Below are 58,126 nucleotides of genomic sequence, written 5' to 3'. Positions count from 1 at the left end.
AGAGCAATGTATACAAACTTGAAAACTTATCCAAACCAATCTACCACTTTATGAAAATATTTACTTTTGTATTCAGGCCTTCTGGGTAAGCTTTCCTGTGTTTAAATACAGTCTGTGGAGGTCTTTTTTTTTAGCAGCTTGGTACATCTCCTTATTAACATTCGAAAAATATATCTACATTTTGCTAAATAGCTTAAGATCAATCAGATCAAATGGAAGATCCACAAAAAACAGCCTAATACATATCTTGAGACAACGGGAGAGCTTTGTACCGTTGCTGATTTGCATTCAGTGCTTTGGACACAATGACTGTATTTTATTCAGCTCCATCTATCAACACTGACCATCTATACTCTTAATACTAAAGAAAATTATCCTCACAGTTTGCCCGGAGAAAAGTCATCCTGTAGACAGATATCCCACCTGAGCTCTGGTTCTTTGCAGCTCCTCCAGTTTGCTTATGTTTTTATGCAACAGCAAGAGTCAAAAATACAAAAAATCTACTCCAAAGATGTAACTTAATTGGGAGCTAGTGGATTGCAAAAACGCAAACCCTGGTTTTCCATGTAATTCAGTAACTTTGTATTATTGCATTGAATAAGTTTGTTTTTAAAAAGGGATATTTCATAAAAAGAATCAGAATTACTTTATTAATCCTTGTGGGAAATTGTTTTCTTGCCGTGCAACCGTTTACAGAAGAGAGAAAAAAACATTGTAAGTACAATAGAGCATAGTATAATGAGACAGAATAAAATAAGTAAAATTTGTAAAATTCCAACCCACACAGTAAAATTACACCCTTTCCATATAAAAAGTGCAAACAGTGTAAAATAAGATATAATGATATTTGACTTGAAGAAAGCATAACAAACATCTCTGCTGAAAATCCAAAACTTATGACCAAACAGACAAAGAAAGCAACATTACCACACCCTGCTGCACTCTGCAACACAAAACACCCTGTACTTTGACCTTAACTTTGTAAAAGAGAGCTTTAAAAAGTTGTCAGGCTATCGGTGCTATAAATAAATAAAAATTTCCAATATCAATTAAGTTAATATAAGTTATCAATAGAGTTTTTTATTGGGCATATTTTACCTTTCTTAATGTATTTACGTTTATTAAACATTAATTTCAACTTAAAATATCCTTCTGCAAATAAACAGCATTCATAGTCACCAATTTTAACAAAAATATTTGAACAATTTCCAATGCTTTAGGTTCATGGAAAGTGAATCCCCAATTTTCATAGAAGTGGCTAAGTTGTTGGTTTATCTCTTTAAGGAATTGGGGTGTGAAAGAAGATCATCTGACTTGGTGTGAAATTTCTAGCTGCTTAATCTTTTAGCAAATGTTACTGGTCTCCTCCTGATGACTCACATTCCCAGTCTATCCACTAATCTAATCTTGGCAATGCTGACCTTCCTGGTGACAGCATATAATCAGTCTGAGCTGTCCCCCCCTTCAGGCAGCTTGTCCCTTTATAAGAGAGGTCATAGCAAATTTTGTCCAACATAACAAAATTGGTCAATTGTGTTGCATTGTCTTCTCTGTCCTGTTGGCTTTGCTGCATCACTAATTCCTCTAAGTTTACATGAAAAACAGCATAATGTGCGAGATATAGACACTTCTGTGGATGTTACTTGCCGACAGATTTAGGCCAGCAGGCTTTGTCCTAAACCAAAATATGAGTATCATTCCAACACAGGGCAAGCCCCTCTGCACAGCAAACACTTCCATTTCTTCTGCTCCACTTTGTATTTAGGTCATCTGTAGTGGAGGAGAGATTTTCAACCATGTTTTTAGCCATGCATTCATATGCTGGTTTTCATTTGTGCAGTCTTATCAGCCACAAAAAAAAAAAAAAACATAACGTAAAAATAGCAGAATAACAACAAAAACAAATATGAAAGGATGACTACAATTTAAAGCAGTCATCACAAGAAAATTGACATCACTAATTATTTTGTGAAACTCTTCTTGCAAGCAATCACAGAAATAATTCCATCACCATGTAGATAGCTGCATAAATATCTCTAATTCTTAACTGGGAGTGTTCAAGTCTCCATAACAATGTTATAATTGAATTTGCCACTCCAAAAAAGATTTTTTTTTTTTTAAACAAACAACTGGACTTTCTTTTCCAAGTTTGAATACATTTTGCTTCCCATCCAGGAAGCTTTTTCAATTTAAAATGTCTGGATTAGTGTTGAGTTCCAAGCTGTATAGGCCCAACAAAGCCTTGTTATGGCTTAGAAAACATGCAAATTGAACCGGAAGTACAGGTCTGCCCCTTAGGAATGGGCTTTGTTGAGGTCTTTGTTAGCTTGCAATACCCGAAACTAACCTATGCCTCTGAAAAGGGAGTTGTTAGGGTCATTTTTGGCCTGACTGGCCAGGCGAGATGTTTTGGTCACCTGCATAGCAATAGGGGTTGAGATGATAGTGGGAAGGAATCAACTCTATCGTTTAAGTTTAAGATTGGTTTTTCTCTCTTAACATAAATGGCTTCCTTCACACCCCTTTCAAACCACCTGTAATCCTTGTCCACAATATGAACATTCTGGTCCTCAAATGAATTCCCTTTGTCCTTAAGGTGTAGGTGAACAGCCATGCGTCTGTGGAAAGGTTGTTTGGTTTTCTCTAAAGATAAGAGCATTTCTCACTGCATTGAACTGCATACACCCCTCCACTCATCTTAGGTCTGGGGGTTATTTTGAATTGAAAATGCTTTCTAGATGGGTAGTGAAACATCATCAAACTTGGGAAAAAAAAGTTCAGTGGTTTGTTTTTTAACTTAAAAAAAATAACTTTTTTTTAATTGTTTTGAATGACTAATACCTGGATGACTGAGAATCTTCACCAGAATTTGCCACTCACAATATGGCAGTTATGAGGCCCTATCCTTTTTTTCATGGCTTACTCTGCCTCTGCTCTTCTCTGCGCACTGTGTTGAGTCATGGTGAGCTCAGGGGGAGGTGTTTTAAGGCTTCCTCAGTCTACTGTGCTTTTCCAATCAATCGGAGAAACTCTTAGAATTTCCTGTGAGGAGAATATCAATTACAAGTCAACATTTACGTCTTAGGTCTGCCCGGTTTCTCCAAAGTTGCTCATCCACCTGAAACTGGGGAAATGCTGCATCATTGCCAGTGGCTATAATTACACAGGGGACACGTCACAGGTTTGCCTCTATCATGACACCCAGTGGTAAACTCTGGTCTTGACAATGACTCGTTATACTGACAAACTGTATGTAGAAGTTAACAATAACATGCTTAGGTTTAATTGCAGACAGATTTACAAAGGGTTATTAAAATATAACTTACCATGCAATTTTAAGAGCCACAAATTAGATTTCAATTTCAATTCCTTGAAACAAAATATGCTGTGAGATGCTTCCTTTTAATTTAAAAGCATTTTTACGTAGCATTTCGCATACATAATTTCATTTTTTTTTTCAATGAGGTAGTATTTTCTTTTTATTGCTTTTACTCTGTGCTACGTAAATATATATTGGCTGATTTCTATAGCCGTGCATTCCTACTGTCAGAAGCAGAGTGGAGGCTCTGTGTTCCCTTTAAAAGATTGAGCGAATCATGTTGTGGCCCTGTTTCCCCTAATGATGAGTGATAATCAATGGATTTCACCAGAGCAAACATAATTTGTCAAAGCTAACTGCTCACTCCTCTGTGACTGTTTGTATCCAAAATTCAGGACACCAGATGGACGCTATTAAACATTTTACAGCTAGACAACAGCAGGACTGAAACAGCTTTTCCATGTGCATTCATGTGACAGTACTTTCATGAAGAGTAAGTCTTTTGATTTTTACTATATGTTATAAAATAGACAGTTTAAAATCTTTTTATTATTATTATTATGTTCCCCTCCCATCAGTTTTCTGGATTTTAAGAGCAGCCATGGCAGCTGAGCTGGATGTAGTGAACCTGTTCTTCATTGCTGGAGCTACACTGGCTATTCCCATCCTGGCATTTCTGGCTTCCTTCCTTCTCTGGCCATCTGTGCTTATTAAAGTATATTACTGGTAAAGTAGACTGCTTTGCATGAATATGTAACATCAGTGGTTAATGATTGCCTGTGTTGTAAATGTCTCACTAAAACCCTTTTTTGCTAAGTTTAATTCATTAAATGTACAGGTATTACTATGCAGAATATGTTTAGCCTACATATTGCTGCTCTATCCCAGTCAACCACTAAAGTTAAATCTTACTTATTTATTTTTATCCTTAATTATATATCAATTTCAAAATGATCTACTCCTTAAAACGTTCCAAGTTTTATTACAGTAATGAAAACCCTGGCATACACCTTACAGCTGATTGAACCTTTTTAAGTTGCAGTCCATATGCAGCTTGATAAGGGGAACAAAGTGTGGCTATTATGGTCTTAATAAAATCCATTGATTAATGTATCAATGAAAATCCTTTAGCTTTTAATTTCAGAACTGGAAATGAGAGTTTTAATGATCAAAGATTAGTTGCTTTTAAAATATGACTATAAATATTGTAAAGACATGTTACCTTTTCATATTGTTTATATCATCACATTAGCATCATATGTTAGTTATTTAGCCTGTTAAAAATGTTTTTTTTAATTATTATTATTTGACTGAAACATTTACCGTTAGTAAAAAGTTGCATGTGCATTTTTCAACATAAGTTAAGTTGTTTTGTGATAGTAATAGATGTTTGTTAGAGTGAACAACAGGCAATATAAGACGGAGGAATTCACCAGGCAGACCAGGGATGCGATATTAAAAGCTTTGAAAGGCCTAACCCGACTTCAAAATAACCAACTCATTGCTGTCCAGCTTAAACTGACCGTCTGAGCATAGGAAGTATTAATCAGAGAAGCAGCCAAGCCCATGGTAAGTTGGGAAGGCTGCATCAATCCACAGCTCAAATGGAACAATATGCTGAAATAGCTAATATCAGATGTACAATCTAATGTGGAGTTTATGGAGGAGAGGCAAGTCAGCTGTGACCAAAATTCTACATTTCCATTAAGCATAAAAAAATGTGTCTTAAAATACTATGTTTGGAAGAAAAAAAAAAAACACAGTGAACACATTAATCTCACATTAAAACCAGTGGCCTTATTCACAGAAGCTGAATTCAGAAATTCTGGGATATATAAAGCTAGTCTTGACCAAGTGTGAGAACTGCATCCTGGCTTCATCCATTCCACAAAGACATAGCTCAATATGTGTCACTTTGTCAAGCCAGGTGTAATTAACGAGATGATCCAAGGTTCACTAATGTAGCAAACAATAAAGGATCGACTAAGTAGCTAGAGAGGCTAAAATACACATTTCCTAATCACCTAACTAAAAAAAACATCCTATTTTACAGAGAAAGTTTTATTTTCCTCAAATAAACAACAATTAAGTTATGCACGATGAATTAAAAATGGCTTCTTAAGTGGAAATGGGAAGTTATTATTACCCTAAATACTCCAAATCAGCAATGTGTGCATGGAAGCAATATCCTGATTTAATACATATATACCCTGTTTCAGGTACTGGAGAAGGACTTTGGGTCTACAGGTTCGCTATGCAGACTGTGGAGGTTATCGCTTCTGTTACTCCTACAGAGGAAAGCCTGGGATGAGGCCCTCCATCCTGATGCTTCATGGCTTCTCTGCTCACAAGGACATGTGGCTGTCTGTTGTCAAGGTTAGACAAGCTGTAAAATCATAATTTCTATCAACTCGAAGGGCTGAAAAATGCTCATACAGAGGAGCGCAAACACTGACTGAAACATAGAATCGGTTAATACAAAGATATGCTATGACATTTTACCATTATTGGAGAAAAAAACTAATAATTGAAATGTCAATGTTTTTAGTTATAATAAAAAAGAAAGTTACCGGTATGCTTTTTTTCACCCACAGAAATAATCCTAATTTAATAAAATGTGTGACAGTCTGTGACATTAAGATATGCTACTGCAACAGACTATACTCTGATATTTGTTTTTTTCTTTTTCAGAAATGCAGCATGAAATAGTTCTTATTAACTTAATAAGATTTTTTAATTAGATGATAACTTCTGGCGTGTGTACATTGTATACATTTACGTTTCATTTTCATTTTTGATTTTGCAGTATTTACCAAAACACCTGCACATAATATGTGTGGACATGCCTGGCCACGAAGGGACAACACGCACCAACACTGAGGATTACTCCATCCAGGGGCAGGCCAGAAGGATCCATCAGGTAAAGGCTTTTGGAAATATTATGTACAGAAGTATATTTTAGTTTCCTAAATCTTTTCATTTGAAAAATGTGTATCTCTCATACTTTGTAGTTTGTGGAAAGCATTCACTTAAACAGAAAAGCATTCCATCTGGTGGGAACCTCCATGGGGGGAAACGTTGCCGGGGTTTACGCAGCCTGCTACCCTTCAGAGATCTGCAGCATGACTCTCATCTGTCCCGATGGTCAGTCACCGTCTGTTTGTCTTCATACAATGCCCTGCAAAGGATTTTCTAACCTTTAAACATTTTGTCGTATTACAACCACAGACTGCACACAAATGCAGAAAGGAATATAGTCAGGGAATAAAAAGGATAATTCATAAGATGCTAATGTTAAATAAACTGGGTAAACGTGCACCATTTTCCATCCTCTTAAAAATAAAGGGTTACAATGCTGCTTTACCACATAAATTCCCTATGAACTGTTGTTGAGGTTTGTGACTTTAATATTACCAAATCTATAAAAAAAATAGCATTTTAATCAGTAAAACACTGGTCTCGTCCTTTAGGAGTAAGACACCGATCAGAAACCAAATTTGACAATCACCTTCAAGACTTGGAGCACAGCAACTTCACACTGAACATCCCTCTGATCCCAACTACACCTGAAGAGATGGAGGACATGTTCAGGCTCTGTTCTCATGTCCGCTTTAAAATTCCTCAGCAGGTCAGACCGGCATGAGAAAAATGAATTAAATTCTCTGTAAACTAAGAATGGTTGATAACCATGAAGCAGTCGTATCATTATGTGGATGTTGACAGCTTTGTTTTTAATGTTAAGATTCTTCAAGGACTCGTGGACGTTCGAGAACCTCACAATGCATTTTACGAAGAAGGTTAGTTTATTGTTTTTGCAAACATTTTAGTATAATTAATATATAGATTTAATAAAATTGTGTTTATTTCTTTATTAGTATTTATGGAGATCATCGGTGAGAAATCAAGATATGCCTTACAGGAACATTTACATCTCATTATCTCACCTTTACAAGTGATTTGGGGAAAACAGGATCAGGTAATTCTGAAGTTCAGTCATTTGGCAAAGTCTGTTTATATAAATAGGTTTGATTATCTGCAACCAATCATGAACATGTTTGGAAAAATATTGTTATAGATGAAGACACACTATTTTTGCATACTTGTCCAGGTGGTGGATGTCTCTGGAGCTGCAGTCATTGCGGAGTTGGTGCCTGGTTGCAGAGTGGATTTGTTGGACAACTGTGGTCACTCTGTGGTGATGGAAAAGCCGTGTCGTACAGCCAAACTTATCCTGGAGTTTATAATCCTGCAGCAAAATGCCAGGAGTGGCACAAAGAAGTCTTCTTGAATATGTAATTCCTGCAATGCTTTGTAATGTTAGTGTCTAATAAAGGGGGAGAACTGCATTGTAGAGAAGTTTAGTTTTCCTGATAACTATTTTGTTGAAAACTTAAAAAGGAATGACGATAGCTTTTGGACTTTTGTGTTTTCGTCTTATTTTGCAAAAGATTTGTGTCCTCATTTTTAGGGGGATTTCTTTTTTTTTTTTTACCTGACTTTCACACCCCCGGATGAGAAAAAAGAGAAAAGGTTTTATGTCTCTAATACTTGAGAAATATATATAAAGAAAAAGAAACAATTTTCCAATTTTAGGAATTTTGGGTTATCTTTTTCCTGTTTCTGGTAATAGTTTGACAAAGGTAAGTAATGGGACACCCATTTATTCCAGATTTAGATTCATTTCAGTTCTGTTTTATTTGCGCTGATACATCCTTTATAAAAACATTTGCAACCTCTCTTTCAATACGTTTCTCAAATTTAACTTGGCAATTCTTACTTGAGCGTAAAAATGGACAATATGACCTACAGGTGGGACATCTAAAGAAAAATTTATTGTAAAAAGTTTTTTTCACTCATTTATAATGATATATAATTAGATGGGGTTTGATTGGGAGGAACAGGCCCCCAGCTCTGAACCCGAGTGGTGTTTCATTATTGGACTGCAAGTCATAGATTGTCCATGATGTACACCATGTTCATGTTTTGGACACTCAGGTGAAGAGAGGGGCGGACCTCTCCACCGATCACCAACTGGTAGGAACTTGAATACGATGGAAGAGGAGGAAGCCGAACAGTCTGGCACAAGCCTGCAGTGAGGATCTGCTGGAAATATCTGGAGGAATCCTTGGTCAGGGACATATTCAAGGTCTGTGGTCCGTGTGACGGCAGCAACCCCAGCAGTGGACACAGTTAGTAAGGGATGCTGTAAAGCTGAAAAGGTGTCCTATCAAGCCTAGTAGGCTTGTGGTATTCCTGAGGGAGCAAGCGAATACTATGAGGCCAAGTGTACCACAAAACTCAAGCCTGAGAGAGTTTGGAGAGACCATGGAGAAAGACTATCGGTCGACCTCAAAGTGATTCTGGTAAACGGCCGAGCACTTTCAGAGGGGGAAGCAGTGCTGAAGGGTGTATTTCAACTTTCATGGGATCACATTCACATTAAGCCTCCTTTGGGAAGGCCTATCCCAGGATGCTGGAGTGGAGAGTGCCTGAGTGTTATACGTGTTTAAGGACCTGGACAAGGTTTTCCTTATGGTGGCTTGTAGGGGCCCTTTACTAGGGGCTATATCCAGTCACTGTACAAGAGGAGCAGGAGGATTTCAGTCCAAATTGCAGTCATATAGTCGGACCTGCTCCCAGTGCATGTTTTACTGCGTTAGGACAGCCCTCTTTCACCGGTCCTGTTTATGGACAGTACAGGTGCTGGTCATAAAATTAGAATATCATGAAAAAGTAGATTGATTTCAGTAATTCCATTTAAAAAGTGAAACTTGTATATTACATTCATACATTACATACAAACACATATATTTCAGATGTTTATTTTGTTTAATTTTGATGATTACAAATGACAACAAATGAAAATCTCAAATTCATCATATCAGAAAATTAGAATATTGTGAAAAGGTTCAAAATTGATGGCCCCTGGTGCCACACTCTAATCAGCTAATTAACTCAAACCACCTGCAAAAGCCTTTAAATGGTCTTTCAGTCTAGTTCTATAGGCTACACAATCATGGGGAAGACTGCTGACTTGACAGTTGTCCAAAAGACGACCATCGACACCTTGCACAAGGAGGGCAAGACACAAAAGGTCATCGCTAAAGAGGCTGGCTGTTCACAGAGCTCAGTGTCCAAGCACATTAATAGAGAGGCGAAGGGAAGGAAAAGATGTGGTCGAAAAAAGTGTACAAGCAAGAGAGATAACCGCACCCTGGAGAGGATTGTGAAACAAAACCCCTTCAAAAATGTGGGGGAGATTCACAAAGAGTGGACTGCAGCTGGAGTGAGTGCTTCAAGAACCACCACACACAGACGTATGAAAGACATGGGTTTCTGCTGTCGCATTCCTTGTGTCAAGCCACTCTTGAACCACAGACAGCGTCAGAAGCGTCTTGCCTGGGCTAAAGAGAAACAGGACTGGACTGCTGGTGAGTGGTCCAAAGTCATGTTCTCTGATGAAAGTAAATTTTGCATTTCCTTTGGAAATCAAGGTCCCAGAGTCTGGAGGAAAAGAAGAGAGGCACTTCATCCACGTTGCTTGAAGTCCAGTGTAAAGTTTCCACAGTCAGTGATGGTTTGGGGTGCCATGTCATCTGCTGGTGTTGGTCCATTGTGTTTTCTGAGGTCCAGGGTCAACGCAGCCACATACCAGGAAGTTTTAGAGCACTTCATGCTTCCTGCAGCTGACCAACTTTTTGGAGATGCAGATTTCATTTTCCAACAGGACTTGGCACCTGCACACAGTGCCAAAGCTACCAGTACCTGGTTGAAGGACCATGGTATCCCTGTTCTTAATTGGCCAGCAAACTCTCCTGACCTTAACCCCATAGAAAATCTATGGGGTATTGTGAAGAAGAAGATGCAATACACCAGACCCAACAATTCAGAAGAGCTAAAAGCCACTATTAGAGCAACCTGGGCTATCATAACACCTGAGCAGTGCCACAGACTGATCGACTCCATGCCACGCCGCATTGCTGCAGTAATACAGGCCAAAGGAGGCCCAACTAAATACTGAGTGCTGTACATGCTCATACTTTTCATGTTCATACTTTTCAGTTGGCCAACATTTCTATAAATCCTTTGTTTTTATTGGTCTTCAGTAATATTATAATTTTCTGATATGATGAATTTGAGATTTTCATTTGTTGTCATTTGTAATCATCAAAATTAAACAAAATAAACATCTGAAATATATGAGTTTGTATGTAATGTATGAATATAATATACAAGTTTCACTTTTTAAATGGAATTACTGAAATCAATCTATTTTTTCATGATATTCTAATTTTATGACCAGCACCTGTATTTGTAGGTGCAGACAAGGGGGAGATGGGGTTCTGGTTTGGGGACCAGCAGATTTTGTCATTTGATCATGTGGCACATCGAGCAGCAAATGTTCAATGTTTTCAATCTTAACGTGGAAATTAGATGCAAATAGTGACATTCTTGGCTTGCCATACAACTCCAGCAGCAGCTCCAGCTGCTCAGAGGCGCCTTGATGTGCGTCAACCATTGACTTTGCTTGGAAACTAGCAGCTCCTGCTGCCTTTGCTGCTTGCATACTAGACCTAGCATTATACAGTATCCCAACATAGCCTTGTTATTGTTTAGAAAACATGCAAATTGAGACCGTAGAACGGGTCCACCCCTTTTGGAATGCGGTCAAATGTGTTTTACTTTTTTTGCATTATTCTTTTGCTCTGTGTCCCCATGAAGGGCAACAGGCCCCATCCTGGCCCCCTGGTAAATTTCGTTTAGAACCCCACTGGTTTAAAGGCAGCTGTAGGGGGGGGGGGGGGGGGGGGGGAACTCCCAAGTAGGCTTGTCTGCACCGGATCAAAAGGCGTTTTTTTTTTTTTTTTTTTCTGCGTCTCATTTAAGATATAAATCTTGAACGGAAGTAAGGGTCTCCATAACACAAGTTTAGAGCAGTGCAGATGTGGCTGTATATCCAGAGGGGCCCCCTCCCCTCCTTGTGTGCGCAGTTCTGCTGCATCCTGGTGTGGATTAGAGCGTCCCTGCTGCAGCATCATAAAGCACCGCCTGTCTGAACGCTTACAAACTGACTCCAAAGTGTTTTATAGGATGAACATATATAACCAAACCATACACCTGAGCTGGTAAGGCTTTAAATGCATATAGTCTGTTTCTCTGTCTAGTTAGCCCGGTTCAGATCCCATAGTTGTAACTCTAATAGGATGCTAGCTCTGCTAGCCTGTTAGCTGAAACTAGCCGTTAGCTAGGCTAGCAGAGGTTCAGTTTTTTTGTCCCGTTTCACTTTGGGACCCAAAGGCTCGCGAAATGCCACTTTGTACGGTTGTTTAATGAAACTTTTATACACTTAAATAGAAGGTAATTGCCTTTTATCAAGCTTCTTTGATTTTCTCTGCAGCTGCAGTGAAAAATACTGTGGCAATAATATGTAGCGTTATGTTTTAGGATCATTTATTCATGTTGATTTAATATAAATGTGACCTACCTATAGTTTAATCCAGGTAAGTCTTTTTTTTTAGCTTTTTGTTGACATACACACTCAGTCATGCAGAGAACATAATATTTTTTTTTTCATTTGGTGAAAGTGAAGCAACTGAAATGACATAGCTAATGTTTAATGAAAAGAAATACCCTATGAGATTCTTCACAGTTTAAAAATGAAGGCATTGCTGTAACACACCTTGATTTCCTCTCTCTGACCTTGTTTGGTCTCATCAGCATTACTTCTCAGTGCTGCAGAGAAACATTTGCATTCTGTCTAAAGCTAACAGGGCGTGAGATGCAGGACCAACATGTATAGACCCCTGTGCACCATACATTTCATTATTTCACCCACACTTGATATATTATTTACAAATTCTTCAGACTTTTCTTTATTATTATTAAGATCAGTCTGTGATATTTGTTTTCATTCATTTTCTCATTTTCAGTGCGATACAATTCAACATCCAGTCCATGTTATTTATACAGTGCCAATTAGCCTATTCCATCTAATGATCGAATTTTTATGATTCTATCTTAAGTACAGCACAAAAAGGGATCCAGCTTTAAAATATAAATATCTTTGTGCAATTGAACATACTTTATGATCCAGTTGTATTACAACTTATATTACTTTGTTATTACTTTTTTCTGCAGGTAAAGTCAAGGTGTGGCAGCTGTAATCTCTTCCTTCTTTATTGGTTCAGAGCTTGTGGGTATTAATCTACAAATGGATAATGGAGACTGGGGCCATAGGGTAAGTCATGGCTATGCTATAAAATGCAGTGTGGGCAATGTTAAAGGTTGAAATTAGTCCCTTTTTAGCTATTAAAGAGTGTTTCAGATATTTGCTATTTTTTATAGATGACTACCCCTATTACCCTGAACGTTGGAGGCCACCTGTACACCACCAGTCTTTCCACCCTCCAGCGTTACCCAGACTCCATGCTTGGTGCCATGTTTCGGGGAGACTTCCCTACAACTCGTGATTCCCACGGGAATTATTTCATCGACCGCGATGGAACACTTTTCCGGTACATTCTGAACTTCCTGCGAACGTCGGAGCTCACCCTCCCAGTAGATTTCACAGAGACAGACCTCCTCAGGAAGGAGGCAGACTTCTACCAGATCGAACCTTTGATCCAGTGTCTTAACGACCCCAAGCCTCTGTACCCACCAGATATCTTTGAACAGGTTGTGGAGCTCTCCAGCACCCGGAAACTGTCCAAATACTCAAACCCAGTGGCGGTTATTATCACACAGCTAACCATAACAACAAAGGTTCATGCCCTTCTAGAAGGCATTTCCAACAACTTTACTAAGTGGAACAAGCACATGATGGACACCAGAGACTGTCAGGTATCATTTACCTTTGGACCATGTGACTATCACCAAGAGGTCTCTTTAAGAGTGCACCTCATGGACTACATAATGAAACAAGGCTTCACCATTCGGAACACTCGTGTGCACCACATGAGTGAGCGTGCAAACGAGAACACCGTGGAGCATCACTGGACTTTCTGTAGACCAGCTCACAAAGTTGAAGACTGACCTGCAACACAGCAGTTGTTACTGTCATGTTACTGTGAGACTTTCTTTGTATTATGCAAAAAAAAAAAGTCCTCTGTTTCATTAATCTTTTTTGTCCATGTGTTGCCCTATAAGGTACAAGGCTGTAAAAGCTTAAGCTTAATGACAAGGTCCAGTCAGCAAAGATAAATCAAAATGTATTTATTTGAGTCGGAGAACTATTTATAAAAAATATTTGATCCTGTCCTGTATCTGAATCCTCTTAAGGAGGTTTTTTTTTTTTTTTTGCAATCTACAAATCAAACGTCTGGCATTTTTGATATGAGAAAGAAGATATGAACTGGGTGTTTATCAGTGAATCAAGATGATGTGAAAATCAAAAAGATTATGTAGATGCGGTTGATATTTCAGATTCATATCCTGCAAATGGCAGCAAATTTCAGGAAAGTTTTCAAAGAACTGTCCTCATATAGAAAAGGTAAATGTTTTTTCCTTCACTGTGTAATAAGTGTCCTGTTTATTGTAACTTAATATATTTTGTTCAGTAGATGTTTAGTGAGTAAAACTAGACTTAGTCTCATAGATCCCTTGTAGACTCCATGTGCGATAATGTTGGGCCCTTTAATAGTTGATGCATGTGTCTTATGTATGAATAATTTTTGTATCTGCTGTGTGCACTTTATGATGTTGCATCATAATGTCATATCAACAGTTATTTTTGGTCATTCTAGCCACAAATAAATCCAGTTTGTGTTTTTTATTTGAAATTATTTTACTAAAATATCACTGTATTGCTGATATTCTTGCTGCAACCTATTATGGGCCCAAGCAGTTTTAAGTATTAGTTCTGAAATAAGGCAAGTGACGAAACTGAAAGGTTAAATATTCCATACAGCCCCCAGTGTCCAACCTTTATGCTTTGCGAGTCAAAACTGTAAAAGTGGAAATTACTTTGGGGGGGGGGGTTCCAAAACTATTAAAAAAAATTAAAATGGAAAAAAAAAAAAAAGATTTTGTGGTTTTTACTTTTTATTACACCCTCAGCAAAAAATAAAACATGCAATGTTTACATGTACTATGTAAAATGAGTAAAGTCTGATTTTTCTTTTTTTTTTTTTTGGAAGAATAAGCTTTAATAAATGTTAAATATAAAAAAGTCCTCCTGGTAGATAGCTGTTCTCACATCAGACTTGATATCATTGGACTATAACCAGCAGATAACTTGATCACTGACCAGACTGGACTTAAGCTGCTTGGACCAGAGGTGTAGCCAGGAATTTTTTATGAGGGTGGCAAGGCAATAACCAATGTACACTGAGGGGGGAGCCGAAAACGGATAGGCCCCAGAACCTCAGGGTCAATCTACACTGTTCCTACAGGGAAATGAACGAGCAAAACATTAATATTTTCTAAATAAAGACAAACTACACTTTCCTACAGCATTTGCTGACAAATATATGCATATATTTAAACATCCGTAATTTCTAGATAAAAGGTATAGTGGATAAAACTCAGTTTTGAGTTCTGGGGCGTAAATCTTTTCCATTTTCGTTACTTACTTGTATCAAACATTCTGCATAAAATGAATATTTACAAGCACCAATATCTACATAAATTATTTATTAAAACTGTTATCTTTGGTTTCACTGAAGACTCCCAGATGACTTGCAGAGACACAAAATCTTCGGTTTACCCCATATAACACAAAATCTATTTCTGAAAAGAGCATGAATTCTGCACTTATCTTTGATGTTAGTATATTAATGTGTATAATTAGCCACAAAAAAATAAACTGTTTTGAATATTCCACTTGAGCGTATTACTGCTGCCACCATCAGTATTAGAGGGAAAATTATGGTAGGGGTGGCCAATGCCACCCCTGCCCCCCATCTAGCTGCGCCCCTGGCTTGGACAAAATCTCTTCTTTAGTGCTACCCTTCTGCAGCTGATCTTACTCATTCTAATTCTCTCAGGAAATAAAATTAGCGTTTCACTTCCTATAAAACAGTACGAATGTGCAAAAACTTAATCTATCGATCAATAATAAGTTGTTTCTTTAAATAGTTATTAAATATATTTTGAACTCAATTCATTTAGATGCACCCCTAAATAACTACACATGGTGTCCTGTAGGTAAAGTTGATCATTCCAATTCACTACATATTTTATATGTGCGGCACTAATTTATTCCACTGTACACCGAAAGACTGTCTATGTATGACCTTGAAGCCCCTATGTTTATATTACAGTGAAACATAAAATCAATTTGTAATTCAAACACGCAACACGCCCGGATGTTGCGGACTATTGTGCGGTATGCTCGTTTTGACCTTCATTATTCTGTTGTTGCCGATGCAAATAATTTTTATCTAACTCCGCCCCGTTTTGTTTGAACCGTTAGCATAAATCGAGCGCACCTCCTCTTTGCTTTTATAACGTCTGTAAAGGACGTAGTAAAGGTGGCTTCCCTCGCTTCTTTCTGGTCCGCTTTAATGAAAACGCAGCAGTAGACTGGGCAGAGGAAGATACCATTTTTAGACGACATGTTTTACCGAAGTAAAACCATAAAAGGTTTACTGAGTATTGTCCCTGGGAAGCACCGGCTGGGAGCCTACAGGTTCTTACCTATCTTTTTCTGCATTGGAGGAGTCATGGAGTGGATTATGATTAACGTGAGGATAGGACAAGAAACTTTCTGTAAGTGTAAACAAAGTCACCTTCTTCTACTATTAACATCAATCAGTGACAAGGAGTTAGCATTAGCATTAGCAATTCCAAAGCTAGTCTATTGGCTTCTTTAAATGACACCTGTTAGCTGCACATGTGACATCAGATACAGGACATTTGATTAGTTAGCTGTTTATATTGTTCCCTCGTCTGCATCTTATCACTTCACAACCATATAGTGTATGTTATCTGGAGTTTAGTGGCTAAACTCATTGGCTAAACCAATACAAAATTGTGCATTACATATTTTCATAAATAAAGAAAAACTTTTATGCAACACTTCTGAATCTAGTAGTGCTTTTTCAAGTACTTGTTACAGTTATCAGCTGGATTTAGGTGTGGACTCTGCTCTCTAGCTGTGTGTTTATGGTTGTTTTCTGCTGAAAGATGAATTAATCTATCTTGTCCAGACTATTAAACATCCTCTGGTTTCTAATAGTTTTCAGCTGGATCCCTCTTCCCTGTACAGATTTTTGTGCCCCTGATTAAAAAAAAAAAGGGAATGCACACAGCATGGCTCTGCCACCACCATGCTTCACTGTGGAAATGGGGTATTCAGTAAAAGTCTGTAGACCCATAGTTTATTTGTTAGAGTTGATTTTTTTTTTATCTAATGACAGCAACTTCTTTCACCTATTTTAAATTCACCCTACACAGCTTGCACTTTAAAGTGAAAATTGTTTTAGGAATTGCCTCCTTCTTGAAATGCATGGCTGATAGTCCTCTGGTTTGTCCTGAGCTGTGAATCTCTGCTCCTCCAGTGTTGCCTCATTCGCCTTACTGATTGGTTCTCTCCATGGTCAGTTAAAGGAATAGTACACCCAAAACATGATTAGCCTTCATTTTCTACTCACCCCCATGCTGAACAACACTCTGGAGTACTTTTTTGATATCTCAAATGCATCTGGAGATCTGGGAGGCTTCTTGCTGTCTGCTGACATTCAAATAATGGAGGTCTATGGTGACCGAGACAGAAAGGTCCATAAAAGTCCACAAAAACGTGTCAATATTCCTCCATACTGCTCGTCCAATGTATTACAAGTTTCCTGAGTGGGTAGCATCCAGAATTTACTCGAAACGAAGTCATTTAGAATGTTGTTAGAGCATAAACAGTAGTGTATAGGATTTCCTGAAAGCGCGTTCACGAGTCTACGGAAGCCGGCAGACCAAACCAGCGCATTCAGCTCGGCAAAGAACTCATGCTCTTCCTCAACACTGAAGTCCTCAGACTTTTTTCTTTCGTTGTTTCTTTCTTTGCACAGGTAAACGGCACATTTCTTCTTCTACGCTTGCATTATTGGAAGAGCAGACGCTGAATGCGCACTTTCATCTGGTTTGGTCTGCCGGCTTCCGTAGCTTCATGAACGCGCCGGCGCGCGCTTTCAGGAAATCCTATTCACTGCTGTTTATGCTCTAAAAACATTCTAAATGACTTCGTTTCGAGTCACCCACTCAGGAAACTTAGAATACATTGGACGAGCAGTATGGAGGAATATTGACACGTTTTTGTGGACTTTTATGGACCTTTCTGTCTCGGGCACAATAGACCTCCATTATTTGAATGTCAGCAGACAGCAAGAAGCCTCCCAGATCTCCAGATGCATTTGAGATATCAAAAAAGTACTCCAGAGTGTTGTTCAGCATGGGGGTGAGTAGAAAATGAAGGCTAATCATGTTTTGGGTGTACTATTCCTTTAATTCGGACTGCCATCACACAACAGGGTTTGCACTGGTGCCATTCTTTCCATTTTCAGTTAATTGACTGAATATTGCTTTTTAAGTTGGTCAAGGTTGGCATGTTTTAGAAGCTAACTCTGCTTCAAACCTCTCCATAAATCAGTTCTTTGGTGTTCATCATGCTGATTGCTTTACTATACCTCTGAGACCTTCACAGATGCATTTAGACTGGGATCAAATGACCCCCACTTACTGATTATGTAATGTCTGAAGTCTGCAATTGATTTTATTTAGGCGAAGGAGATTGAAAATCTTTTTAGATTTTTATTTAGAATACATGTAGAAAATTATGGGGTTTTATTATTATGTAATGAAATAAATTTTTTATTGAACTACCATTTAAAGTACATTAATTAGTTATGAAAAAAATTGAAAATATCAAAGGGCTGCAAATAGTTAGATAAGTAAATGCATTTATTTTACCTTATGAACCTGTACAGGGGAGTAAATCTCAGTCAATAAATGAGCTACAGGTCCCTCTAGGTAGTAGTTTTGAATTCGGATGTAAAATAAAAAAGATTGCAAGATTATGGTCCTTTCTACATTGACATTTAGATCTTCAACATTTATTTGATTTTCAGCAAACTCAAAACTAATTGCCTTAAAGAAAACACTGCATGGGTTTTTAATATTGGACAAAAAGGATGAGCTTTCATTTCAGCACTAAATGCCAATGAGAGACTGTAAATGGACCAGCTAATAGTGAGAGACAAACTGTTCACCTTGCCAAAGTGTCTGTGATCCACTAGAGCATCTGAAGGAATACAGATAACTGCAACCTTATATGGAGGCATGCAGCTCAGCTTGGTAGTGCATTTGAACCTTTAATGTGTGATGTCAGAGTAATTGTTACAACAGGGAACATTTTTTATTTTCCTTAACATTAAAGGGAAAATAATGAAACTGATTCTAGTAACAGAATTGTTTATATTTATTTTACCTTTCTGTTTTTTTTTCCCATCTTAATAATCACTTAGATAATCCAGTTTCTCTAATGAGGGCCAACCCCCCGACAGCAACAACCACAGCAGGGCGCTCATTAACTTCAGAACAAATAACTCGGTGCAGTCTAACAGGCCAACCAGATGATTCATTGTGACGAGGAATATTAAACATAATCAGTGGTCAAGTGGACCACAAACAAAATAATTGCATTAAAAAAAAGTTATATCACACAAGGTACAAATGAGATGCAGGTGAAATGATAAATAGAACCATGTTTACATCTCAGACATATTATGTTTGGATGCCTGTCTGATGAAGTACTAGAACCTCAGACTGAATCCAATTAGGATGCAACAATATCATTGCTCAATATCATTCATGTATAGTTTGATTCTTTCTATTAGCTTGCATCTAATCCAGTGATATAAAATCGTACCTCTCCAGCATTTAAAATTCGTATAGAGTATTTTAAGAATGGTGTTACAGTATTTGTGTTGTTTTTTTACGTACTTGAGGTTGTGATTTACACCCACGTCTGCAAGATGAAGTGATAAGCAATAAACCATAGCTTGCTTCTGTTGTAGCTGAACCTTTTCCAGCTTATTTAAAAAAAAAATTCAGTAGTGCTCTCTTGTACAGTTTGATAAAAATAAAATTATGCCAAATCTTCTGCTGATTAAAAGAGGAAAACAGAAAACACCGTTTCTTCTTTTTATACTCGGGCTGTCTAAATAGCAGACTCGTATTTCATTCCTCTGGGTTGGGTAAATTAAATGCTCTTATAATGTGCTGGAAGATAATGCTCTCAGAAAAAGCAGAGGTAAAACAAATGTTGTATTTTGATGATTCGATTTTATCAAACATCCAGGTTAGTCAATACATCTTTAATATAATCTTCAGCGTCGAACCAAATTGCAATGAACAGCCTCGTCCACTTGTACACAATTCGTTTGCAGGGTCACATAAGTGGAACAGAGCCATTGTTAACTAATAGTAACACCTTTTAATTTCCTCCTGTTCCACATTAAACACCCGCAGAATAACGTCTGTTGTCCATTTAAGTGCCAACTTTCCGCAAGAGGCCTTTTGCTGCATCTCTAACGAGGCCAAACTTCATTTTTCAATCCTTTGTTTTCTTTTTACAGACGATGTTTACAGAAGGAAGAAGTCAGAGCGGCAGTATGAGCAGAAGATGGCAGATGGTCTCCTAGCACTGGATCAACCTGGAGCCAAGTGAATGATGGTCAGACTGCACAAGAGTTCCCTGAGGAGACTCTGCTATTGGACTCAAACTCCCTCACTGGTTTTTTAACCATTGGATCACATAGATGCTAAGGACAAATGGGGATTTCCCTTCCAGCTTTTTTGCAGTCTTTTATTCTGAGTCAATAAGCGGTTAATCTTAGTGTAAGAATACCACACCTGTATGAGATAAAGACAGATTGTAATGTCAGTGAAAAATACTAAAGCAATGCAGGAAAAAATAAATCGAGTGAATCTACAGTTTCTAGGATTTGTCAAACATTTCTTGGTTTACTGACTATAAACATGCATCTCAAATGAAAGCTGCTAAGTTGTGCTTCTTTAAACATTACATTATCACTTATTTAGTACACTCGATGTAATTCCTGTGGTTTTGTGCCTCAGTTGTACCATCCAATGGGAAGAGACTGCAGAGGAAACTCTCAATAGCTCGGTACATTTCCCATCCAGCTTCACCAGGTCTGGCGAACCGTCTGCAGCGACTGGTGTGGCATTTGAAAACAATCAAAATACAATATTGAAATGTTGTATACCCTAAACTAACTGATTGGTTCCTCAAATGTCCTTTTATTTGACCCAAATCAATGCAGAATGTACATAAAGGTGCACAAAGTCAAGAGACTCTGCTTTCAGCTCATTGTCTACATGGTATAGTTATGTAAGACTAGTGAGTTTTTGCAACATAACAGCATATTTAAGTTTTTATGGGGTGGTTGACAAAAAATCAAATGTTATTTAACAAGGATTATTACAAGGATAAATTAGTTAAATGAGTTAAGACATTTGAAAATCACTTGCTTTTCCAGCCAGGGTTTTTAATTTAAAGAGACTGGCATGATAGGCAGCATGGGAGCTCTGGTCAGCAGTATTGACTCCCAGTGAGGTAATTTCTTCTCAGAGTTGCTAAAAATCAAAATAAACCTTGAAGATTAGAGAAATTATTTTTTGTTGTTGTTGTTGTATAACTTTATCTTGTTACAGTGCCTTAAGTACTAAAACCTCTTGAACTTGTCTGCAGTTTGTCATGTTAATTGGCAGATAATGTGACAAACCAGTAGGAAGCAGTGCAGGAAGTGAAGAAAATGGAAAACCAATAGTCTCCAAATATTACATAAGCAAATCTCTAGACTGCATATTTATCAATCTTCTTTACCCCAAAAGTCAGAAAAATACAACTCAGCCAGTTACATTCAGAATATAAACCTTAACTTTAAGATCAGAGGAATATACAGAGTCGCACCTGCTGTAGCTCTGGAGGTGCTGCAAAGATCCACAGCTCAGTGGGGTTTACCACCGTGCTAATGGGCATGACAGTAAAAGTGTGGGAAGAGAAGCTCTGGTCTGATGAGACCAAATTGTAATTTTATGGACTACTTGCAAATCACACAGTCACATGATGGTGACAGCATTTTGCTTTTTCTTCAATGGTGACAGGCAGACTAGTCAGAGTTGATAGGAAGGTAGACTGAGCTAAAGCTGAATACAGAGCAATGTATTCAACTTCCAAGGAAACTTGGAGGTTAATATCCAGCAAAAATGGCCATATTGAAGAAAAAAGAGAAATTATTTTCATGTGTAAGAATTGCCCAGTCAAAGTCTGGCCTGTAATCCAACTGAGAATCATTAGTTAATCTTAAAATAGCAGCCTTTTTTAGAAGAATGTTTCAAAAATTTAGTGTGAAGATGTGCAAAACTGGTAGACATACACTGCACAGGGTTTAAGCTGTATGCATTGTCTCGGACAGGGAAAATACAAATGTTTGACAGCTGTTTCAGATTATTTCGTGGAGAAAAAAGTTAAAGGATATTTTCTTTCTATTTATAATTATGCACTACTTATAGTTTAATTCCATGCATTCAAGCTTGTGCTTTTGATCTGTCAAAAAGTGAAAAGGCTCTTGGTTAAGGTCCTGTATAAAATAAAAATGTCCATATACAATTTTTCTGATTTTATTGAAATGTGCACAGAGCTAGGTTATTTCTTTAGGTGGTGATGGCACAGCAGTCAGATCAGGGAACACCTCACAGCCGATCTGCTCAGGCAGACACATATCAAACATGTTGGCAGCTCCAAAAAAGGTCACATCTGTTCTTTGGATTCTTTATAGGAGTGCAGACTGCCTGATGAACAGCCTGGTTCAATGGTCTCACCGATGTGACTGCTGTTTAAAGTGCAGCACACATAGTTTTGAAGGGATCACATAATAAACCCTTTTATTAAAAAATATTAACCATCGTCAAAAACCTAGAAGACATCCCTGCATAGTGAGACTGAAAACTGCTTCAAACATTTAAGATCTGTCTGAAAAAAAGAGCTTCTTAGACTTTTTTACTTTACAACTAGAACATTATACTTTCTACTTAAGTTGTTAAAAACCACTGGGAGATACTGGAGGCTGCCTACTGCCATGGATTCATCTTTTGCTGCAGATAAAGCCTTGCAGTGAGTATAATTAAGGCAAAGATTAAAACACCCTGATGCATTATTGCTTCAGTGAGCCTGCTTAGAGATGAAGCACTTTCTTATCAACGAGATGTGAGCAGGAACATATTCCATCTACTTTTGCTTAAAAGCTGTCAGAATACTGCAAAGTGAGTAAAGCGCACAACTTTCTTAAATTAATCCTGATTGGTTCTTAAAAAAAAAAAAAAAACACACTCTAAACCTAGTGGGTTTTCATTGTTGACATCTGGTTAAAATACAGCGGTTTTACTGTATTAACCCAAAATCTTAAACTAAAATATCTAACATGATATGAATGCTTTAATTCAAAACGGGAAATAAATATTTATCACTACTGCTAAAATATAATAACATTTTATGCAGAATGGCTTGAATATGTACTGTCGAAATCAGGTGTCAAGATACTACGTGCAAAAAATTTTTTCCTTATCCAAAATTAAATCAGACTCCACTTTACCTGTTTATTGAGTTACGATTTTTATTTTTCTAATGGTTATAAATCACAACATTTGAGGAAATAAGAAACTTCATTACATTTACCTGATTAAGTATTACATTAAAAAACACATTGTACTAAACTTTTCTGTCCTAAATATCTGACTTTATCTAAGGACATTTTTAAACGTCTGTTGATATTAAGACTTTGGGCAGTTCTGTTGAGAAGTTAGAAACTAAATCGAAAGCTTTGTTTATCTTTGAATTAAAAGTTATTTGCCCATTCACGCATTTCATTTGTAACAAATAAGGTTCACACTTATATAACTTACATAAATATATATGAGCATTTTTCTTTATGATTGGGGCTGTTTGCTTCTGTAGGTTTCCTTCTGCCAGCCTGAAGATTAACAAAAAACAATTCTGTCAAAAAGCCTGCCCTGCTTTAATTTGTCAGCTTTAGTAGTCAACATGAGCAATGAAATGCAAGATTAAGAGATAAAAACATTTAAACTACGTATGTGCAAGAAAATGCTGGGTAAATAACAGTTTTTTGTACAAATTTAAGGAAATTAAAGCATTAGAAATAGACTTTTATGGATATATGTATTCACAAAATGTCCAACCTAATCAACTCTTTTTATGTCCAAGAAACACCGTACACGTATGTTTTGGGATTTTTGTAGAATTTTTTGAGTTAATTTTTTCCCCCCAACTTAATTAAGAATTATATTTGTATACCTTATTGCTAGATTGTTATATGAGGCCTGAACTGTCGTTATTTTATTCGAACAAAACAGAAGTATGTGACTGTAGTTTTATATTTATAAAGTGATCCATAAATATTTATATCACTACATCTATTTCAATGTTGTTTTCTTTTTAAACATTACAAAATAGACGACAACCATATAGGTGGCATAAATCATCACTAAATGGACACTTCATACTGAAACTTGTTTCTGTGTCTTTCCAATCCTCCACCTAACTCTGTAACCTTCATTTCCAAATAAAAGGCTTTGCTTGATTTGAAAAAAAGTACTTTGGACGACTGGAGCTACAGTCCAATCTTTATCCTAACCAGGAGGTTCCTGCTATTGTCTTTGATTTAGGAGTGGTTTAGCATAAAGAATCTGGCAATTGTAGTCCATATCCTGGATACATCTGTGTGATAGATCTCTTTAAGCACTGATTTCCATTGTGGTCAACGACTTGTTGGTTTACCCCAAACTGTGAAGAGGGCATCCATCAGCTCAATGCAGTGGGTATTCCTGCTCTTCATGCATATTTTTTCTTCCACTCAATTTTCACATATCTTTCTGTAGGCAACCAGCTTCTTAGGCCCTCAGTGGCTAACCTAATTTTTCTTATCGCATCAATAATTGTAGAAACAGGACTAAACATAAACACACTGCTTAGAAAGTTAATTTTTAGACCTGAGAAATAACAGTTGCAACATTTAAGCTTTAGGAATATTTTTTAAACATTCAGATCCAATATTATTTAGAGAAGGTTAGACTCCAAGTAAGTGCCCTGTGGGTTAAGGTTCCAAATTGCATATGTGGCTGTGTTTGTTTCTCCAGAAACCCATCATAAGGCAAAACAAGACAGAAGTTTAACCTTACATGATGTCATACACTATTATAAATACTAATAATATTAATAATAAACAGAAATCAACAAGATGTTTAAGCATTTTAACATAAAGTAGTGATTATATAACAGTTATTGTATCAAAGATTATCCATTGGCATTTCATTGTCATTTGTCTATTACTGGTTTTATAATTGTATTATCAATTGAGGTTTTTATGTCCGTATCTGCGTGTCCTTAGCCTGTAATATCATAAATGACCCCCCTAACACCCCCACCATGGACTGTTCTCCCTGCTGCCCTCTAGGAAGAGGCTTCGAAGCATCCGATACAGGTCCAGCTGATTCCATAACGGTTTCTTCCCCACTGCCATTAGACTGCTGAATGTTGTGTAAAATCAAGGGCGTAGGTTTGATTTCAACTTTGGTTGGGACACTATTTGTTTTCAGTTTCATTGGTCTGATGTCATTGGTCCTATGCAAAAATTTGCATGCTGTTTTTTTTATGCTTAATGTGAGCATCAGAGTACATTTTGTTTACAGAAGACAGCAGCATTTCTTGCTACATTAATACCAATCTTATAAGCACTACACACACTAGATGCTGTTTATCAATGTTTTTCCACTTTGAAAAGGTTTGCATTTAAACTTACCACCAACTAAGACAGTGCCTATTTTACCAAATATAGTCTAAATATGTCCGTCATATGTGGATTTATCCTGTTTTCTTTTGAAGATATAAAATTGTGCAGAGGAAAACAGGTAAACCCCACTCATATTTTTTTTTAATCTAATATGCTCTGTCTGTATCATGAAAAATAATACATTCAAGGGAAGGTAAATAATTGTATTGTATTTGCATGTGCACTGGAACTATAAGAGGAACTGACACTGAGCATTTAAAATATTAACTTCACTATACAAGTTGTACATATGGGCTGTAGTTACTCTGTGTAGCCCATTTCATGTATTTTATCTCGGGCTGAAACAATTAATCATATTAATCAATTATTTAAATAATCGTCAACTAATTCAGTAATTGATTAATCATTAACTGGTGTATAGGGCCACTAAAATGTGCCTTTACCCGACAGAGCGCCCCGCTTAGAGCAGGAATTATACCAAGATTGTAAAAAATATGTAAACATTTTGCATTTGAGATTAAAAAAAAGTTTTTGTCTTTAAATATTCTGCATCCAGAACTCCTCAAGAGGAAAGGTTTCTGTTTCACCTTGTTTCATGTAGTAGAAAATCTTTTTCTTCTTTGGCTATTTGATTATTAATCAATTCATCGAAAAAATAATCGACAGATTTATCAATTCGCAAAATAATCATTAATTGCAGCCCTAATTTTATGGTAACATTCCAAACACATTTCTCCCATAATACAGCACTGAAGGGCAGCTGCTTCACCATGAGGATGCCCTGCATCATTATATCATCATTATATAATGTTTCTATTATACAAGTGTGTTTTTAATGGTAAAGGATTAAATGTAACACAACCTTTAATCATCATCCTATATTGCTTACTGTCTGACTCTTTAAATAGCTCCTTATGCAATAACGCTGTATTTTAAATTATAAACATGTTGTTCACATCGAATTATTGGTAGGGACAAGTAGGTCGATCCAAAATTTTGGTAGGGACATGTTCCTATGGTCCCTATACAAACCTACGCCCATGCGTAAAATTGGTTATTTTATTATATTTATTATATATATAACTGTAAATATACAGTCATTTGTTTATATTACTGTTTTTTAGGTATTTTTTACTGTCTTCAAGGCTGCACTTTAAAAAAAATCTAATTGTCTAGAGAGCTGCTCTTAACGAAATTTTTTTTTGTTTACACTTGTCTATACAAAATGACAAAATAAACCTGTCTAAGTCTGAGGTTTTTATGTGTAGTAAAACAATCTTCCTAACTGAGAGGAACACCTCACATATCTGTTTTATTATTTTTTTGTTTCACTTGTGGGGGTTAAAACTGAAATAAGTTAAACTATTTTCAATATTATTACTTAATGAAATGCCTATGTGTACTGCAACTTCATAAACGCTAAGTAAAAATGGGACAAATTCAATTTAAAAGTTAATATACCATACCAATTTCAGTCTAGCAATGAGTGGTGTATTTGCACGCGGGGTTTAACAAATAAACTATTGTAATAATAACGCATGTAACCATAGAGATTAGTATATATATATATATTTTAACTTTATTTATTTGACAAACCAATAGTGTACAAAGACTCATTGAGGTACAAACATTACAACATGGGTAGAGAAAATAAAATAGAACATGGGGTTAAAAACAAGAACAGATATATAAACAATAAGGCCAATGAATAAATATAGAGCAAGATTTAAAACAAAAGAAAAGTAGAAATACTGGAAGTAACTTTTTTTTTTGGCAGAAACAGATTTCAAATGTTTCAATGAGGTGTAATACGATTTAAATTGGTTAAGAAAAAAAAATCAAAACAAGGAGTAGAACCTCTCCATTTACAGCAATGTGTATGATATTTGACAAGCAAGATATACAAGCAAAATATTAACCATATCTCAAATTTTACTATCAAGGTCATCAACATAAAACATGTGGGTGATTGTTATTTCTTGGATATCCTCAATTTTAAAGGAAAACCAATTTTTGATGTTTCTCCATAGTTTAAAAGAAAAAAGGACGGTAAAACAAAAGGGACAGCATGTTAAATCAAATTTAAATGTTCAAAAATTAAGCCACTGGGTAAATATTGTGAGAGATTTTAAAGTGAGTCTCTTTAACCTTTAACATACCTAGAGAACGCATTCTCAAATAAGGGCAAATTAGTTGTTATCTAGGAAAGTAAAAGGGTTAAATTTTTGTAAATGATCTCTTATGGTCAGTAGAAAAGCAGCGCGTGCATTACGTAAGGCAGATATGCGGTGAGAAAGGAGGAAACAAAAAAACTAAGAGAACTTAAAATTAGATCAAATTAAATGTAGTCCAACTGTACCGTTACCAATAATCCCTCCCTGGATCGTACCTGAAACTACAGTGGATTTGACATGGTTAGAAAAGAAAAAGGAGGGCAATATTTATCATAAACTGATACAGGAATATGTTAATAGTTATTATGGTTATATTCAATTATATACAGATGCATCTAAAAGTGTGAGTAATAGGCTATGTATTGCATTTTATGTTCCAGAGTTCAATATCAAAGTAAATAGGAGAGTATATAATGAATTATCAGTATATACAGGAGAATTATTAGCAATACTATTAGCATTACAATGGATAGAGGAAGTAAAACCATTAAGATCAATTATATGTTCAGATTCGAGTTCAGCTTTAATCAGTATACAAAATAATAGTTTGGATAATAGATCAGACATTTTAATTGAAATACAAGTTTTATATCAAGTTCAAATGATGGGTATTAGTGTTATATTTATTTGGGTGCCAGCACATATAGGGATTAAAGGAAATGAAATTGTAGACAAGATTGCTAAAGAAGCATCACATAAGTAAGCATATGATGATTAACTTAAGTAAGACAGAAATTAAGAGTATCATTAAACAAAGGATGAAGGAAATGTGGCAAAAACAATGGAAAGAAGAAATGAGAGGAATATGGTTTTATAGGAAAGTCAGAGAAATTAGGATAACAGAAGGAAGCAGAATAGAGGAAACAGTTATTTCAAGACTTAGAATTGGGCATACAGGATTAAATAATACATTATTCAAAATAGAGAAACATATATCAGTCAAATGTGAATTTGGTGGACAATATGAAACAGTAGAACATGTAGTGATGTATTGTAAGAAGTATAAAAAATACAAGGAGTAAAATCTCCCCCTTTATAGCAATGTAAATTATATTTAACAAGCAAGAAAACAATATTAACCATAACACATGGGTATTTCTTGGATGTCCTCAAATTTAAGGGACAACCAATTTTTTATGTTTCTCCATAGTTTAAAAGAAAAAAGGACAGTAAAACAAAAGGCACATCATGTTAAATAAAATTTTAATGTGCAAAAATTCTGTCACTGGGTAAATATTATGAGAGATTTTAAAGTGAGTCTCTTTAACCTTTAACATGCCTAGAGAACGCAATAAGGGCAAATTAGTTGTTATCTAGGAAAGTAAAAGGGTGAACTTCGGCTTTGTAAATGATCTCTTATGGTGGGTAGAAAAGCAGCGCGTGCATTACGTAAGGCAGATGTGCGGTGAGAAAGGAGGAAACAGAAGTGCCAGTGTAGCGGAAGTGGTACTGCCCTGAACGCTGAGCGAGACGGAGGACGGAGGCTCAATCGTCCAGAGAGAGAAAAAAACCCGACCCCCCCTAAAAAAGCAGGATTAAAAGTCACCAATTTTGTAAGTGTTAAAGCTTCGCGTGTGTGAAAATCGAACGATAACGCTAGCTTTTCATTGGTAATTCGGCGGGAGAAGAGCTGTTTTTCACCGTGTGCTGCTGAAGCCATCATAACCGAGAGGCTAGGCTAGCTGCTAACCGACGCTCGGATTCCATGACACTTTGTTCTGACAGGCTCTGCAGCCTGGGCGGGCCTCGATACAGCTGTGGGAAAATACGCCAAAAATAAAAGCACGCAGCTCAACGAAACGCCGCATATTGCTATCGTCAGGTTAAATAATCCCCCACACCAGGAATCATTGCTGTCCCGTTCACGGGTAAATAATTGAACGTGGCAGTTGAAATTTTCTCGGCTGGCCTAGCGACAGACAGCGGCAGTCGGCCGACGTTAGCTAGCCTAAACCGATAGCTTCTCCGTTCGCTTTGCATTATCACGATAGATTAGCGCCGGGCGCGTTCTGTGGTCAACTTTGGACACACCCTCAGTTGTTATTAAATGTAGATTTTGATTATATTCCCGGGTATTTAACGATTTAGCGACAAGAAATTGGTCGATTAACACCACAGCCTAGTAGCGCTGCTAGCAACCTCAAGGGAGGGCATTAAAGGCTGACCCGGGAAGCCTTTAGTTGGTTATTTTTTTTTTTTGAACTGGGTGATTAATCAAAGTTTATTGATCCAGCACATAAGTTTTGAACTTAAGGATATTACACCTGCGCTTTCTGACCATGGAGCATAAAGCAGGTTAGGGAGAAGAGTCTAGATTGAAGAGCGCTAGCAGCTAAAACTTGGCTAGTGATGGGTCTGCCTGACCCACTTGCCTAAGGGCCCAGTTCAAACTTCCAGCCAAGTTCTTATAAACCATGTGGTTTCAAAGATGTGATGCAATATGATCGTTTTTTACAGCAAAGTTTGAGTTGTTCAATAGGAAACTGAGCTCACTATATGGATAAGCATTTGCATTGTTCACATGTCAATCTGTAAAACTTACCACCTCTTTTCCTTTTTTATTCAACAGTCTAGAAAATGGATAAGAACGACCTGGTACAGAAGGCCAAGCTTGCTGAGCAGGCTGAGCGCTACGATGACATGGCTGCAGCCATGAAGTCGGTGACAGAGCAAGGCGCAGAGCTGTCGAATGAGGAGCGCAACCTTCTCTCTGTGGCCTACAAGAATGTGGTTGGTGCACGTCGCTCATCCTGGCGTGTCATTTCCAGCATCGAGCAGAAGACTGAGGGCAATGACAAAAAACAGCAGATGGCACGTGAATACCGGGAGAAAATAGAAGCCGAACTGCAGGAAATCTGCCATGATGTGCTTGTAAGGGTTTACACTTGTGAGATCAATGCATTGTGATGTTTTTGAGGAGGTGATACTAAACTGGTGATCTCGTATGTTGACTTTTCTTTTAGGGGCTACTGGACAACTTTCTCATTGCCAATGCATCTGCTGCTGAGAGTAAGGTGTTCTATCTGAAGATGAAGGGCGACTATTATAGATACCTTTCTGAGGTTGCGTCTGGGGAAACTAAGAAGGGTAATTGGATTAATATTCCTATGGATACCAATATGTTAACATTTATTTTACCACAAAATTGGAAGGATGATTAAAATGACAAATATAAAAATTGTGATGTGTAAAAGCCTATTTTACCCAAACTGTGCCTTTTATGACAAGAACTGGAAAGTACTTGCTTAAAAGCCCATGAGTGTTAATTACAAGGCTTGCAGCGACTCGCTGAAATTATTTTTGACGTTATAACAAATGGAATAGACAAAAAAAAAACATCTTTTAACTTAGTGTCCCACCTGCTGGCTTTTTGAGGCATTTTTATGTAAGCATTATAGTAATGCATCCTTTTTTTTAAAGCTAACCTTTTTGAATAATTTTGTCATTTTCCACCAATACAGATACAGTGGAGAACTCTCAGCAGGCGTACCAACAAGCTTTTGACATTAGCAAGGGGGAGATGCAGCCAACACACCCCATTAGGCTCGGCCTGGCCCTCAACTTCTCAGTCTTCTATTACGAAATCCTCAACAACCCGGACAAGGCCTGTAGCCTGGCTAAAACGGTAAGAAAATTCACCTTTTTTCCCCCACTATAACAGGTGTGCACACTGACCGGCAATCAACTTTAAGCTCATTAGATGTATTACACAAATAAGGAATTATATTTAGTGATTATTCTTGGGATTGTATCAACATTGTGATTGCTTGAATGTTTTTTTTCCTCTTCAGGCATTTGATGAAGCAATTGCTGAACTCGACACTTTGAACGAGGACTCTTACAAAGACAGCACCCTGATCATGCAACTACTAAGGGACAACCTGACTGTGAGTTCCTCAGTTGGATTATCCTGTGGTCCCTGATAGCTTTCAACAAACCATATAATTTATTTTTTTATTTTCTTTTTTTCTCCAGCTGTGGACATCAGAAAACCAGGCAGATGAGGGCGAGACCGGAGATGGGGAAAACTGATGGAATTGCACTGTTAATCCACCTACACTCTTATCTTAAACACAGACAGCTTATATACATCCTCCCTCCCCCGCTCCACTCCATCAGCCCCTCCCACTTCTGTATGACAAGCAGCCTGAATTGCTCCCGACCAACTAGTTTACCCCTCTCAGTTCACTGTGAGGTGACAGGGTAATTTTTCAGTTGTTAGCAGATTCAGTCACTTTGTGGAGACATGTCGTATTGATTAGTGAGTCCATGTTGCTGTTGTTTTTGTCAGCTTCGTGTGTAGGTCTGTATGTAGTGAGCGTGAAAGTGTGAGTGACTGTGAAGCGATTGCGCGTGCGATTCCAGGGGGAGGGGGGTGTTGTGAATTTGAATCGTCCTTCCAACTTCCTTTGTCCCAGCTAGTTTGGTGTGCATTTTTCATCCCTTTTTTTTGGGGTTACTTATTTGTGATTCTTCATGATATTTACAGGTTTTAATGTATGGTAATTAAACTGGCAGTTGATTTCCACCAAACACTGTGATGGTAGGCTTTCCATTTGCTTCACAACCCCCAAAAACAGTTTTTTTTTCTTTTTTTCTTACATGTGTGTTTGCATTTCCAGACACATAAGATCCTGTAATCAGTTAACTGCAATTCTGCTGTGGATTCATACAGAAAGGAGGCAGGCTGTATTGTGACACTGACATCTTGGTGTAATTTTCCTTGATCATGTTCACAAATTCAGTTTTCAAGTTGTAAGGGACCCCTTAAATTGTCATGATAGATTTGTTTGGACATGAGACATTCCACATTATTAGGCTTTTTTGAAAACAGCAGTGCTCCTTTTTTTTTTTTTTTTTTTTGAACTAAGTATAGATTGTCATTGTAGTTTTTTCACTGTTCTGGTGCTGCTTGATCTCAGTACAATGAAAATTGTATGCGTAAATGTGGTTCCATGTATTTTGCAAGATTGACTATCATCTGTATGTAAAACCTAAAGTAACCTTTTATTGATGTTAATTGAAAATGTCTTGCCACACTGTATCAACCCTGCTTGCAAAATATTCCTCTTAAAGCGGTTGTTTTCTCCCAAAAAAAGCTTTTGTGCCTGGCTTTCTCTTGCAGCCTCCTGCATTTTTTTTTTCTTCTTTCAAGATAGCAGCATCTGCTTGTTTGAAATCTCATAGAACGAGTTGGACAACAAAAATAAACCCTGACCTCAGTTTTTACCAAGGTGAATCTCTCAGCTGTTAAAAGATGGCTGGTGGGAATGATTGCCTCTTTAAAAAAAAGAATCAGGTTTTAGAAGGTGAAAAGAAGCTCAGTGTCACAATACCATGATATCACCACTACATTCCACATTACTGTAGTTGAAGACACCATTCCACGTTATAGCTGGCGGTCTGTTTACTCTGACAATGCTCCAATAAATTGAAATCTTTTGTTGGGGAAAAAATAAAAAAAAATGTCAGTTCATTATTTTTGCTTGATGAAAATGCAGTTAGTGAATGTGGAACGAAGCCTGTCTGTATATCAGGTATTTACTTGCTTTGTTTTTACTGACAAGTCTTATGGCTAAAATTTGCTTCTGTAACAGTCTATTACCCAGTGTACACACGTGGTTGTGAAAATTTAGAATAGCTATTAAAAAAAAAAGCAGTGATGAAATGGAGATAAACAATGGTTGGTGTAATTCTAGCTTTGTGTTTATGTATCTTAAAACCATTCTAGTTTCACTATACATGTAAGAAATAGGAAAGTGTCAAAGACCATTCAGTGAAATAAAGTTTTGTTTAAGATAAGAGGCAAATTACGTCTTCATTTCTGTTCACAATAACGTTCTGTTCAGTGTTTTATTATAAAACGTTGGTTAATAATTATGGAGGGGTTCCCTTTGGTTCCATCCAAAGCTGAGCTAAAAGGACTACTTTTTATCGCGGAGTGTGACCTCCTCCTGACCTATCGCACCTCGACTCATGTACGTGCGGACGAAGCGTGCAGGTGTTTGGCGATTATCATTAAAACAAGCTGAGGTTCACATGGAAAGGGCTCACAGGCTGCAGCGCTGAAAAAACTCACAGCCCCGTATTAAATGTAAGTGGATTCAAGCTGTATTAAAATAATTTAGTGATTGAAGAGAAATTTGTTTCGCTAGCTGTTCCCGCGCCGGCGGAGTAAGCTAATTTAGGTAGCAACTGTTTTAGCTCTCTGCTTCTACATTTAGGTGCGTCGGCACATCATTTTTCCCACTTAAATTTGAAATTTTATTTATTTGACAAATGTTCTATCCAACAGATCATATCGAGTAGTTGCGTTTAGCTGTTTTAGGAACAACTTATATGTTGAAATACTTACTGAGCGGTTACATCTCCGTTGGTGGGAAAAAGTGCCTTGTTTAAACTGAACTTGAATTAGAATATATAAGAGAACACCCCCACTCTGTTTAACAAGTAAATGTGTATATATATGGCTGGGTGAAATTTTTGATTAATAGACACGATGCTACAGAAAGGAAAGTTAGAAAATATACATTGCTGGGCTTGCATGAATTACTGCATTGATGCATCAAGGCAGGTGGTGGAAGATGTGACTGAAACCATCTTAACATTTTGTATTTATAAAGAGATTCCCATAAATCTGCAAATTTCTAGAAGGCATCTGCACCATGCTGTTTCGGGTATTGTGACCTGCATGTTGTGCCGATAGACATATATATATACAGACGCCTCATTGGACGCTGTCGGCAGTGAGGCCGATGTGCCCAGGGGGCGGCCATCTTGGGTCAGACCACAGATCAGACTGCTGCTGTCAGAATGAATAGGAGGCGCCTTAGGCGGCTTCGATCTAATTTTAATCACGTGAAAGACTAGTAAAAGATAATACTACAATAATCTCTTATAAGTTACAACCACTTAAAAGAACAAAACACATTTAAAAAAATATTTCAGTTCCACATTTATTCAGATTAAAAACTGTTTTAACTGAACTTAAACTGGATGAAATGTATACAAAGTTATATATTTTGCTATTAAATATCAATATGATACAGATTTATATTAATATATTCTAACATTATATCATTTTTTTATATACATAGTATTTTTAAGAATAACGAATATTATCGATAGGGGAAACATAGTAGTAATGTGATTTACAAAAGAGTAAAGTTATTATTTCGTATTCATTTCAATTAATAAGTCTTTTTTTTTGTATTTGACTGTTTAGACTGTTTTGTCAAATCTTGATGAATGGTAAATTTATGTTGTGTCTAACTATGTAACTAAAGGGTTTTTGTACTTTAGAAGTTTGTCTAAACTTCTCCCAAAACTCTTTTTCAAGCTGTTTTTTTTTTTTTTTTTTATCAGCACCACAAAAAAAGTAACTTTGAAACAGGAGGATAATCTATCATAAAATCCTAATAATGAAAGGTAATTCCACTGGGTCTGGTCTGCAGTCTCCTTTTATTTGTGCATCCATAGGCAGAATAAAAGTTGTCCATCTTGAGAGGAAGCTCTGGAACTTTGCTAAGAGTCAATACAAAATTGAAATTATGTATTAAAACAGAGAAAATCAAATCAATCAGTTGTTTCCATGTAGCCCGCAAAACATTCTTTCTTCAGTCGGCCAGTTTTTCTGGAAATCTGTTAAGAGTTCACCGGATTCAGAGCGCCTAAAGAAATAAGGAAGGATATGCCTCAATGCATTAAAATAGTTTAGATTAATTTCTCATACAATTGCAATCATTCTAATAGTTTGACAAACTTAACATAGCGTTTTAGCTTGTGTTCGTTCCCATAGTGCACTGCTTATTTGGGATCATGTCTTTGGGACAGCAGTCTCAGTAGAGACACTCAGACTTTCTTCACACGTCTTCTCAGCTCCTTAAGAGAAGAATGGGGTGTACCAGCAGCAACCAAAAGACACAATTTCCCCATGGTCCCCTTGGCCTCCTCCTGGTGGAACGTGCCAGAAACCCCTCCTGAGGGAGGCGTTTCAGGGGTCATCCGGTGTTTGAGCCACCTCAGCTAACTCCTCTCGATGTGGAGAAGCGATTCTACTCCGAGCTTCTCACTAGAGATTGACTGATACAGGTTAATTAAGACTGATGGCGATTATTTTAACTTCAGTCTGTTGCCAATATTTTTCGTTGAGCCGATTTAGCTTTTTCTTCCTCCATTAAATGATAAAGATTAAAATAGGTACATAACTTTCAGAAAATAATCAAATATTTATTACCAAAACTGGTTAGGCAAACTCCCAAGAACCCTCAAGCTAGTAGCTACCATATCTAAAAAAAAATTTAATAAATTGACAGAAATTAACACATGAAATATATCATAGGTATCTTTAAAATGAGAATCACTTGTTCAGATCTTCCTTTATACACGTTTGGGTGGGAATATCTTATTTTTGATGTTATAATTTTAGTTTCCCAATTGGTTCTCTTTGTTCCTTATACAATTTAATGCAAACACATGTTTTAGATGAGGTATGCTATGGGATATGTAATCATAGAAATGTGAAATTTTAGCTGTTCTGCATTTAGATTTGTCTTTTAGTGGAATAAGAAGCTTCCAGCTTTGGTAACTTGTGAAGTGTTTTCTGTTGCTATAAAAGCCTGCCAAATGTTTGGACAAGCATTTAAGAAAAAGTGTGAAAGTGTAACCATGTTTGGGGCTAGGTTATTAAACGCTGAATTTGCAGTGAAACACTTGGTAGTAGTTTGCTTAAAGAAAACAAACAATGCAACCAAATATCCATAACCTTTTTTTTCTTTTTTCTTTTTTTTTGATCCAGCAGTTACGCAACATGAACAGCAGCGGACCAACGTATCCTCTTGCCTCTTTGTATGTTGGGGACCTGCACCCTGATGTTACAGAGGCAATGCTTTATCAAAAGTTCTCTCCTGCTGGACCCATCATGTCGATCCGTGTATGCCGGGACATCATTACCCGCAGATCTCTTGGATATGCCTACATCAACTTCCAGCAGCCGGCAGACGGTAAAGCTTTTACCTGCCAGAAAAGGGTAGTGAAAGAAACAAACGGTCCCATATGTGAAGCAAAACTATAGCATTCATTGTTAGATTTAAAACATGCGAAGGGAAGTTTCAAACCACAAACTCAAATTTAGTGCAGATCCTTTATTTATATTGTGTAGTAGAAATTATTCATATTCCTGATTAGAGTCTGGTACAGAATCTGGTGGGGGCTTAAGATGACTGGAAAGTGTTTTATTTAAGCTCAAAAAGATGGGCTAAACTAAAGAAAGTTAGTTGGTTTTATGGAGTGATCAGTGTTGCTTTGTGGGGAGGGGGTGCTACTAGCATGTAGGGACTGTGGAAAGGACAGATCTATGCTGTGGTTCAGTGGCCAGATTAATACTATGGAGAACGGAATGAAGACAAATATGTGGATATAAAAAACATCAGCTTAAAAAGAGATGGAACCTTTTTTTTTTTTTAGGTTTTTTATATTGTATATCAAATTTGCATGTTTTCCCTGAGCATGCGTGGGTTCTCTCTTGGTACTCCAGCTTCCTCCCACAGTCCAAAGACATCAGTGTAAGGCTAATTGGCTTCTCTAAAGTCTCCTTAGGTGCGAGTGTGTCTGGGTCCTGTTTGACTCTGTTGCCCTGCGATAGACTGGCGACCTTTCCAGGGTGTACCCACCAGCACCCCTTGTGACCCCAGCAGGGATAAACATAATGGAAAATCAATGGATGGAAGGATATTTGTCCCCCGGAAAAGTTTGAAATGTAGACTCTCTGAAATGCTATATCCTACAGTTTGAGGTGGAATGCAGCTAACTTTTTGTCTTTGTTCCAACACTACTTTTGTCCTGACTATGGGAAGTATGTGTGCTTGACTAATTGGGTTTCTCTTTCATCTAAAGCCATACTTTAGAGTCTCTATACTCCAGTTAATGTTTAATCAATTATTAAATTAGTTGATTAGTTGATTGTTTTAATAATTGATTAATCATGATTAATCTTTTTAATTGTTTCATAGCCTTATTAAAACAATCATAAAATGTAATGCTATGTTCACACCGTGATTTGAGCAGCAAAAAAGCACCTGCTGCTTCAATTTCGATGCTTGTACGCACAAAGGACAGGCGCTTCCAGTAAAGTTTGTCCAGATGCAAATGATTCTTCTGCTGCCCCTGTGTTCAATGGCAGAGAGTAGCTGGATAAAAAGTAGTTTTAATAGATGAGATTACGATCCTTCCTCTAAATCTTATTTGCTGTTGGAGCTGTGCAGACCCCCGCATTCCGGCTGTCACTGGGAATCCAGCAACAGCTGCCTCGGTCCCAGTCGCCTCTTGTGGGTTTTTTCCCCCGACAGTTCATGGCGGCTGGAAGTAGATGTTAGCGTTTTTCAGGTATGTGGTTCAAACTGCAGGCACCAGAATACTAAAAGCAAACATTTTGCCGACAGGTTTTGACATTTTAAGTTAATTTAGGCATTTATAAACTGTTTCAGAGGACTGATCATAGCGATCTGCATCAGCAGGGCTTTCCATTTCCCTCCCAGCTACTAGATCAGCTTTTCTGAGTGGTTTACATGGCGCGTTGAGCAGCAGAAAACTCCAGCACCTGCTGCTTGTGAAAGTTTTAACATTTGAGTGAAGTTTTGGGGGGGAAATTGGGACGTGCCAAAGCTGCACATCCTAAAAACAGGGTGTAAAATTTCTAATATTTTTAGTAAAGGGCATACAATGTGCATCCGTAAGCATTGCTAGCTAAAAGCCTGCTGTAGAGGGAGTCTGTATTTGTGTTTTCTATTTTCATTTTCAGCCGAGTGTGCCTTAGATACCATGAATTATGATGTCATCAAGGGTCGACCCATTCGAATAATGTGGTCTCAGCGTGACCCAGGTCTCAGGAAGTCGGGTGTGGGTAACATCTTTATCAAGAACATGGATGAGTCCATCGACAACAAAGCGCTTTATGATACCTTCTCAGCCTTTGGCAATATATTGTCTTGCAAGGTACGTTAATTTTTAGAAAAAGGCCACATAGATGTCTTATTTTATAACTCCATATCTATGGGATTGTTATAGGTCGTCTGTGATGAGAAAGGATCCAAAGGCTATGGCTTTGTTCACTTTGAGACTCAGGAGGCTGCAAACCGTGCCATTGACACAATGAATGGGATGCTTCTGAATGACAGGAAAGTGTGAGTAAACTTTGATCCTTTTTGGCGAATAAGTCTGAGGGCTCCAGACCTGGCACTGGTTGCACTGGTTCCACTAACCTTTTCAGTTTATTGTATGAAAACAAGCGCGTGCACCATAAAGCCGTTTAAAGCAACTGTCCACCCTGGGTCCTGCTGTGGAAATGATTACCTTTGCTTCTTCTGGTGTAATAATTTATATATGCTGTAAAACCCTTTATGGAGCTGTGTTTTATCTGCGTTATCTGAATGTGTTTTTTCTGTGATGATCGCTTATTGTGACATCAGAAGCTATGACATGTCTGTCTTATCGGTATACCTGTTCATCAGACAACTTATGACTTCAGCTAGTGCTTGTGGACTCGAAGGTAACCTTAATCATTCCTTCCATCTGTGGATTATTTTCTATGAGCTGGTAACATTAGACAAATCAAGTCGATTCTGGTTTAAGTTTGAAGTCCTTCAGTGTTTGTTTGTCACTTGCAAACTGAAACTTATGAGAAAAGTCTATAACATACTGATGCTTGGGTGCCCGCAGTGGTCAGAGTAAGAAACACTTGCTTCTGAGAAAAGACTAGGAGTGACTTTTCATTTAGAAAATATCTGGATACGTACTGCAGGCTTTTATGAAGGTATTGATTCACTGATGTGTAATGTCCTTGGCAATCATTCGTGAATGCATTTTTTAATCTACAACAGAAAATGAACGCTTGGAAAGAATCTGGTGCACAAATTCTTTTTTTTTTTCTAAAGCATGAAAAACACCAGTTCAATACAGAAGTGATGATGAGAAAGCATTTAATGTTGATTTACGTAACCAGAGCCCACGTCAAACTCCTCAGGTCTTCCTCTCCATGTTAGAGTAATGAAAGGACTGACTGTTGTTTTTACTGTTGAAGACGTAAAGCTGATTTTCCACCACATTTTCTTTAACTTGTATGTCCTCTACAAAACACTTTTTGCTTACTTGTGAAAATGCAGACCACAAATGGTCAACACAAGGAAAGGAAAGTATTGCTCAATCTCGAAATAAGGGTAAAGTCACTGCTATATTGCCCCCTTTGGAATGTTTTTTGGCTCTTTATCTTTTAATTGCTGTTTTTTTTTTTTTTTTTTTTTTTTTTTTTTTTTTGTTGAAACGATGTAGCACTAACTTTAAATCAGAGGACATATGCTTGTTCCATGGGGGATGAGTGTTTCACCTGTCCTTAGTTAGGAACCTAGCAGCTCCAACAACAAAAGTCCTGTTTCTAGACCATACCTCTCAAAGTAAACGTATTCAAACATTTTGTCTTTGTTTTTGAGGCACAAGATATGGGTTAGCCAGTCTTTTTTTAAATGTAACTTTTTTGGCCTTTTTAAGCTGAGTTGATGCATGCTTTGAGACTGAGGCCAATGTTGCTAACTGCAACTGGAGCGTGTAACAAAAGTAATTTCCCTCTGGGATTATTAAAGTATTTCGGATTTAGTATATCAGCTTTGTGGCCATTGCAGTACTTAATATATAAGGAGCAAGAATAGATGAGTCAAGGTTGAATTCCTGTTATGATCCATGTTTTATTGTTAATAGAGATGATTCAAGTGAAGCAGCTATAAAAATGTGGTTTTATAGATTAAGTCAATGTATTTCATTGTTATACACTAGATTTTGTCACATGACCAGACTAGTCTGTACTTTGGGTCTCTCTTCCAATACAGTCAGAGGTAAACAATAGGAATTGCAGCAGAAAAAGGGTGCTACAGGTGTGACTTTGCAAACATAATTTTGATGTTTTATTAAAGCTTAAATGATTTTGCTGGTGAAAAAAATAAAATGTTCCATACATGCTGTGCACATGATTTCATTGGTTTAAATCTGCATGCAAAACGTTAGCTGGACCAGTGCAACCAAGGCAGGAAAAGTGACCATTTTTCTAGTGATCTAACTGGAGCCCTCCTTTTACTGAGGTTAGGCAAAGCTAAGAGCAGAAGTTGTTTGTGCTGCTAATTCAAAGCACAATTGCTGCAGATGATTTCTCTGTGTTTTTGTTGTTTTTACTCAGTCAAGAGGCAGGTAAAAAGGAATCTGGCATTGTCAACCCAAAGGACCATTTCCTGTGGCAAAAATGTCAGTTATCCCAGCTTAGGTCAGCAAATAGGTAGGACCTTTGTCTAGGTGTGTTTGTTTGTATTATAATCCTAGAACCGTGCTGATAGAACTGTCTCTCAGAGCAGAACCATATCAAACCTTCAAGCTGCAAACTCATTTTGAAAGGGGCCTAGTCAAGAACTATGATTTTGCTAATTTCTATGCCAGTAGCTTACTCTGGTTGCATTCAAAGGCCTTCCAATTAAATAATGTTTGGCTTTTTAGACCACTAGGGACTGTGTACAACAACCTGTTGAAAAAACTTCCTGGATGAGAAGAGAAACTTTTTCAAAATTGGAAACAAAGTCCAGTGGATTGTTTTTTTACTTTTTTAGAATGACTATGACCTGGATGACTGAGAATCTTCACAAACAACCTGTTCAAAAGTTCTCCTCAGGCTCCAAAAAGGCTAAGTAAATACTATCAGGGCAAACGAATAGTGTATATTGCTTACTTTAACATGACTATATGGCTTTTGGTTTTTAAATTCTTTTTAAATATGCATAGTACATGACTAGGCCCCTTCATGTTTCTCTTAATCTTATGTGTTATAAAGGTTTAATAGCAATTCAGCATTTCACATTAGGTCACATTACCACCAAAAACTTCAGTGTACTTTATTAGCATTTTTTTTTATCTTATGGGATGAACTCCGAGTGTGAAGAGGAAGGAAAATGGTGCATAGCTTTCATTACTTTTTCCAAATTAAAATCCAACCCCTTGGGCAGTGTACAGCCACCTTGTCCTGTGAATCCCACTAATAATGAGTGGAGATCTCCAGTCCAGGAAAACTCCTGACCGTTGTCCACTGAAGACAGTTCATTAGGCTAGATTTCATTTAGAGGTCTTGGAGTGTAAAGGTGGCTGAATACAAAAGGGGAAATATTTTTAAAATATTTCTAATGAACAAACTTTAACATCATTTCTGAATTTTCTCTCTTCACTTAACTATAATTTATTAGTGTTGGTTTGTTGTATTGGAATAGAATATATTTCTCTGAGCTTGTGGTCTAAATTTGAACCTGATCTAGGCTTATTAATACCCTTTTATTCGTCATTGTTTATTTTTTTTATAAATCCAGGATAACTGCAACCCATGGAACCCAGAACTGGTTCTTCATTTGAAGATTTTTTTTTAAATTGAAACCCTGAAGAGTATTAATGGAAAAAAGTAGTAAATAGACTTTGATACAGGTTTTTTTTTTTTTAACTGAGGCTATTTGATCTGAACCGGATCTCTGTGGAAAATGTTGTATATTTAAATCTGATATCTTTAGCTCTTTAGCCTCTTAAATTTGCCCGGGCTCTTTGGTTCCATCTTCAGGTTTGTTGGCCACTTCAAGTCTCGCAAAGAAAGGGAGGTAGAGTTTGGCTCCAAAGCTCTGAAGTTCACTAATGTGTACATCAAAAACTTTGGAGAGGACTTTACTGATGAGAAACTCAAGGAAGTTTTTTCTACCTTTGGTGAGAACATTTTTTTCCTGTTAATGACGCTGTCAAAGCTGTTTTTCTTGTTTTTCCTTACTGACCTGTTTGCCCTCAGGGAGGACCCTTAGTGTGCGGGTGATGAAGGATGAGAAGGGCCGTTCCAGAGGATTTGGGTTTGTCAACTATTCTCACCATGAGGATGCTCAGAAGGTAACAAATGCCAGTTGATGGTTTTATGATACTTTAATTTATGGTTTTAAATGTGCTTTTGAACTATTTGCTGTTCATATTATTAGTCTTTGTTCATTTTTTTCATGTCCAAATTGATTATAGGCTTTGAATTGAAGTTTAATATTATCTTAGAAGAAAAAGTAGTGACAAGGATCCAATGGATTAGGGTAGAAATCTTCCACAGAAAACGGCTCTTGATGAAGAGGCAGCACTATCATGATCGATGCTGAGCAATGACTGGACTATAATTCAGTATTGTATATAATTTTAATAACTGCGGAATGACTTTTAAGAACATTTACCATATTGTTGGGGATTATGGTTAGGGTGTTGCCAACTGTTTGCATTGATTTAAGCCTTTCAAATATGATCAAATGAATACAGAATAAAGTTCCAGCTAAAATTATTCTCATCTGTCAGATTCGGTTTGATTTTAGAATAGAAAATCCCTTTATTGTCCCACAATGGGGAAATTCTGGTGTTTACAGCAGCAAAAGATTATAGAAAAAATGCACACACAAATATGGACTTTATGAAACCTTTGATTCAAGACGTATATTGAGGAAACGGATACACTTTTATATATAAGGAGTTATAAATAGTATATTTACAAACTGAACCGCAGAAAATTCATTCAGCCTGTTGCCATGGAACAGTATATTACTGGACACTTGATTGATGCTTCTGCTACAGCATGCATGTGCTCTATAGCATTACAACTTTTGTAATACCAGGGAGGTACTGCTTAAGAATACTCAGCGGACTCTAGTGGACAATAGTAATGTTACAACACTGATAGAAATTCGCACCAGACGGACATTATCAAGTAGCGGAGGAAACAAATTCTAATCTAATAAGTAATCAATACTTAATCCTAAATTCATTAATTGTTTATGTCCCCAATTCTCAATCATGCACTCAATGCCCTATCGTTTGCAAAAAGCTTTTTCAAGATTGTTGGAAAAGTAGAAAAATAAGAGACTTACTTGGGTGCTCACACTCTTTGACATGATCCCACAGTTGTTAGTGAGAACAAAGCATAAAGTCGGAAGGAATTGTCTGGAAACGTACACGGAAACAATATGCTTATTTGAGTGTTCATTCATTCCTTAATGGAAATGTTTACAAATGCCTGGACTCTTCCTAGAGCTGACTGCTTGTCTAAATTGAGCTATCAGGGGAGAAGGGCCTTAGTCCAGGAGGTGACCAAAAAACCCTTGGTTACTCTATCAAAGCTTCAGCGTTTTTCTATGGAAAGAGGAGAAACTTTCAGAAGGACAGTCACTCTGCTCTTCTGTCCGAATAATGCAAGCAGTGAGGAAGGAGATGTGGAAAGGAAGCAGGAGGCTTGGTGCTCAGAGGCCATATGGATTCACACAATACTGTGCAGGACAAGAAGTATGGACACAGCCTATCTGAAGTAATTTATCTTCACATGTTCAGTGTGTGACGCCTGAAAAATATATAAACCTACATGTTTTGGTTGTGTAATAGAGCTTCAGCTGTTTGCTGTGTGTGTGTAACTTGTTTTTTTAAGGTCTTTTTCAGAAGGCTGTAGTCCCAATTCTATTATGATCCATGTGTGTTTCCAGTTCATAATGTTAAAGCCTGACTGTAGAATCTGTTTTGACCCTTCCTTTATTAGCAGCAGTGTTGTTTCTCCAGTCCAGTTTATTGTTTTGCCATCTTGTAAACCAAAGATCCCTAAATTAAGTTTATAACAAAATATGTTCTTTTTTTTCCTGGTTTGTTCAAAATAAAAGTTTTTGTCAAACACAGCTGATAAAGGGGGAATCAACTCTCTGCTCCCCATCTATAGTTACCTGGATTGAGAATCTATGCGTGATTAGAGCAAGTTTCCACTAGAAGCTTTTATCCAGAACCTTTTAGCCGCTGAGAGCTGGGTCAGGTTCTCGTTTGTCTGCCTATTTATGACATGCTTTAAGTTTAGTGTAACAGATACACTGACATCCAGAATGCTTTTGCGGTTTATTACTTAACACCAGCACAAGCTATGACAGAAAAACATGGATGGATATAACAAAAAAACATGAAATCAGTTGCTTAACGAAGCGTAGTGAAGTGAAGCAGTCAAACTGCAGCCCCACCTTGACTCTCATCAGTGATGCACTCCACTTCTGCAACAAACACTCATAACCAAGCACACCTTGCACCACCTTTCCATTTTGGTTCATTCACAAAGTCCAGTCCAAAATAAATCTTCAAATTATAAATTTTTTTATCATTAGTGATCTGTGAAAAGAATAACTGTCTGAATCATAATTCTGTTTTGTAATCAATTAAAATGGAAACTGATACCAGGAAAATGCTGGTAATATTGAGGAATCTAGCAGTAGTCTTCTGATAAATTAACTACATGTGCAAATGTCTTTCTGCTTTGGGTTCATAGCAAACATCTATTCCAGAAAATGAGTACTCTATTAAGACAATAACTTTATTGCCTTTTAAAGATTACTGCTGTCCATGCTTGTTTCTCAGGCTGTGGATGAAATGAATGGAAAGGAGATGAATGGGAAGACCATCTATGTAGGAAGGGCTCAGAAGCGTTTGGAGCGTCAAGGGGAGCTGAAGCGCAAGTTTGACCAGATCAAACAGGACCGCATCCAACGCTATCAGGTGCAGCCATCTTTTACTGACATGTGGACATAGTCACACCTTATTATAAAACCACATTTTAACCAAATGTTTTATTGCTACCCTTATGTAAGCAGATTACTGGTCAGAGTTGGTCATAACAAAGAATGCCAAATACGTTTAATGTGATTAATGAAATTAATCTGGCACTGTGACGACTTAGGGGGTGAATCTATATGTGAAGAACTTGGATGATAGCATCAATGATGAGAGGCTCCGGAAGGAATTTTCTCCTTACGGCACAATCACCAGTGCTAAGGTAAAGTTTGTACATAGTGGCAGTTCAGCGTGTTTTCATTTCCCATTCTCTGAACTTTAGCTCCTTTTTGTTTTTGCTGCAGGTGATGACTGACGGTGGCCAGAGCAAAGGCTTCGGCTTTGTCTGCTTCTCTTCCCCAGAGGAAGCAACGAAAGCAGTGACCGAAATGAATGGGAGAATAGTTGCCACCAAGCCGCTGTATGTTGCTTTGGCACAGAGGAGGGAAGAGCGTAAAGCCATTCTAACTAACAAGTACATGCAGAGGCTCGCTACGCTGAGAACCATGAGCAGTCCCATCATTGATTCTTATCACCAGTCTGGATACTACATGACCATACCTCAGGTAGGAGCATTTGACCTGCAACACTGGATTAGTACTTTAAGGAAAACATGACTGAATAGTCGTGATATTTCCTATTCGGGTTTAAAATGTTGTTCTACTTAACTTGTTTTGCATAGGACCTTTCCCTGGTGTTAGAGCTACCAGAGGCTTGGTTAAGAAATCTGGCATTGGAGCAGTAAATTTGAATATTTTTTCTTTTTAAATCAGTTCAAGTGTCGCCAAACTTTGCATTCCATCGATCTAAACTTTTTTTGTTTTTCCTGTTTAACCCAGTTTATACTCCCAGAGGGAATAATCCAGCGGTTAATTTGCTTTCTGTGCATTTAATATGGACCTTTATCTTGCAGCCTCCCACTCGTTCTTTCTACAACCACAATGCTGTCAGCAATCTGAGACCAGTCCCTCGTTGGACAGGACAGCCGCCCAGACCCCAGGGTGAATTTATCATTCCTTGGTTTGATGGAAACACTTCTCTTTATTTTATAAAGCTAGTAGGTAAATTAATACCTTTATCCTTCCAGGACATTACCCGCCTCAGTATGTAGGGAATCCCCCTCCACCGCCGCGTCGCAGTTCACCAACAATTACTACAGTCCGGCAGGCTTCAACCCAGGCTCCACGAGTCGTAAACTCCACACAAAAGACAAGTACCTAGATTATATTATATCAGTCTTTTTCTAATGGGTGCAACTTAAAAATATGTTCCTGTTTGACACATTTGTGCTCCTTTAGACAACATAGGGACTCAGACTGGAGGAGTTCCCAGAGGAAGTCAGTACAAGTATTCATCTGGAGTGAGGAACCCTCTTCATGTTGCTAATGTTCCTGCGAACATGACAAGACCCCAGGTACCTCTGTCAGGCCTCTTTTCTGCAACCTGTACAAGCCAGCTGAGAAACTAAATGAAATATTTTAGGGGAAAGTACAACTGCATCATTTTTCAGAGGTGTGTGCACCTGTCAGTCTTTTAAATTACATGGGATTATTTCTACTAAGTAGAAAGAAAAGTATCATAGGCTACGTTCACATTGCAGCCTGAAGTGACCCACAGATCCTATTTTTTTTATTTTTTTAACCAATGCGACCCAGGCCGATACGAATCTGATCTTTTCAAATGTGTCCTGTGTCTGAACGGCCAGGTCGGATTCATCCCACCTGAACGTCACTATTCTGGGTCGGCAAGAAAAACAAAAACCATGGCGGACGATGATGCAGAGAGCAGTATTTATGTTCAACCATCTTGAAAAGATTGTGTTTTTATGGTTGGGGAAAGGTCGCTAGATGCGCTCGGGCACGACCATCCATGTTTACTTCCGTAAACACAGAGCATGCTGACCTGTGACGTCATTGCGTCTTCCACTGCACATGCGCGACACTTGCGTTGTAGGACACAGAGATCACATCACAACACAAAAAAAAGGCCTGCATCGTGAACATAGCCATAAAATGGGGAGAATAAGACATTAAAATGAATAAATTGCAATAAAATTGAAATATCAGATTAGCAAATTATTAACAGTATGTGAACAAGATCAATGAGTGGCTAATTGAACAGATCATGGTTGGGTTAACTTTGGAAATTATTATGTGAGGGAAATGATTATAACTCTTTTAACAACTTCATAGGGCATGCAGACTTTTTTATCTACTTTAAGTTGTGAATATTATAAGGACTCCATGGGGCGGCAGTTTAGAAAAAGGAATGAAGCTGTGAGTTTGTTTTTGTTTTGTTCCCAGGTCGTTCCTGCGCCTGCAGTAGATCAGCTAGTTCATATTCCAGGCTCAGAGCCACTCACTGCTTCAATGCTGGCTGCAGCTCCCCTCATGGATCAGAAACAACTCCTTGGTCGGCCATTTCTCATTTTGGCTTTCGTTTAGCCATCTGTTTGCTTTTGTTTTCATACCTTCTCCTCTCTTGTGGCACACAGGGGAGCGTCTGTATCCTCTGATTCACGCGCTTCACCCAAACCTGGCAGGAAAGATCACAGGGATGCTGCTAGAGATTGACAACTCAGAGCTGCTGCACATGCTGGAGTCACCGGAGTCCCTGAACTCTAAGGCATGTTGAATTCACAGACTTTCCACATATTCATTAAGATGACATTTAGACACTGAGGCGTGAGGTTATGGAACAAATATTACCCTCAGCATTTGTTTTCATATCGCTGGTTAAGTAATGTATATAACTATCAAATTACTATAAATAAATGTTATTATAAAACTAGCAATAGCCTGGTTCTAAAAGGAGTAAGTTCATGTGTGACATAGTGGAACAAAAAATTTTGTTTTTTTTTTTTGTTTTTTTTGTATTGAAACTTGATAAAATGAATGTTAATAAAGAAAATCACAACTTCTGTACTGACTTTTTATTTATCCCCAAGATGTTCTTCCTTGTTTTTTGTCTTTCAGGTGGAAGAGGCGATCGCTGTTCTGCAAGCTCACCAGGCAAAAGATTGTCCTCCAAAAAAGTGAAATAATTTAAGGTCAGCATTAGATTTAAGGGGGACTTGCTTGATTTGTTGTTTGAGGGGGCGTGAAAGCGATTTTTCTAGGGGATGTAAATATTGGGTCATTAAAAATATTTAGAAAACCTATATTTAATTTGATTGGAAGTGCTTAAAAATGTAAATACAGTTTAAGTTTAGGCTGAATTAGCTACTGATACTGCTCAATCAGATGTTTCAGCTTTAAATATGAATAATCTTAAGATCAAGATAAATATGTGGTCATAATACATCCAAGTTTATTTTAGTTGATTGGATAAACCCATTTAAAGGATTATTTACCAGTAAAGAGCCTGTTTGTTTAAGCCCTGTTTTTTTTTTTTTTACCAGAAAGATTACCTGGGAGGTCTAACTGTGCATTTGTTTTTCCAGGTGTGAACGTTGTTTTGGAGGAATGGAAAAGTTATCAGTGATTTTTGGAGAAAAAAAAAAAAAAAAGGAAAAAGCAAAAATATGATTAGAATAAGAGTGAAAATGTTCTGAAGTTAAAGCTATTTTGTTGTTGCAGTGCCTTTTGTTAGAATATAAATTTACAGAATATGCATTACATCTGTGTTGTGTCATTTATTCAAAACTAAACAGAATTAGGCCGTGCTATTGCATCACTGAATTCGGTAATGGTTAACATGGGAGAAATCTGGGGATGGACTAGATATTTAGTGCTTCATCTTTCAGTATTCAAGCTTCATCACACATCAATATATTCTAATTGTTTTTGATCAGAAATATGGATACTTATTGATTAATGAATTGATCTAAACTTAATAGGTGACTATTTTCTTAAATTAGTTTTCTTTTGTATCAAGAGGACCTTTGCGTAATTTGATGGGCTACGCATTTTTTATTCTGAATTTTAAAAAGTGTTATATCATTATATATGAAGAATTGTGTCAAAGCACACACTGAATAAACAAAACATGTCTTCCACATTATCAAAGGCACACTGTGGACTTAGTGACCTAAGTGACCCTATGATTTATTTTTAAATGTTTCCTCAGGCCTATATATAGCGCTTGACACCATCAATGCTACAAGCAGGGCTTCCCCTCTTGAAATACCGACTATGTAAGTTGTTAGAAGACATGTCATCATTGGTCAGGTCATTCGACCTGGATTAACATCATTTTATGGCTCCAGGCTCTTATATCGTCATGGAGCTAAGGTTTTTGCACTACTATTTTTTTCACCTTCTGGGCTACTGGTCACGGCTGAGGCAAGGAAAAATGTTAAACCTGCAAAAGGCTTAAAAGAGAAAACGCGAAAGTGATTGTGTGCGAGGAAGAACTAGGGTCGATCTTGGAAAGGAGTTTATTCGTTGGCGAAGGCTTAAAGAAGCCGGTTGTAACACAGATTCTCTTAACTTTATTAGGGTGGTAAGATATAACTTGGCACTAGGAATACCGTCATATCTTTATTATCAATGTGTGTTAGAAGAAACATGGGCATGGGTTTAGCGTCCCTAATGGCCAAAAGTTACATGGTTTCCCTTTTAAATTGGACATAAGTTAAAGGTATACAGGAGGATTTTCGGGAATTTTTGAAAAGATGCCCTCTCCATTTAAAAGGAAAAAAAAATGGACATGCGCAACCCTGTACCTGATCCCGAGAGGGAATGCTTATTAAATATGCAAGAGCATGCACAAGCTCATTTCTCCTTGTGCACGCTATATTTAAAAGAAGCTGTCTGCATCGCTCATACAAGCTTACTTTCCAAAAGAAAGCTGGAAAAAGATCCTCCACTCTACCTTTAATAAAGCAGGACCCTACAAGGGTAATAAAGGATGAACAAGGTATGTGAAACCCATTTGATTTTCAATGTTTAGATACAAAACGATGAAGAGACAGGATGTCAGGCTGACATGCTGCCAGACTGTCACTTTGTTCCAGTGAGGCGGATGGTAATTGTGATAAAATTGCGTTTTCAGTGTAACCCAGCATTCAGTGCTGGGAGGCTTTTTGCTGTTAGCAGGCGATTAAACTGATGGTTCTGGTTGCTGTCGGAGCAACTTGGCTCTAAGAAGTCCATTAACAAAAAAAAAAAAAAACTTCCTTTCCACCGTGCTTATTGCCTGCATGTCTTTTTCTATCATGTTACAAATGTTTTGCAAAATGCCCTCCACGCTCCCATCATCACACATCCTCGCTTTCCAAACACAGCAGTTATGCTGCTTCACGATTACTACAGTTACTCCCAAGTCGATTATTTGTTTTCCATGAATTCAAAGTAAACTTTGGGATTATCTGTTAGGCGCTACATAAAGTGCTTTACAGAGAATACCAAATAAAGGTAATTATGGAGGTGACATGCTAGATCTCAGGAGGACACGGTTCCTCACATGAGGTGTGGGTGATTGTTACTTTGGACACTGTTAACAAATTAGTCCAGTGCCTTTCTGTTTAGCTTGGTTAAGATTGTGTGATTATCTTAAAACAGGCATGACAATAGTTGCCCATAATTTACTTCATGGTAGGTTGTTCAATTTGCTTTCTGACCTTTTCTGCCTGCTTAGTAATATTTGGATAGAATGAAACTAAAGCAGCTCATTGACAGTTTTCAGTTTTTTGGTTTGCTTGTTTCTGCAGTAGGAGTGGTTGTTTGGTAATATACGATTCCATGGAAAAAGTTGTATAATTCATTTTAGCTTATATAAAATGTGTTGCCTAAATTGCCTGTGTGCAACAATTAAATATTTCAGTGTATGCCCGGTTTAAACTGTAGACTGTGAGAAATATGTGAATCTTAGTTTTTCACAACACTTTATTTGATCGGTTTCCCACAGACCTAGTCAGACTCGGTAATCTGTCAACAACCGCAGCAAATTGCTGAATCTAAGTACTAAAATGACAAACATGAGCTCTCAGACCGTTATAAAGACTTTAATCACAAATTGAATCTGGCATGACAAACTCAAATGGGGACAAAAGAAGAATGGCGAGGTTTGCCAGATTTATTGGAAGCCTTCATACAAAAGAAATCATGGCTGTATAAAGTTACAAAGGATTACTTTGACATCAATATACTTTTCAATATTTTAGGCGTAATAGTTTCTGTAACTTCCAAGATATTGAATCAAAAACAGCTGATTTTAACAAGCAGATAAGACAATTTAAAAAATTTACAGACCAATTGATATCTGCAGATTACTTTTCAGTGGTAATTTACAACTAAATCTGAAAAAGCAACTGAAGGGGAGGGTTAAAAAAAAAAAAAATTAATGTGAGGTAACTTGATACACAGCCAACTAAATTCCATTGCATCTTTGCTTCAATGAGATTTTCATGAAATGCAAACAAACGTATTTACAGCAACTCTCAGAAGCACGTCTCAGACTATCGACGTGAAGGCATTAGAAGCTGCTTCGCCGTTACAGAGTCTGGGAAAAGGTTGTGGTAGGTCGGTAGAGGAACATAAGCAGCCGTTATCATTTTGCCTGGAAAGGAAATAAACAAAAAAGTTATCATTTATAGCGTCAACTTTCTTTTCATTGACGTAACAGATGCTTGACATACCTGCAAACCAGCGTCCATGAAGTGCATTGACTGTCGCCATTGCTGCCGGTATTGAGGGACACTTCACATACACATTACCCTGTAAGAAGAAGAAGAAAAAATGCTTAAAACGTAAAAAATAACTTGAGTCTGATCTTTGATATAGAACGACAGTATTTCAGGCAAGCAGATGTAAAGAATGCAAGAGGATGAAACTGACCTGAGGTGAGTTCCTGTCAACATAAATGTGAACAACTCCCCCGTGCTTGTTGCACTCATCAATAACATCATCTTGGATTTCTGAGGCCCAGTTAGGATCATTCTCTCTAAGAAAAAAAAAAATAAATGCACAAGAAATATTTAGCATAAAAAAAAAGTAGAGCATTTTAAACAATTCATATCATCCCAAGTAGATGTTTTAATCCAACATAATTATCTAAAGTTCCTTTAGCACCAAACAACTTATTCCTGTTACCTTGTTATTCTTTACTAGTGAAAATCTTACCAAGTGTCCCTTACATACAATTAAGACAGACTGGACCGATCCTTATAGGAGGAAAGTTGATAAGATATGTGAAATGATTTAAATCTTACGCTTGTGGGTTAAACAGGTTGGAGAGCTGAAGGCAGTGTGTGGCTAGCGGCTGTGAGGGGAGGTTCAGGGCTTGGCTCGGTGCAGGAATAGAAACTGTAGAAGGAGTACAGATATGTTACTGATGTTTTGCAGGAGAGTATGACAGGGACCCTTCTATTATCTAGCCTCTCACCTGCTGGGGTAGGTATGCCCCCAAAAGGTATGGATCCAGTCATCTGCAGAGCCTGCTGAGCAGCAGGAGGAATTTTCAGGCCTGTTCCTGTTGAGGAAGAGGAAAAATTTCAATGTCAAAATGGAAATTATGCCAAAAAAAATGCAGCTAGAGTTGTTAAAGTTGCATTTAAAACTGACCTTCTGCAAGTCTAGCCATGAGCTGCAAACGTCCTGTTGTGCCCAGGTCGATACCAGTCCTTTCCAGTTCATCATTGTCCAGGAAAGAGCTGGCTGTAGAGGAATCTGAGCGCTCTGTGACGTGTCCCACCTTCATTGGACGACCTGCCAGTTCAAATCCATTGAGCTGCTCCAAGGCCTTCTTTGCGCATTCTGCATCTGCAAACTTTAGAGAACCAAAAAAGTAAAATTCTGATTCCTGGCAGAGAGCATCGGTTTTAGCAAATGGAAAAGTTTTAGTTACCGATATGAAGCCATATCCTTTAGATCTCCCAGTCTCACTGTCCATCATGAGCTGGATTCCTTCAATCTATGAAAACAAATAACAATTGGTACAATTTAATAATATAAAAAGTTTAATAAATCAAAGCTTCAGTAAACGTGAACCGTATTTCCAACCTTTCCAAAGGGCTCAAAGATCCCTCGGAGCATTTCTTCAGTTATGTTAAAATGAAGCGAACCCACATACAGCCTCATTGGACCCGCGCTGCCCTTCTGTAGGTTATTGGCTGCAGCAGCCGCCCTATTTTTCTCCGCCTGGGGAAAAAATGTATATGGCTTAATTAATCTGAGAAAACATGAACACATACGTTTTCATAAAAATGAAAACACGAAGTCACAGTAGTAAAAAGTTATGGTTTAACTCTTCTTAGCAAAGTTTTACAGTCATTTCAATCAGAGAAACTGATTAGTTTTTGGCAAGGTTAGCTGCACTGACCTGCGAAGCCTGGACGATGATGGGCACACCCAAAAGCCTCTGGCCAGTTAGTCCAATTGCCAGTGGTACAGAGGATGACTCCACGAACTCTATGTATGCAATGCCCTTCGACCTCCGAGAGTTTCTATCAGAAATTATTCGTACATCTCTGACCTACAGATAAGTGACAAAAACTTCAGATAATTTCCCACTGGAAACGGGACAGTCAGAATTTACTCAGCAAAGCCGACCTTTCCAACCGCAGAGAAGAAATCCTCCAGATCACGAGCCCTGATTCTTGCTGCAAGCTGCATGCAGAAAACTGTACGGGCATCCCTCTCCTCTGGTGTTAGATTGTCAATCGGTTGCCTTAATAGAAAACATTTTTTTTTATTGAACTTGACATATAACAAGTTTGTTACATACAATTGTACATTTGAGTGGCTGTACTTGTGTCATAAATGTAAATTGGTATCAAAGCCACAATATGTTTTTAAGTATTAGTTTTAAAGGATTAAACATGAAATCTATGAAATGCTAATGAATTCTACACCAAGCACAAAAAACTGAAATGTCATTTTAATCTTACCTAACAGGACTCTTTTCTTTCTTGAAGGGACTTCGACTTTTGGAGCGCTTCCGGCTATATATATATATAAAAAATAACATATTTAAAGAGGTCACCCATGAAACCACACCTTTCTAACCCCTGTTTTTAAATGCATGCACAATTACCAAAGTACCAAGAGAAGAGACACCACTTAATGCCTGTACCAAATGTGTAAATTTTTGACCTCGTAAATAGGCAATATTGAAAGTTGCTTACATGGGGCTTTTGCGTGCTTTATACCGCCCAGCGCGATCTCTGCTTCTGGAGCTGCTACGATGGCGCTCCTTGCTGCGGCTGCGTTTTTTATCTCTGCTCCTGCTCCTTTTCTTGCTCTTCTTCCTGTCTTTGCTCCTGCTACGACTTTTCTTCTTCCTTGAGCCTGGACTACGGCTCCTGCTTCGACTCCTTCTCTTCCTGTGACAAATAAAAAGCAGGGAAGGAAATTTGGTAAATCGCTACAGTTAAGAATGATTTGGGGGCAAAACTAGTTAAATAATTCATTTGGAAGAGACATTCTCAGAGTTGTTCTGGTAATAACATATCACAATTAACAGTTTAAGATGACTGTATGTAAAAACAACAACATAACAACTTACTTCTTGCCATGTTCATCGTGTCCATTTGCATGATAGGACTTGTTCTCATCCTAAGCAAGGTTTATAGAAGAACATCATGAGGACGTAGATGAAACATTTCAAGTCGTCAAGGTAAAGGGGGTTGGGGGTGAGACAAGAGAAAATGCAAAAATATGTTCAATTAATAATAATTCATACTTTCTAAAGTCAACTCTGGACACTTCTTCCACCACCCCAATACCTTCCCTCCCCTCCTCACTATAAGCCTGTTCAATACTTAATGCTACAATGAAAAGTTAAGGGATGTCCAACACATTAGCAGAGTTCAGGAAGCTTTGATAACTGTCAGGTCCTCTCCACCCCCCCCCCCCCTCCCCCCTCTAACAGGTCGTACCAATGCCACTATTTGTGCCTAAACACGTGACCACGCATGGCCCATGGCCACTAAAAGAGATCCTGTGAGGTTGGTGTCAGTCCAGTGATCTTCACCCATTTTCGTTCTTGGACTGTAAGAGCTCGATGCCACCTCTGTCACACATCTTGCCCTGAAGCAAACAGGGATTCACACTTCTTAGTAATACTGACGCCCAAAAAAAAAAAAAAAGATAAAAAAAAGCCACCTTTAACACTAATCATCTGTAGATTGCATTAATATTTACATGTGTTTGTCTTAATAAAAAATACAGAAAAGACAAGATTTTCTCAAACATCATTTATGCTAGATATGTTGTATCTTACAGTCATTTCACTAAAATGTCAAAATGTAATGTTTTGTGTAGCATGCAATTAAATTAAGATGTTGAAAGAGGCAGTATTCATATTTATGGGAAAATATTCAAAACTGACCAGAAAAAACTGGCAATAAAAAGTACAGTGCATACTTCCTAGTGCAGAAAAATATCAAATATTCGAGGACGTGCATATAAGAGAACAAAATATATACATATTCGCCAGAGAGTTCATGTATAAAAAAAAAAAGATAGTTATACATTTAAATAAGTCCATTTTTTTTTGCAGCTGGCATCATTACTGTAAGGATTAAACATGTAAAACCATCAAGCCAACTGTAAATCTGAATACTGCCTCCTTTGCTGGACAGGTAAAGATGGGCTCATCAACCACTGGCATTCACCTTGTTGCAACCGAATTGGGACTGGATGGTTCTAGGTTGAATCTCTTTTAGTCCTAAGGTGAACCACAGTACATCAGTATATGCGCAATAACTACCTTCCTTTTTTTTCACAGTTCACAGTGGAATCAAAGATGAATTCATGGGAGTAGAGGTGAGATATCATTAGGGAAGTCTATAAAGAGAGATAGATGTGGATTTATTTATATTTCTGTATTGCGTTTTTTGTTTAAATAACTCAAGTCACCAGACACAACATTCATGTGAACTTCTTCATAACACAATTTAAGATCTAAGCAATGCAAAGACAATAACAGTTTACAGGCCCCGTTCGTCCAACTCTCAACTCACCTTTCGGTATGGAGCTTCCAGCATGGCCTCGACGTCAAAATCATCCGCCATTTCGATCCTGCACATCAGGAAAAAGAAAAACAAAACACAGTCATTCCTGTAACAGAAAAATAAAGAAAACAGACAGAGAAAACATGAATTTCAGAGTAATACGATACAGCACGTTGGGCGGTCCTATCGTGTCCCATCGCGCACTTGATTTAATATTTAACATTTTATTACAATTATTTACACACATAAACCAAATTTTGAACTTAATGATGTAAAAAGCAAATAAAAGTATGCGGGTATATTTTAAGACATGATCAAAGCCACGTTCAGGTCTACGTCGCTAGATAGCTAATGCTAATATTACTTAACGTCCGCTTCGATTTTAACCGAACTTTTTACGCTACAACTTCTATAAAATGGCCAACACGATTAAAACAAACAAAAACATGTTAAAAAAGTTATTAAAATACCCGGTAAATAAATCACGGATAAAAGGCCGCAAAAATGTTGTCTGGGTGGATGAGGCAGACGTTTAGCTCTGGGTGCCAAAATGGCCACTCTGACTCAGAGCGTTTCCGCGGCACACAGCTGAATGTGGCAAACAATGACGTTACCGTCTGAAATGGAGGATATGCTGTGCCAAAGTCAGAATATCACGGTTACTATGCTGCAGGTGGGATTCGCGTCGACGATTCTTTCCTTCCTCGATACAAAAGACTACAGTTAACTTAGACTTTTGGAAGTTATGTAACCTGCGCTTTTTCCAGCCGAGCTATTAAAAGCGAGTCGAGAGGCAGGCCGTGGTTCTTCGGTCTTTTTCCGTCTCCTTCTTCTTCGTCGTCTTCTTCTTCGTCGAATGCTGTGGAAGGAAAAAAAAACGACTACTGTCACCTACTGGTCTAAAGTAATACTTCATTCACTTTGGAGATTTTTTTCCCCAGTAAAATATTACGGACTATGAAGGACCAACTCTGCCATATTTAAAAATAAATACATAAATAAATAAATGCTCATTAAATGTATAAGCATACAATTAATTGCCAACAAAAAAGTGAAACATAAATGTATATAACTCTTAATTAGCTTCTTTATTTATTTGCCTTTGTAATATTTACCTTATTTATTTTTCTGTCCTTTATAATCTTCAACTTTATTTTTTAATTACTTATATTTTTAAGTATTTATTTATGTGCATGTTATAATATTTTTGTCTTTTTTATTCTTCCTTTGTATTTTTTTACCTTAGTTATTTCTTCGCCGCTGTTTATTTCTCTCTGCCCTTTTTACATTTCTCTATGCATTTATGCCTCATTATGCAAATGAGGAGGGGGTGTGTCCTAGAGAGTCAACTTCTGCTCATTGGTTGGCTTGGCGGTCCATCTCCTTAACTCACAGAGCTCAGAGTACTAAGTTAAATGTTCTCTTTTCTGTTGCTGTTGTTCAATAAAAGTACGTTTTAAGATCATTTGAGGCGAGAACCTTATACTTTTAAGCATCACCATATGGCCCATTCACAGATTTAATGCGTAATTTAAAAGAAAATGTGACGAACTTGAGAGGACAGCGGCAACCAGCGGAGCTCCGAAGCTGACGGCAGCCAGGTCTATAGCCAGGCTATGATGGCGATTTTCTGTTGTATTTGGCAAAGTTTGGCAAAGTCCCTACTCAACCTGGCTGCCGTCAGCTTCGGAGCTTTGCTGGTTGCCACGGTCCTCTCAAGTTCGTCACATTTTCTTTTAAATTACGCATTAAATCTGTGAATGGGCCATATAGTGATGCTTAAAAGTATAAGGTTCTCGCCTCAAATGATCTTAAAACGTACTTTTATTGAACAACAGCAACAGAAAAGAGAACATTTAACTTAGTACTCTGAGCTCTGTGAGTTAAGGAGATGGACCGCCAAGCCAACCAATGAGCAGAAGTTGACTCTCTAGGACACACCCCCTCCTCATTTGCATAATGAGACAGAAATGCATAGAGAAATGTAAAAAGGGCATAGAGAAATGTAAAAAGGGCATAGAGAAATGTAAAAAGGGCAGAGAGAAATGTAAAAAGGGCAGAGAGAAATAAACAGCGGCGAAGAAATAACTAAGGTAAAAAAAATACAAAGAAAGAATAAAACAGACAAAAATATTATAACATGCACATAAATAAATACTTAAAAATATAAGTAATAAAAAAATAAAGTTGAAGATTATAAAGGACAGAAAAATAAATACGGTAAATATTACAAAGGCAAATAAATAAAGAAGCTAATTAAGAG

At 37.5% G+C, this 58,126-nt stretch overlaps 6 protein-coding genes across 9 annotated transcripts; 5 read left to right on the top strand and 1 right to left on the bottom strand.

Moving 5' to 3' along the window:
* Window positions 1-3,107: 3,107 nt before the first annotated feature.
* On the top strand, window positions 3,108-7,670 carry abhd6b (abhydrolase domain containing 6, acylglycerol lipase b). Of its 2 annotated transcripts, XM_038271520.1 has the most exons (10): window positions 3,108-3,181; window positions 3,715-3,812; window positions 3,898-4,045; window positions 5,539-5,695; window positions 6,126-6,239; window positions 6,331-6,463; window positions 6,790-6,947; window positions 7,062-7,116; window positions 7,195-7,295; window positions 7,428-7,670. In XM_038271520.1, the coding sequence occupies exons 2-10, from the start codon at window positions 3,806-3,808 to the stop codon at window positions 7,605-7,607; spliced, it is 1,053 nt and encodes a 350-aa protein (XP_038127448.1). In that variant the 5' UTR covers window positions 3,108-3,181; window positions 3,715-3,805; the 3' UTR covers window positions 7,608-7,670. The 2 variants fall into 2 exon arrangements, with proteins under 2 accessions (XP_038127448.1, XP_038127447.1); XM_038271519.1 differs by lacking the exon at window positions 3,108-3,181 and having other exon boundaries at window positions 3,489-3,812.
* Window positions 7,671-11,290: 3,620 nt separating this feature from the next.
* kctd6b (potassium channel tetramerization domain containing 6b) lies at window positions 11,291-14,339 on the top strand. The gene is made up of 3 exons (XM_038271546.1): window positions 11,291-11,445; window positions 12,458-12,557; window positions 12,665-14,339. The coding sequence occupies exons 2-3, from the start codon at window positions 12,531-12,533 to the stop codon at window positions 13,349-13,351; spliced, it is 714 nt and encodes a 237-aa protein (XP_038127474.1). The 5' UTR covers window positions 11,291-11,445; window positions 12,458-12,530; the 3' UTR covers window positions 13,352-14,339.
* Window positions 14,340-15,717: 1,378 nt separating this feature from the next.
* Window positions 15,718-21,939, top strand: LOC119774165 (small integral membrane protein 4). The gene is made up of 2 exons (XM_038271548.1): window positions 15,718-16,027; window positions 19,885-21,939. The coding sequence occupies exons 1-2, from the start codon at window positions 15,874-15,876 to the stop codon at window positions 19,974-19,976; spliced, it is 246 nt and encodes an 81-aa protein (XP_038127476.1). The 5' UTR covers window positions 15,718-15,873; the 3' UTR covers window positions 19,977-21,939.
* Window positions 21,940-28,706: 6,767 nt separating this feature from the next.
* Window positions 28,707-32,777, top strand: LOC119774081 (14-3-3 protein beta/alpha-1-like). The gene is made up of 6 exons (XM_038271394.1): window positions 28,707-28,864; window positions 29,881-30,182; window positions 30,275-30,398; window positions 30,773-30,936; window positions 31,103-31,198; window positions 31,287-32,777. The coding sequence occupies exons 2-6, from the start codon at window positions 29,889-29,891 to the stop codon at window positions 31,341-31,343; spliced, it is 735 nt and encodes a 244-aa protein (XP_038127322.1). The 5' UTR covers window positions 28,707-28,864; window positions 29,881-29,888; the 3' UTR covers window positions 31,344-32,777.
* A 466-nt stretch (window positions 32,778-33,243) lies between these two features.
* Window positions 33,244-48,456, top strand: LOC119774080 (embryonic polyadenylate-binding protein B-like). Its single transcript, XM_038271393.1, has 17 exons — window positions 33,244-33,405; window positions 36,109-36,313; window positions 38,110-38,303; window positions 38,376-38,491; window positions 40,531-40,626; window positions 41,941-42,080; window positions 42,160-42,254; window positions 44,775-44,912; window positions 45,094-45,189; window positions 45,272-45,532; window positions 45,880-45,967; window positions 46,054-46,179; window positions 46,265-46,380; window positions 47,270-47,378; window positions 47,461-47,591; window positions 47,942-48,015; window positions 48,409-48,456. Exons 2-16 carry the CDS (start codon window positions 36,121-36,123, stop codon window positions 48,002-48,004), a joined length of 1,962 nt encoding a protein of 653 aa, XP_038127321.1. The 5' UTR covers window positions 33,244-33,405; window positions 36,109-36,120; the 3' UTR covers window positions 48,005-48,015; window positions 48,409-48,456.
* Window positions 48,457-50,892: 2,436 nt separating this feature from the next.
* On the bottom strand, window positions 50,893-56,741 carry rbm39b (RNA binding motif protein 39b). 3 transcript variants are annotated; one of them, XM_038271431.1, is made up of 15 exons: window positions 56,616-56,741; window positions 55,873-55,930; window positions 54,414-54,463; window positions 54,034-54,231; window positions 53,797-53,850; window positions 53,459-53,576; window positions 53,229-53,381; window positions 52,910-53,047; window positions 52,755-52,820; window positions 52,472-52,676; window positions 52,293-52,379; window positions 52,120-52,213; window positions 51,746-51,851; window positions 51,547-51,625; window positions 50,893-51,467 (listed from the first exon to the last, which is right to left on the bottom strand). In XM_038271431.1, the coding sequence occupies exons 2-15, from the start codon at window positions 55,921-55,923 to the stop codon at window positions 51,367-51,369; spliced, it is 1,500 nt and encodes a 499-aa protein (XP_038127359.1). In that variant the 5' UTR covers window positions 55,924-55,930; window positions 56,616-56,741; the 3' UTR covers window positions 50,893-51,366. The 3 variants fall into 3 exon arrangements, with proteins under 3 accessions (XP_038127359.1, XP_038127358.1, XP_038127360.1); XM_038271430.1 differs by having other exon boundaries at window positions 56,478-56,708; XM_038271432.1 differs by lacking the exon at window positions 56,616-56,741 and adding an exon at window positions 56,334-56,471.
* Between the last annotated feature and the right edge of the window lie 1,385 nt (window positions 56,742-58,126).

The sequence above is a fragment of the Cyprinodon tularosa genome, unplaced genomic scaffold, assembly GCF_016077235.1.
Source record: "Cyprinodon tularosa strain WSP-4 unplaced genomic scaffold, ASM1607723v1 ctg8, whole genome shotgun sequence".
Taxonomy (NCBI): Eukaryota; Metazoa; Chordata; class Actinopteri; order Cyprinodontiformes; family Cyprinodontidae; genus Cyprinodon; species Cyprinodon tularosa.
This window is presented reverse-complemented; position numbering and strand designations above follow the sequence as displayed.

Bases quoted from the DNA above. Each gene is read 5' to 3' on its own strand.
- LOC119774081 (XM_038271394.1), top strand. From the start codon at position 29,889: ATGGATAAGAACGACCTGGTACAGAAGGCCAAGCTTGCTGAGCAGGCT. The intron at 30,183-30,274 runs GTAAGGGTTTAC...CTTTTCTTTTAG, and splicing joins AAATCTGCCATGATGTGCTT to GGGCTACTGGACAACTTTCT. The intron at 30,399-30,772 runs GTAATTGGATTA...CCACCAATACAG, and splicing joins GTCTGGGGAAACTAAGAAGG to ATACAGTGGAGAACTCTCAG.
- LOC119774165 (XM_038271548.1), top strand. From the start codon at position 15,874: ATGTTTTACCGAAGTAAAACCATAAAAGGTTTACTGAGTATTGTCCCT. The intron at 16,028-19,884 runs GTAAGTGTAAAC...TTCTTTTTACAG, and splicing joins GATAGGACAAGAAACTTTCT to ACGATGTTTACAGAAGGAAG.
- kctd6b (XM_038271546.1), top strand. From the start codon at position 12,531: ATGGATAATGGAGACTGGGGCCATAGG. The intron at 12,558-12,664 runs GTAAGTCATGGC...TATTTTTTATAG, and splicing joins ATGGAGACTGGGGCCATAGG to ATGACTACCCCTATTACCCT.
- abhd6b (XM_038271520.1), top strand. The intron at 4,046-5,538 runs GTAAAGTAGACT...ACCCTGTTTCAG, and splicing joins CTTATTAAAGTATATTACTG to GTACTGGAGAAGGACTTTGG. The intron at 6,948-7,061 runs GTCAGACCGGCA...TTTAATGTTAAG, and splicing joins GCTTTAAAATTCCTCAGCAG to ATTCTTCAAGGACTCGTGGA.
- LOC119774080 (XM_038271393.1), top strand. From the start codon at position 36,121: ATGAACAGCAGCGGACCAACGTATCCTCTTGCCTCTTTGTATGTTGGG. The intron at 36,314-38,109 runs GTAAAGCTTTTA...TTTCATTTTCAG, and splicing joins CTTCCAGCAGCCGGCAGACG to CCGAGTGTGCCTTAGATACC. The intron at 40,627-41,940 runs GTAGGACCTTTG...TTCCATCTTCAG, and splicing joins CAGCTTAGGTCAGCAAATAG to GTTTGTTGGCCACTTCAAGT.
- rbm39b (XM_038271431.1), bottom strand. From the start codon at position 55,923: ATGGCGGATGATTTTGACGTCGAGGCCATGCTGGAAGCTCCATACCGA. The intron at 54,232-54,413 runs GTAAGTTGTTAT...TATTTGTCACAG, and splicing joins CACGATGAACATGGCAAGAA to GAAGAGAAGGAGTCGAAGCA. The intron at 53,382-53,458 runs GTCGGCTTTGCT...ACTTATCTGTAG, and splicing joins TCTTCTCTGCGGTTGGAAAG to GTCAGAGATGTACGAATAAT.